The sequence below is a fragment of the Nomascus leucogenys genome, unplaced genomic scaffold (genome assembly GCF_006542625.1).
Source record: "Nomascus leucogenys isolate Asia unplaced genomic scaffold, Asia_NLE_v1 Super-Scaffold_285, whole genome shotgun sequence".
Lineage (NCBI taxonomy): Eukaryota > Metazoa > Chordata > Mammalia > Primates > Hylobatidae > Nomascus > Nomascus leucogenys.
Window position 1 is genome coordinate 1,765,013 of NW_022095770.1, and position 67,684 is coordinate 1,832,696.

At 52.4% G+C, this 67,684-nt stretch overlaps 4 protein-coding genes across 9 annotated transcripts in view; all 4 read left to right on the plus strand.

The window, feature by feature from the left end:
- Positions 1 to 28,940: 28,940 nt before the first annotated feature.
- Positions 28,941 to 33,957, plus strand: KRT19 (keratin 19). Its single transcript, XM_003279428.4, has 6 exons — positions 28,941 to 29,808; positions 32,309 to 32,391; positions 32,583 to 32,739; positions 33,042 to 33,203; positions 33,314 to 33,439; positions 33,576 to 33,957. Exons 1-6 carry the CDS (start codon positions 29,389 to 29,391, stop codon positions 33,828 to 33,830), a joined length of 1,203 nt encoding a protein of 400 aa, XP_003279476.1. The 5' UTR covers positions 28,941 to 29,388; the 3' UTR covers positions 33,831 to 33,957.
- A 1,227-nt stretch (positions 33,958 to 35,184) lies between these two features.
- On the plus strand, positions 35,185 to 43,884 carry LOC100589918 (keratin, type I cytoskeletal 15). Of its 2 annotated transcripts, XM_030808194.1 has the most exons (8): positions 35,185 to 39,267; positions 40,434 to 40,516; positions 40,639 to 40,795; positions 41,341 to 41,502; positions 41,601 to 41,726; positions 41,919 to 42,139; positions 42,954 to 42,979; positions 43,509 to 43,884. In XM_030808194.1, the coding sequence occupies exons 1-8, from the start codon at positions 38,770 to 38,772 to the stop codon at positions 43,604 to 43,606; spliced, it is 1,371 nt and encodes a 456-aa protein (XP_030664054.1). In that variant the 5' UTR covers positions 35,185 to 38,769; the 3' UTR covers positions 43,607 to 43,884. The 2 variants fall into 2 exon arrangements, with proteins under 2 accessions (XP_030664054.1, XP_030664055.1); XM_030808195.1 differs by lacking the exons at positions 42,954 to 42,979; positions 43,509 to 43,884 and having other exon boundaries at positions 38,770 to 38,812; positions 38,852 to 39,267; positions 41,919 to 42,143.
- An 8,080-nt stretch (positions 43,885 to 51,964) lies between these two features.
- KRT13 (keratin 13) lies at positions 51,965 to 56,570 on the plus strand. Of its 4 annotated transcripts, XM_003279429.4 has the most exons (8): positions 51,965 to 52,491; positions 53,829 to 53,911; positions 54,109 to 54,265; positions 54,454 to 54,615; positions 54,740 to 54,865; positions 54,958 to 55,178; positions 55,807 to 55,832; positions 56,189 to 56,570. In XM_003279429.4, the coding sequence occupies exons 1-8, from the start codon at positions 52,021 to 52,023 to the stop codon at positions 56,293 to 56,295; spliced, it is 1,353 nt and encodes a 450-aa protein (XP_003279477.1). In that variant the 5' UTR covers positions 51,965 to 52,020; the 3' UTR covers positions 56,296 to 56,570. The 4 variants fall into 4 exon arrangements, with proteins under 4 accessions (XP_003279477.1, XP_003279478.1, XP_030664056.1 ...); XM_003279430.4 differs by lacking the exon at positions 55,807 to 55,832; XM_030808196.1 differs by lacking the exons at positions 55,807 to 55,832; positions 56,189 to 56,570 and having other exon boundaries at positions 51,965 to 52,124; positions 52,312 to 52,491; positions 54,958 to 55,297.
- Positions 56,571 to 64,877: 8,307 nt separating this feature from the next.
- KRT36 (keratin 36) overlaps positions 64,878 to 67,684 on the plus strand; it is a 6,399-nt gene continuing 3,592 nt past the window's right edge. The window contains exon 1 of one of the 2 annotated variants that reach the window (XM_003279432.2): positions 64,878 to 65,098. In XM_003279432.2, the coding sequence (XP_003279480.1) occupies positions 65,091 to 65,098 (8 nt within the window). In that variant the 5' untranslated portion in view covers positions 64,878 to 65,090. Of the gene's footprint in view, positions 65,099 to 67,558 lie in introns of those variants that run through there. The other variant, XM_003279431.2, reaches the window with a different exon arrangement.

Sequence of the window (67,684 nt, forward strand, 5' to 3'; positions counted from 1 at the left end):
TATCAACCAGTTCAGTGGAGGGTCAGGGTGGCAGCCCCTGCCTTCTCGGCACCCAGGTTCTTGTCTGGTGTCCAGGAAGAAGACTCAGGTCACATGAACTGTTTGAAAGGTGATGAATGTAAAAGACTTTACTGAGTGTTGGCTGGCTCTCAGTGGAAAGGGAGGATGGAAAGGGGATGGGATGGTGATCTTTCCCTAAAGCCCCACCATCTCCGGCAGGGCCCCTCTCCAAAGCTGCACCATCTGAAGTTAGCCAGATCTACCCATAGTCTCCGATGCTCAGTTGCTTTTCTGCTCGCCACTCAGCTGCTTGTATCCTTAATGCTCAGCCGCTTGTGTTGCTCTGCCAGCTGAAGTCTTTTATGGGCACAGTATGTGGGCAGGCAGGCCAAAAAGGTAACATCTTTGGGGAAAATGGGGTCCTTTAGCAGGGGAGGTTCCAGGCTTAAGGGTAAGGTTTAGCCAGGAGCCCAGCCCTTCTGTATCAACTTGATGGGGTGAGGGAGGCAGTCAAGCATGTGTGGGGACCACTCCAGGCATAGCAGCTAGTGCTGATGGTCATCCTAACACACAGTGCCTTGATCAGAGGAGTGACAGGCCCCTTGATGAGAGGCTGCGAGGCTAGGAGCAGAAAGAGAGAGCCTAGTTTGCAGGGAGGTGAAGAGCCCCTGGCACTCAGAGTGAAGACGGTCAGAGGTGGCTGGATTCTGAGCATCATCTGAAGAAAGCACTGCCGGGAGTTCTTGAAGGACTGCATATTGTAAAAGAAAGAAGTCAAGGAGGTATCTGAGTCTTTTGTCTGAGCAACTGGATCATAGGAGTTGTGGGATGGAAGATGGCTGGGATGAAAGATGGAGTCAGTTTCAGACATGCTAAATTTACATTGTCTTTTGGATACCCAGACAGAGACCTTTTAGAAGTCTCATGCCAGTAACCACACTTGTTACTAAATTCTATATCCATCAGGGTCTTTGCCTGCAAAGCTCAGAAGCCACACCCTGAAGCCAGTTTGTTAAAGGATGTTAGGTAAGCCATAGACTCTCCAGGAAGAATTCGCAGGGAACAGGCTTGAAGGCAGCACAGCCCAGAGCAAGCCCACCCTTGCCACCATCTGCAGGTGCAGATTCAGTAGCCCATTCCACTTGGCGCTATCACCAAGCTTGTGGCACTGCTGCTTCTAGAAGCTGGAGGTCTGCAGTTATTCCTTCCAGCATGGATTCCACCAGATGCCTCCTTTTTTAGGACATTAGCTCCCAGCTTACAGGCTTCTGTGATGTGTGTGACTGATCATGTGTCTGTGCTCCAGCTGCAAGGAGGCTGGAAAGCTAATTTCTGGCTTCTGTAGCAGGGAGGCACAGATACCAGAGGGAGAATTCCTTTTCAAAGGAGCCGGGCGACTAAGTATAAGAACAATTGTCCACAAGGAAGGAGCAAGGACTAACACTGACTGCGCACTTAATAATGTTCCAGGCACTTTGCTAAGCACTTTATATAAGATAAGGGAATAAACCCCGTATCTAATCCTCACAGAGATCTCATGATGCTGTCCTTGTTTTCATTTTACACATGAGGAAACATGTTTAGAGAGATTAAATGACTTGCTGAAAAGGTCGCACAGCTCCTAAGCAGTGGAGACAGGAACTGAATCTAGGAAGTCTGATCCAAGGTCACTGGGATTATGAAGCCCATTTTACAGATGAGGAAATTCTAAGTTAGCGAGGTTAAGTAACTTGTCCAAGGTCACATAGCTTGTAAATGATCAAGCAAAGATATAATTCCAGTTTGGCCTGGCTCCAAAGCTGGTGCTCTGTTTCCTGTTCTCTATGGCCTTGAGCAATTATTGAGCCTCAAAGCAATACAGAGTCTAGCAAATCCCATAAGCAAAGGCTTGTCAAAAATACCTTATGTGGGCTGGGTATGGTGGCTCATGTCTGTATTCCCAGCACTTTGAGAGGCTGAGGTAGGAGGATCACTTGAAACCAGAAATTTGAGACTAGCCTGGGCAACAGAGCAAGACCCTGCATCTAACAAAAAAGAAAAAAAAATTAGACAGGCATGGTGGTGTGCACCTGTTGTTCTAATTATTGGGTTACTTGGGAGGCTGAGGTGGGAGGATCACTTGAGCCCAGAAGTTTGAGGCTGCTGTGAACCATGATCATATCACTGTACTCCAGCTGGGGCAACAGAATGAGACTGTCTCTAAATTTAAAAAAAAAAGAAAAGAAAAAAGAAGGAAAGAAAAAAGCCTTACATGGGAAGCAATGACTGTATGAAGAGCTGAGAATAAGACGAGTGACCTGGCACAGGTAGATTCTTTCCTGGGATCTCAGTCCCCCCCACGAGGCCCTGGGTCTGTGCTTGTCAATGGAAGGAATGGGTGAATGAGCAAACGGTGCAGGGATGAGGATGACAGAGGAAGGTCTCTATTATTTTTCATATCATTCTAACACTCTGCAAATATCTACCTAAATCTCTAGAGCTTTGATCTCGAGTCCCCGCCCCTTGGAGTGTCCTGCTTGGTTGTGGAGGCTGCTGCTGCTGCTGCTGCTGCTGCTACAGCCTCTTGGCTTCAGGCTCTGAAGCGCTCCCCATCTCAGGCCCAAACAGGAATAAAATCAGTTCCTTTTTCTGTTCCTCTTACTAGAACCGAGATCCACTGGGATTGTCTGAGGGAATTCTTGTGAAACCAGAAAGTTCAAGAAATGATGCAACGGCCGGGCGCGGTGGCTCACGCTTGTAATCCCAGCACTTTGGGAGGCCGAGGCGGGCGGATCATGAGGTCAGGAGATCGAGACCACGGTGAAACCCCGTCTCTACTAAAAATATGAAAAAAAAATTAGCCGGGCGTGGTGGCGGGCGCCTGTAGTCCCAGCTACTCGGAGAGGCTGAGGCAGGAGAATGGCGTGAACCCCGGCAGGCGGAGCTTGCAGTGAGCCGAGATTGCGCCATTGCACTCCAGCCTGGGCGACAGAGCGAGACTCCGTCTCAAAAAAAAAAAAAAAAAAAAAAAAGAAATGATGCAACAACAACAAAATAAAACCCAGGAGAAATAGTACCACAGGAAGTTAAAAGATCGTGAGGAAAGGTAAGGCCTGGAGTCCCTACTGGAGTCCCTGTCTATTTTAATCCCCTCTTCAAGTCATTCCTTCCTTCATTCATTCATTTATTCATTCATTCAACAGATCTTCATTGGGTGCCTATTCTGTGGCAGGGGTTGGGAATAGATGGAATTGTGAGCAGAACAGATGAGGTCTCTGCCCCCATGGGCTCACAGTCTGGTGCCTGAGGCAGACAGGCAGATGGGCAAGTGCTGAGTGAGTGCCTTTGGTGATGAGAGGGACAGGCTGTACTTTCAGATGGGGTCTCCTGACCTGGCCATGGTGGCTGGGGAGGCTTCCTAGGATGGGCATGGGCCAGGAAGTTTCCATATGTCATTTTGTTGATTTCTCACAACTGTGTGAGGTTGCTATTGTTGCTTCCATTTACAGATGAGGAAACTGAGGCTCAGAGAAGAAAAGTTCCTTGCCCAAGTCACCCACACCAGTGTTGATCTGGCTCCCTATCTCCTGCTCTTAGCATGACCTATCTGGCCTCTAACAATTTTTAACACTTTTTAAGATTGCGCTGTAGCCTCAATTTTCTCCAAAAGATACCTTGATCTCTCCCCAGGAAGATCAAAGCTGTTGGAGTGTCAGAACCAGAGAGTGTGGGTGCAGAGGGGTCCTGGGTGAATAGCCCAGTCCCTAAGGACGGCTCTGCACCTACATGCTGGGTGTGACACTCATGTGTCTTCTGACGGCTTTGATCTTCCTGAGTTTTCTTCCCACCCGGGAATCCCTCAATCTGTCTTTGCTGCTACCAGCACCCTCAGCCTCAGAGACATGCCATCCTCACCTGAACTCAGGCCAAACTCTCAAACATGATTCCTTTCGTCTCTTGCCCTCACCGTGACTCAATTATGTTGGGGTTGTCAGAAGGAGCATTTGTCAAGACAGAGGGAAACCTCAGGGAAGTGAATCAACACCAAACCTATAAGAGTCAAGCTTGAGATCCAAAGGTGGGGGGTGTGTGGGGAGGAAGGTTAGCTTCCCCAAGCCCTCTGCTCACTGGGGGCCCCAAGTGGAGACTCTGCCTGTCATTGACCCCTTCATTCAATGGGTACTCACCGAGGGCCTGCTCTGTGCCAGGCATGGGGCTAGTGGCTGGGGCTACTACAGTGACCCAGGCAGAGTCTGCCCCAATAGAGTCTTGTTGGGGAGACCAACAGGCAATGGCCACGTCCATACAGTATGCTGCATTCCATTAGGGGGAAGCCCAGGGACTCTGGGCCACACAGCAGAAACAACTAACACAGTCTTGGGGGTCAGAGAACATTCTTTGGAGAAAGTGCTGGGTCAACACACCAGGAAGATGTTGGATTTGATATTTGATATTTGGCGGAGGTGATATTTGGTGGAGGTGATGATATTCGCTGGAGGTGGTGTGCGTGTGTGTTTGTGTGTGTGTGTGTGTGTGTTTGTGTGTGTTGGGGATGGGCAGTTCTGGGCAGGGGGAACTGCATCAGTGAAGGCCTGGAGGTGTGACTGAAAGTGGCCCACTGGAGGAGCTGGAACTTGAACTTCCTGGGGCTACTGTGCAGAGGGTGAGGAGGGGCTGATGAGGGATAACGGGGTGCTGGTGGGAGCAGGGGGTCAGTTGTGGAGGACTTGCTCATAGTGGGGAGACTGAACTGTACCCCGAGAGCCACAGAGAAGCACGTGTCCCTTTTGTTTTCACCTTTTTCTAGCCCTGCAGTGGGGGAGGAGAACGTGTTGGCTAGGAACTACCCACAGCTTTTGTTCTGGATAAGCCCCTTGTGCAGGAGGACACAGGCAAGAAGACGGGTCTTCATCCTAACCCACGGAAGCAGCACTGGACTGAGGAGCACCACCTGCCAAACTCCCAGCCACACTGAGTAACCTCCAGGGCGGGGGCGTGTCCCTGCTTACGAGCTCCCACAAGCCCGTCACACCCCCCCACCCACCTCAGAGGCTCCTGCCCCTGACCTGAGTGAGCTGTGTCTGTGTTGGGTCCCTCCTCCCTCCAAGGAGTGTGCTCTATGGACAACAGCCTCTATCCTAATTTGTCCCTTCCTCCTAGCGCCTCCTTCTGCACCCCTGACCCCGCTTCATGCTGTCACCTCCTCTGTATGGCAGCTGGGCCTCGTCTGTCCTGGGACGGTGGCAAGCCTGTACAGAAGTCATCTTCCTTATTTCTCACTACCACCAGCTTCCCAGATGGGGAACTGAGGCTCAGAGAGATGACATAACTCAGCTGACAAAGGATCTGAGTGGGTTTGAGCTGCATGCCCACCCTCTTTGCCTCATGCTGTCTAAAGCAATTACAGACACCTCCCACGAGCTGGAAAGCTCTGGAAATGTCTTCTTGGAAAGCAAGCAGCTACCCATGAACAGTGAGTCTCTGTCCCAGGTATTTCTTGTCTCTGGGCCTCAGTTTCCTCACCAGACTCCTCAGTGTGTGGAACAAATGCGGTGGCAATGAAGGAATGAGGGCACCAGGGAGGGCGGGCTCCACTGACTTTCTGAGTCATGGAAAATCCATGGTCCAAAAAGCTCTTAGCATTTTCTCTGCCCCTGGGTCTCACATACATCGCAGGCCACGCCAGTCCCCAAGCCCCAGGGGTCCTACTGTTCTCCCTCCTCTCAGGCCAAAATGAGAACAAAGCAAGTTCCTTCCCTCCATTCCCCTCGGCATAGCTAACACATGCTGGGGTTTTCCCAAAGGAACTTCTGTCAGCCCTAATGGAAAACTGCAAAATACAAAGGAAACAAAGCAAATAGCAAATTCGGAATCCACAGCAAATAGTCATGTTTGAGGTACAAAAAGTTGGGGCAGGGGATGCTTGCTGAGAGCATCCCCTTTATACTAGTTCTTTTTTTTTTTTTTTTTTTTAAACTTTAGGTGGAGTCTCACTTTGTCACCCAGGCTAGAGTGCAGTGGTGCGATCTTGGCTCACTGCAGCCTTAACCTCCCAGTTCAAGTGATCCTCCCATCTCAGCCTCCCGAGTAGCTGGGATTACAGGCACCCACCACCACACCTGGCTAATTTTTTGTATTTTTAGTAGAGACGAGGTTTCACTATGTTGGCCAGGCTGATCTCGAACTCCTGACCTCAGGTGATCCAGTAGCTGGGATTACAGGCACATGCCACCACACACGGCTAATTTTTTGTATTTTTAGTAGATATGGGGTTTCACCATGTTGGTCAGGCTGGTCTGGAACATAATAGTTCTTAACTGGAGCCCTATCCTGAGTTCTTTGGGCCCCTGGATTTTCCAGTATATGTTCCCTGGGGTGTTAATTAATATAAAATAACCCCAAACAAAACTCTTGTGATCAAATCCAGTGGAAAACATGGGGATAAACAAATCAAATCTTTTTTTTTTTTTTTTTTTTTTTTTGCAGGACTTCTCAAAGCTTTTGGGCTTGGCCTCCCAAAGTGCTGGGACTACAGGCATGAGTCACTGCACCCGGCCAAAGCTTTTGTTTGCTTAAAGTGCTTGGTAAGTTTCCAAGAGGAGGCTACAGAACCCAGAAATCACCTATGGATTTGACCACGAGAAGCGCTGCTGAATTCATGGTGGGAAATGCTGATGATCTCTGATGGAGGCTGCCGGGTGGCTGCTGCCCTCACCCTGACCTGTCCTCCCCAGCTGGACGGGGGACTTCTAGGAGGGGGAGGGTCCCCACTGAAGATGGACACATGTCCTGTCAGAGTTTCTGAGAAGCTCCAGCCCTTAGGCAGAATGAGACAAGGAGAAACAGAGCTGGGTCTGTACTCGGGACTGCAGAAGCTGAGCATGTGGAGTCGTGGGGACAGTGCCCGTCCTCCATTCCCACCTCCCAGCCCCCCAGTATCTCCTTCTCCCCTGATCCTTCCCCTGATCAGGCCAGGGCCCTGCCATTGTCCCGACAAATGCCTACTGCCAGTTCATCGCACCTTGTTTTCTCTGCTGTCCTCGCGATCACATACCTTGTGCCCCTGAGCTTGGTACACGATCCTTTGCAATGTGTGCTACGAGAACTGTATTGCTAATAATAAAGACAAAATTTAATGACTCCACTGGCTGAGCTTCTGGTAGGTCCCAGGCATGTTAGACAGACTATTTCATTAATTCTCACCTCGGCAATTCGAGGAAGGTCTTGCTGTCTCAGTATCCTGAGTCTTAGACAGGTTCAATGACTTGCACAAGGTCACATAGCTTTTAAGTGACAGGGGCTGGCTGACTTGGCTCTGAAGTGAGTTCTCTTTGCAACAACCTACCCAGCTGAGCCCCTCCTGTGTTTAGAGAAGGCTTCTCCGCTGAGCTGGGAAGATCCAACTTTGACCCTCAATTCTCAGATGACGGTGGTTCAGTCAGGCAGGAACTAGCTGTACTAACTTGTAAACAAGTCACTTCTGCAAGGAGAGGCAGAGGCCAGTGCTTGCACAAGTGTGACTGATAAAGGAATGGGGCGAGGGCTGAGGACTCTCTGGCTCTACTGATTTATGATTCTGAAAGTCATCAATCTTAAAGAGAGATCTGCATTCCCCAAGCTTTTTTCTCCCCGAGGGGCCTTTCCTATCTCTCTCCAATATTGTGGCTCACCTCAGCCGCAGGGGAAATCTTTCTGGTTTTCTCTTAGGTCCAAACACGAACAAAATAAAATCCTCTTTGCCCTTCTCTTGGTTCTCTTCTCTTCCCTTCCCTTCTTGGTTACACTTTGGAATTTTCAGAGGAAAAGTTTGTCAAGTCCAGGGAAGACTTTATGGAAATGAACAAGAGCCTATAAAACCCCATGAACGATCCATGAACGATATAGCAAGGTGTGAACTGTTTCCTTCACAGCTGTGGCTGCAGCGGCCCCTTGTGGCCATGTTACACGCCGGGAAATTGAGTGTCGGAGAAACCACAGTTTTAGCGCTGGGAGCGGAGCTCTCTTTCCTTAGAGAGGTGGCCTCCTCCACTCTTTTGTTGCCCAGAGAGGGGAAGACACATGCCCAGGGCCACAAAGGTAGAATGCAAGCATTTGGACTTCCAGCCCTCCTGGGGCTCTTTCTCTTGTATTGCTCTCAGTTCAATGTCCCTTTGTTGCTGTAGGGAGGCCAGGGAGCAGCCTGGAGTGTGGGGCCTGCCTTTGCCCAGGCGGGCTCTCTCTGACCGTTCCTCTCACACAGCATTGAGCAGGGTCAGGGGTGCAGAGGGAGGCGGTAGGAGAGAGCCCGCCTGCAGGCAGGTTGGCGAGTCCCCGCGCGGCCTCCAGGAGGCGCTGTGGCGCCGAGTTGGCGGGGCTCTGGGCTCCTCCCCGACCGGTGGCGGAGGGAGCTGTTCAGTCTGAGGACAAAGGAAACTGCACCCCGCCTGGGGAGCTTGCAAAGACAGGACCTTGTGGCCGGCAGCCTGCCCTGTCCGGAGCCGAGGTTGGCTCCAAAACGGACATCACCGCCTCTCTCCGGGCTCCCGTGGCGGGCTGCTGACGCACCTCACAACCACCTCCCCCAGACTTCACTTTGCAGACGCTGCTTCTTCTCTCTGAGCCTCTGAATGCCCGGTGAGGTGGGCAGGGCAGGATCCCTGTTCCTGTTATGGACTGGAAAACAGTTTCAGAGAGGCCGAGGGTTTGCCCGAAGTCAGCCAGCTGATGAAAAGCGGAGCCTGGCTTCAGGGCTTTGGACCGCCAAGCCAGTGCCCAAGCCCTTTCCTACACGACTCATGGTTCCTCGGCGTTTGGCTCAGGGTAGGGGGGAGATGCTACAGAGGAAGGCAGGAGCCTTTGGAGTCAGCTCCACTACCACCTGCCATGTCATGTAACCTCCCCGAGCCTCAGTTTCCTCATCTGTAAAATGGGCAGTAATCCCAATTGTTGTAAGGAGTGGATATCATGGATGTCAAGAGACAGCAGAGTTGCCTGATCCAGTGTGTCAATGTGGGGGCCATGGGGCCCTGTCCACATGTCAGTACAGCCACCTCCTTAGAGATCCAAGCTGGGAATGTCAGAGCCTGGCTCTTCCTCGTTGAGGTGCAGTGAGCTGCCTTAGTCTGTGGTGCAGGGCGTGGGGGTGGACATGCTTTTGCTGCTGTGAGCCAGTGCAGAGATGGAGCCAAGAGAGGCCAAGTTTGGTGGGGTCAGGGACGGGGCACGTAGGAGGACGGTGGGATGAGTCACTCACCAGCTCAGATTGTGGTGTGAAGGGGAAGGAGTGTGGAGCCTGGGCCGGGCCTGGCAGCACCAGGCACAGACCTACCAGGAAGGGAGGCAGCCCTCTGGGACCAAGGCATGGCACCCTGCAGTCCCACTTGCCCAGCCTCTGCGCTGCCCGGAGCTCCCTAGGGGTGAGGGTGGGCGGAAGGAGAAATGTGTCCCGGGACCTGTCAGCGTGTGGGTCTGTGTGGGGAGAGACGGGGTGAGGCTCTGGCTGCTCTTTTGTCCTGCTCACGGCCCCTCCTGGTCAGTGCCAACGCCTTTCTTCCTGCCTGTTTGCTGGGGATGAGGAGTGCCCCTCCCAGCCAGCCACCATCTAAGACAGACAGACCGAAGCAGTGTCCACACATCTGCCAGGCATGTTGCACCTGGCTGTCCACGTAGATGATCAGCCACATCTGCATCCACCAGGGGCCCCACAGAATATGACGGACTGTCAGGGTTGACCGAGTATAGAGAGGGAACTATTTCTGGAGGTGTGGACAGGAGCAGCAGGGATCAGACAGCCCAGAGCAGAGCAGTGGGAAGCTGAGGGATGGGAAAAGGGAGTTTGAGGGGTGCGTGGCCAGGGGAGGGCTGCCCTGCAAGAGCCTTAGAGCGAGCAGCTGCAGCCAGAACCATGGCTGGGCAAGGAGAGGTGGGGGGATAGATACACAGGCCCCTTTCTTCCTGTTCTCCATCTTCCGCTGCTGCCTACGGATGGATGGCTGATTCCAATGGGGCAGTTGGAGGGAAGGCAGTCAGTGACGCAGGGATCATCCTTCCAGGTACAGAGCAGGGCAGAGGAAGGTGGAGAGTAGATCTAAGGATCCGGGGAGAATTATCAGCACAACCAGTGGCTGGGCAAGGGGGCACAAATATGAGCCAGACCCCAGCCTCGAGGGGCTCACTGGCTGGTAGAGGGGATAAGAGCCAATGAATTCTCACCCATATAGGGAGAGGACAGTGCCTGGGAGAGGGTCAGGTAAAGCACCAGAGGGGCTCAGAAGAGGAAGAGCGAGTGCCAGGGATCACAAAGGCCTGAAGGAAGAGGTGATGTATGAGTCCCACGTTGCTGCTGTAACAAGTGGTGGCAAACTCAGTGGCTTAAAACAACACAAACTTACTATCTTCTAGGCCTGGAAGTCAGAAGTCTGAAATGGGCCTTATGGGCTAAAATCAAGGTGTCATCAGAAATGCTTTCCTTCTAGGGGCTCTGCGGGAGAATCTGTCTCCTGGCCTCTTCCAGCCTCCAGGGGCTGCCTGCCTTCCTTGGCTTGTGGGATCTTCCTCCTTCAAAGTGCCTCACTTTGACCTCTGCTTCCACGGCCCCAATTCCTCTCTGTGACCTTGACCATCTTGCCTCTCTCTTACAAGGACCCTTGTGATTACTCTGGACTCAATGGGATAATCCAGGATAACCCAGCCCCCATTCCAAGATCCTTAATGTAATCACATCTGCAAAGTCTCTTTCTGCCATGGAAGGTACATGCTCACAGTTTCTGACTGGCACATCTTTGGAGGGCCATTATTCTGTCTACTCCAGGCAATGGTGAAGAGGCAGAGTTTCAACCTGTGACGGCCGAGGGGAAGGACCCTGCAGGTGGATAGGATAGCCTGAGTAGGGGCAGGCATTTGAGAACCTAAGCACTATTGGCCAGCACCTGTGAGTAATTACAGGAAGACTGTGATTTTGGGGGACAGGGCTGGAAAGCCAGCCTGGACATGGCCAGTGCCTTGCTCCATTTCCAAATAAATGCAGTTGGCCTCTGAGGCTGAGTGGCAACTGTCAGTGCCTGTGGCATGGTGGGGCTGGCGGGGGGCCTCCTGGATGTGAGGTGAGCCTTGCTGTTCAGTGTCCATCCCTCCCCGACCCACCCTTCTCCAGGCCCAGCACGGCTTTATTCAGGACCTGCATGGTGAGTCAGACCCTTGCATTTGTCCCCTCCATGAGGTCCTCCATTGGCCTGTCTCTTATCCACCCACACCCCCACTGCCAACAGGCCTGCAGGCAGCAGTGGTCCCCTCCCCTGCCTTCCCCAGCCTCCAGGCCTCCGACTCTCCCAGTGTTAATGCCTCCAACACACTGAACTGCTCGCCGAACTCCCAGCATTGTCTCACCTGGCCAGGCCATTTCCCACAGCTTTCCCTGTGCCAGAAACACCCACCACCCGAGCCCTTTTCTTCCCGCTCCTCATTCTTCAAGTCTCAGCTTTTTGGAAGAACACTTTCCCCTTCCCTCCACCCCACTGCACAGGGAGCAGTGAGCAACTCCCACAAAAATCTTTGTTTTTTGTTTTTTTTTTTGAGACAGGGTCTCACTCTGTCACCCAGGCTGGAGTGCAGTGGTGTGATCATGGCTCACTGCAGCCTCAACCTCGTGGGCTCAGGTAATCCTCCCACCTCAGCCTCCCGAGTAGCTGGAACTACAGGCACACACCACCATGTCCTGATCGTTTTCTGTAGAGATGTTACCTAGGCTGATCTTGAACCCCTGGACTCAAGCAGTCCACCTGCCTCCCAAAATGCTGAGATTTTAGGTGTGAGCCACTGTGCCTATCCTCTCACAAAATCTTTTATAAAAACCCATATCTGGCCAGGTATGGTGGCTCATACCTGTAACCTCAGCACTTTGGGAGGCCGAGGCAGGCAGATTGCTTAAGCCCAGGAGTTCAAGACCAGCCTGGGCAACATAGCAAGAACAGGTCTCTAAAAAAAAAAAAATTGGCCCAGGCATGGTAGTGCATGTTTGTAGTCCTAGCTACTGAGGAGGCTGAGGAAAGAGGATCACTTGAGCCCAGGAGTTTGAGGCTGCAATGAGCTAGGACTGTGCCACTGCACTCTACCCTGGGTGACAGAGCAAGACCCCATCTCAACAAACAAACAAAAACAGAAAACCCAAAAAACAGAACAAAAAGCTCTTCCCAGCCCACACCTGCTGAGTGGTTGTCCCCTGCGGTGATGACTGACACATCCCATTTAACCTTCACGTTGCTGATAATAGCTACTGATTTTATGGAGTGCCAGATACTGTGCTTCACACCTGATTTTTCATTTATTCCCCCGCAAGCCCTCTGAGGTTGGTGTTATTAGCCTCATTTCAGAGGCGGGGACACTGAGGTTCCGACAGGTGAGGTAACGGCCATGGCATGACATGGCTTTGAAATAAAATGGTGGCTCTGTGAATCAAACCCAGGCCACCCTGGCTCCAAGGCCCGGGCTCTAAACCACATGCCACACTGGTGTGATTATGTTCCATGTTTTATAGGGGAGGAAACTGGAGCTTAGGGAGGTGAATACCTGGGCCTGGCTAATGAGTGGCTCTCACCCCAAGGCGTGGCTCTTTTCAAAGGCCAGGCCTGTCACTGCCTTGCTACATGGTCACTTATTAATCTTACCTGCTACACTATACTGCTGGGCCTCTGTTTTGTAGCTATTTGTGTAGATCTTTCCCTCCCCCATTCTCCCCTCTCCCATCTTCTGGGAGTTTGCTGGGGGCCGGGCCTGAGTCTCTTTCGTCTCTGAATTCTGCATGTGGCATAGGGCCTGACTCAGAGCCCATGCACAGCACACGAGTGAATGAGGGAATGAATGGTGTTTCCTGGGCATGGCTTTGGGCAAAGCAAGAAACTGCTCAGAGTGGCCATCTGCAGCCAGCAGATCCAGAGAGGCTGAGGCTGTGAGCTCCTGCAGGGCCCAGGCCTGGGGTCCCAGCACCCCCCCAAACTTCTTGGCAGATCTGAATGCCCAAGTTAGGTTTTGTTTTTTTACAGATACATAATTTTGTACTAAATTATGCATGTATTATTTCTTCCCAAATATATATATATAATGCATGTATTAATTCTTTCCAAATATATATGTAATATATATTATATAATGTGTAATACAAAATTATTACATTATATATATTATGTATTATATATAATATATAATTCTGCATAATATATAATATATTATATATATAAATATATTTGAGAAGAAGTAGTACATGCATTTTATATATATACACATTTTGGAAGAAGAAATACATGCAAAATTCAGTACAAAATATATATATATTTGGGAAGAAGTGATAGATACATAATTCAGTACAAAATTTTAAAAGTACAAAGGATATTCAGCAAAACATTAGTCTCTCCATTCTTTGAATTCAGTCTCCTAGCTCCCTTCCCAGAAGCATCCCCTGCTACCTCACTTGCTTGTGTATCCTTCTAAAAAACCCAATGCTTTACCTTCTAAATGTATCCTTCTAAAAAACCCAATGCATAGATGTGCATATCTTCTTCCCTGGCACACACGTAAAAATAATAGCAAACAGTCTACATTACTGTACCATCTTACATTTTCATTTAATAAAATACTTTGAACATCTTTCCTATCAATACTATATAGAACTGACTCATTCTTTTTGATGGTGGCACAGTATTCTATTGCATAGTTATCATATGTATTTATTGTATGTATCATATAATGAACATTTAGGCATTTCTGGTCTTTTGCTATTATAAATAATACTGCAGTGAGCCTCCTAGTACTTCATGTCATTTGGCACATGTGCAGAAATATGTCTGAAAGATAAACACCTGTGAGAGAAATTGATAGGTCAAAGAATTATATTAAAAAAAATTTTTTTTGAGACAGGGTCTTGCTCTGTTTCCCAGGCTGGAGTGCAGTGGCACAATCTCAGCTAACTGCAGCCTTGAACTCCTGGACTCAAGCAATCTTCCCACCTCAGCCTCCTGAGTAGCTGGGACTACAGGTGCATGCCACCATACCTGGCTTAAGATTTTGATACATATTGGAAATGACTGTTCATAGACCTTATACTACCAGCAATGTGTGGCGTGTCCAGTTCCCCATATTCCCAACAAATAGTAAGTTAGCAAACCTTTTTATTTTATTTTATTTTATTATTTTATTTTGAGACAGAGTCTTGCTCTGTCGCCCAGGCTGGAGTGCAGTGGCACTATCTCGGCTCACTGTAAGCTCTGCCTCCCAGGTTCCTGCCATTCTCCTGCCTCAGCTTCCCAAGTAGCTGGGACTACAGGTGCCCGCCACCATGCCCGGCTAATTTTTTGTATTTTTAGTAGAGACGGAGTTTCACCGTGTTAGCCAGGATGGTCTCGATCTCCTGACTTCTTGATCTGCCCGCCTCAGTCTCCCAGAGTACTGGGATTACAGGCGTGAGCCACTGCGCCCGGCCAGCAAACCTTTTTATCTTTACCAATCTGACATGTAAATCATGGGATTTCGTGGTACTCTAAATTTGCATTTCTCTTCTCAATTAAGGTTGAACGTTTTCATAAGTCTAAATGCAACTCGTAGCTCCTTTTCTGGGAACTGTTTGCTCATATTCTTTGCCCTTTTTCCTGCAGGGTTCTTGGTTTCTTACTTAGTTAGTTGTAGAAGCCCTTTATATATATTAAAGATATAACCTTGGGTCCCTGAATATCCTCCTGCTTTATTATCTCCATAAATTGTGTTGCAAGAGGTTCCCAGTTTATTACTTTCCACTTTCACTCTAGTTATTTGCCTCAATGTTCTTATCTCCTCATATTGTAATTGTCCTCATTTTTCCAGGAACTTTCTCTCACATTATCTGATTTAAAACTTGTTACCTTCATGAGAGATGAATATTGATATACCCATTTGTTTGGGGAGGCAATTGTCTGTGGATCTCTTATATTTCTGCACATCTTGCAATCAGAGGCACTGACGGCTTTTGTTCTGGTCTGCCTTTTCTTTCTTTTTTTTTTTTTGAGACGGAGTCTCACTCTGTCGCCCAGGCTGGAGTGCAGTGGCACGATCTCGGCTCACTGCAAGCTCTGCCTCCCGGGTTCACACCATTCTCCTGCCTCAGCCTCCCAAGTAGCTGGGACTACAGGTGCCCGCCACCACGCCCGGCTAATTTTTTGTATTTTTTTTAGTAGAGACCGGGTTTCACTGTGTTAGTCAGGATGATCTCGATCTCCTGACCTTGTGATCCACTGGCTCGGCCTCCCAAAGTGCTGGGATTACAGGCGTGAGCCATCGCGCCTGGCCTGTTCTGGTCTGCCTTTTCAAGGATATGTTAGTAAATTTCCTTGGAAGATAGAGATGACATCTTCCCCTGGAAAAGAGGCAGTTTTTTTTTCTTTTCTTTCTTTCTTTTTTTTTTTTACTGTTCTGTATAATAATAAACAATATCTCTCTCTGGAGCAAAGATCAAACAGGTTTTCTTGCAGCCTATTATAAAAAATTTGGTTCCCCAAAGTGTGGAGTTCCTCAGCTGTGATACAAAACCCATTGTATAGGTAGTATAGCATCCACTAGAGTCAAGCTTTGTGTTGTCCTCATGGTACTTGGGGTGGGGGGCTACTTGCTTAAGCTTAGTTTAGTAAGGCACAGCTGGGATTTGAACCCACAGCTCTTTGCAACATAAAGCTCAAGTTTCTTGCTGTGCCATGAGTAATGAAGTCTTTGTCTCTGACCCAGGGTCTCGTGTCTTCTGCCAGAATCCATAAAACTGTGGCAGGACAACTTTTTAACTTGCAAAAAGAGTAAAATTTTAGACCTTTACAGTTCTTGGCAATTTGGCAGCTATGCCAAGTGAGGCTTTGATCACCTGTGCCCAGGGTCACCCAGACAGAAAGCAGCAAAACTAGGTGTCTTACTTTTTAGTTATGCTAACGTGGACTTCCTCTGTTAGCAGGTAAATGGCCCATGACTAGGCTTCTTTCAGCCACTTTATCTTGCTTTCAGCTTATCCACTTTTAGCTTACCTGGGCCTGGCTCCCTCACTCAGGGTGCCCTCCATCTTTGTGCCTCTGCCATATCTCATGGATCTCATGCGTTAGGCTAGTGGTTCTCACACTTTAGTGAGCCTCAGAATCACCTGGAGAACTTATTAAAAATTCAGACTTATTAAAGGTTCAGGTTCATCCACAAAGACTCGATTCAGTAACCCTGGCTCCCCTCTCCATGGGTTCTGTCCTGAGGGTGGAAGGACCACACGGCGAGTTGCTGCTGTAAAGAACAGGCTGACTGAGAATTTGTGAGCAGGGATTTGATCAAAGCTGGCTTGAGACAGATGAGCCTGGTGTTGGGTGAGTTGCTGGGGGAGGTCAGCTCTAGGGGAGGCGGTTGTGGTCCTTCGGTCTTGAGGTGATAAGGCGATGATGGTGGGGGCGGCAAAGGTAAGGAGTGAGGGAGTGCTGGGACAGGGCTGTCGACCCAGCTGGGCGATAGCCCTGTGTTTCCAGCCTCAGGGCTTCCTGCACCTGCTGTCTGACTCACCTGGTACTTTGCATGTGTCACCTCCTGGCTCAGACAATCACTGTTGGCTTCTGCAGGAAAAAAATAAAAAATCAAATCTGGTGGCTTGTCCTGCTAGGCCCTTTGTTGTCTGATTCGAACCAGCTCTGCAGCCTCTGCTCCCCGGTTTTCCTTTGACACAGTGGTTAGACTGCATGGTGCAGGCCCAGACCTTGTGAGTTCAAATCCCAGCCCTGTGCCTTACCAAACTCAGCTTAAGCAAGTAGCCCTCAGTTTCCTAGTTGGCAAAATGGGAGTGATGACAGTGTCCACAGCATAGGGGAGTTTTGATGATTTAAACAAGTTCATGGATGCCACATACTCGAACAGAATTAGGCATAGAGGAAGAGGCCAATACATTTGGCCTGTTTTTATAAGATTTCTTTTTTACTGGAACTTCCCACTATCTGCCACCTCCATGTCCTCACTCCAGGCACCATTTACTGTGGCTTACCCTGGGGCTGTGCAGGGCCCCCTCCTCCAGGGCACCCTCCCTGCTTACCCGGGCCTTGATCCCTCACTCAGGGTGCCCTCCGTCTGAGCTCCAGCAGCCCCGGGTCTATGTCCCTCCTCTGACCCTGGCCTGCCCCCTGTCTTTGTCAGGAGCCTACAGTGTTTACCTCTTTCTCTTCCCACAGCTCAGGTCGTCCCCTGGGGACAGACATTCTGGCTCCAAGGCACCTGTCTGCTGGTTTCTGCTGAGCAGGACACCAGCTGTGGGACTTTAGGCAGGCTGAGGCCCCACTCTCTCTCAGTTTTCTGACCTATATAAACTGCTGGAGGTAGGCTAAAGCACGTGTTTGGGCTTTAAAAGAGGGAGAATCTTTGCTGAAGCAAAATGTCACAGAAAGCTGAGTATATAAAACCAGTGTGAGTGCATGTGTGAGAAGGACTGGGAGTGTGTGAGTGTATGTGTGAGCATGTGTATGCGTGTGTGTGTATGTGTGAGTAGGTGTGAATACTGTGTGAGGTGTGTGTGTGTGAGTGTGGGTGGTCACAGCAGATCTGCTCAGCTCCCACCTCTCCGCTTAGGGCTCAGCAGGTGAGGCTTGAAAATCTCTGGGCTAGAAGATTTCTATGCCCCCGTCCTACAAATGTAGGAGTTTTGTCTAAATCATCTTGCTGGGCTTTTAGATGCTTTTTATGTTTCTTTTTCTTTTCTTTTTTTTTGAGACAGAGTCTTGCTCTGTTGCCCAGGCTGGAGTGCAGTGGCTCTATCTCAGCTCACTGCAACCTCTGCTTCCCAGGCTCAAGCAATTCTTCCTGCCTCAGCCTCCCTAGTAACTGGGATTACAGGCACCCACCACCATGCCCAGCTAATTTTCATAGTTTTAGTAGAGATGGGGTTTCGCCGTGTTGGTCAGGCTGGTCTTGAACTCCTGACCTCAGGTGATCCACCTGTCTTCGCCTCCCAAAGTGCTGGGATTACAGGTGCGAGTCACTGTGCATGGCCAAGAAGATGCTTACTATGTTTCTTAGCAGTCAAGGTGAGGATAAGGATGAGGTAACACGGACATGGCAGGATTGGGAAACTTGGGGTTCGTGAAGCCTCCTCTCTTCTCCCCATGCTCCAGCCCTTTCTTCTGAAGCTCCAGACACGGATCTCCCTGTTGGGAGGTGTTTGTTTGGTTTTTGTGTGCCAGGTCCTCATTGTATGTTTACCCAGCGAGGACAGATATCTCTGGTGGATCTTCTCATCCCCACAGGCTCCAGCCCTAATCCCAGGCAAGGACTTTGGAGGAAGCACTTTCCTCTCCAACTCCAGCACATTCCACTGGAGGGGGAAGGGTCTTGGCAGGACTGAGCCAGGGGAGGGCAGAAGATGCTTCCTGGCACTGTGGTTCCTTGGTGCATCCCCCGTGCCTCCCTGGTGCTGGCATGGCTGGTAGGCCTCGGGCCGGTGCTTGGGCAGCCTGCTGAGGGCTGATGCTGGCACTGGGTAGTTCCTGACTGGAATGGACGTGAGAGGCCTAAAGGAGCCAGTGAGGCTTTGTCTTCTGTTAATACTCTGTGTGTGTGTCTTTGAGGTGGGGTGGTGTTCCTTTTCAACTGACTTCAAAAAGCCCTTCAGATACCAGGCCCCTGTCATGGGATCAGGTGTCAGCTGCTCTTCCTTGGGGCAAAGGGGATCTCCCCTGTTCTCCCTCATCTCTCCCTGAGTCCCCAGGCCCAGGCATTCCTGGTGTTCCCAGCTCCTGGCAGCCCATCTCGCCATGCGATTCTCTGTGGTTTCTGCCTGATGAATGTTTATCCTGCAGCCAGTTGGAGCCGGGATGAGCAAGTCCTCAGCATCCTGTCTCCAGAACAGCTCTGAAGCTCCTTCCAGCTGCTGTTAGGAATGCCCCTTCTCCCCCAACCCCCTGCTTACCTGGTCCAGAAACTCACTAACCTGACCACCCCTCCCCCAAGTCTGCAAGGCCCGCTTGCCAGCCTAAAGCCAGTGGAGCCTGGAATGAGTCAGAATTGAAAATAATAAGCACTCCCCTCAACCCACGCTAGAGGTGAGACATGCTCACTGCTGCTTTTTTGAAAATGTGGAAAACAGATCTTCATTAGAAATCATCTGTCTCTTGGCTGGGCGCGGTGGCTCATGCCAGTAATCCCAGCAGTTTGGAAGGCTGAGGTGGGTGGATTACTTGAGGTCAGGAGTTTGAGACCAGCCTGGCCAACATGGTGAAATCCTGCCTCTACTAAAAATATAAAAATTAGCCAGGTGTGGTGGCAGGCACCTGTAATCCCAGCTATTCAGGAGGCTGAGGCAGGAGAATCACTTGAACCCAAGAGGCAGAAGTTGCAGTGAGCCAAGATTGCGCCACTGCATTCCAGCTTGGGTGATGGAGTAAGACTCTGTCTCAAAAAAAAAAAAAAAAAAGAAAGTCACCTCTTTCATACCAACCCCTAACTGTGGGCTCCATCTGTGAAGGCAGGGCCCACGTGGACACAGCCCTTGTCCTTCCCATCCCTCAGCGGGCATCAGTGCTGGCGGAGATTGGGGTACAGTCATTGCTTGGTTAGTAGAACCTAATTCTGCCAGGACGCCTTCCAACACAGATCTAGGAGGGCCCCAGGTGTGATTCCTTTCCTGGAGGCGGATTAGATAAACCACCGTCCCAGATCAGCTTCCTGACCTCAGTGCAAATGGGAGGCTCACACCTCAACCAGGAGCCATGCAAGATTCTCTCCTTCCCTTGTCCTCCCCATGAATCATCAGCCTGACCTGCTGGCTCTGCCCTCGGGATATCCCTTGCACCAGGCCACTGTTCCTGAAGTCCTCTGATGTCTTCCCAGAACAAGCCCCCAGTGTCTCTCACCTGAACTCTGTTAGAGCCTCTTATTAGATCTCCAGCTCCCTGGGCCCCACGGTCTATTCCACAGGGAGCAGCCAGGGGCGGGGAGGGTGTCCCAGTGCTTGTCTGCTCAAAACACCATTACTCTCAGGATAAAAGCCAGCGCCTCCATTAGACTGCAGATACCAAGTGCTCTGTCCTGGCCTCCCCTGGGCTCATCTCCTGCACACTCTCATTCTGGCTCACCCATCTTAACCACTGGGCCTGCTTGGTGTTGCCTGAACAGACCAAGATCACTCTTCCTTGGGGATTTTGCCTCTGCTGTGCCCTTGGCTTGGAATAATCTTCCCTGGGGATCTGAGGGCTTCTTTGCCTCATTCAGGTCTCTGTTCATGCGTCACCTCCTCAGAGAGGCCTTCCCTGACCATCCCTCAATGGCCTTCCCTGCTGACCCCCTCCCTGGCTTTGCTACTCTGCCCACTACCCCAAATGAAAGCCCCAGGAGGGCAGGCAACTTTAGACTGCCCTGCTCTTGAAGCCCAGAGTCTAGAAGGTGCCTGGCACACAGAGGGTGGACCATAATTGGTGTTAAATGAAAAAAAATAAAAGGGCTTCAGGAGAACGCTCTGTTCTGGAAAATAATCATTAAATGTTTCCTAGTGCTGGAGTCAGCCCTGGTGCAGACTAGATACAGAAGCTCCAAGTCTAGATGAGGACACAGAGCTGTGGTATGTGCTGGGCAAGTGGGTGGGGGTGGGAATGCTGACCCAGCCTGAGCGGGTCAGGGTGGACATATCAGGCAGAAGACAGCCACGCCAGTGGAACTGAGAGGAGCTGGCATGGCTGCCATCCAGGTAAAGGAAAGGGGCAGGTAGGCAGGGAGGATGCTCTGGCCAACGCCGGGTGGAGGTGGCCTCCAGCACACAGCAGGTGTTCAGTGAAAGTGCTCACAGTGTCCAAGACCCCTGCATCCGAGGAGGACAATTTGAGTTTCTGGACGGGAACCTTCTCAGGTGAGGGGGAGTACAGAGCTGAAGCTTCCCCTCGGGAGTCGTGGGATCAGATGGGTTTTGAAAGGAAAGATTTTGCCTGTGGAGGGGTCTTGCTCATCTGGGACTGCCCAGAGTCTGTTCTTGAAGGAGGCAGCATCGCCACCACAGCCCACCAGGATCCTGATGGGAGGGAAGTTTGTCAGCCAGAAGGGAGCAGGGAAGCACCCAGGTGCCCTCTCCTGGGTGCTGGGAATCTGGGCAGGCACCCGGGAATTTTCCTTCTCTCTGTCCTGTGTCTGGCACTCTCCCTGCCCCAGTCCAGATGGAATGGGCCACAGCTTGAAGTGGGGCAGAGGGGTCAAATGAGGCCCAAATTGAGTAGGGCAGGACAAAAGCTGAGAGAGACACCCCTGGCTAAGATCGGTGGGGGGGCCTCCCTGTGTGGAGTGAACCTGAGCCTGCTCACGTACTCACCTCCAGGGAGAGGGAGTGAGGAGGAGGCAGGCCCTTGTCTTCCCAGGCTGTGGAATGTGGCACCTCGGGGAAGCTGGCCCCTGGACCTGGGACTATTCCTTGCAGGACTCAGCTCTCCCTCCCCACCCACACCATCTGCCCTGGTTCCGGTCAGGCTGGTTTTTCCTCCCCTGAGGACTTGGAGAGGAACACCAGGGGCCATCCTGACCTAGCTTACTTGCCCTGCCCTCCCCCTTTCCTGGGTTTCCACATCTCAGGAAGCCATTGAGATGGGCTGCAGCAGAAATGGCCTAGACCTGGGCTGCGGGGAGGCTCAAGTCCCGAGAGCATCGGCCTCCTGACCCGACTGCGGCTGTGGGCTGCTCATGACGTGGTCGGCGCTGCCCTGTACTGGCTGCTGGGCTCTTCAAGACAGTGAATAAGATTCTTCCCCATCTGGACGACAGCAAGGCTCTCCAGGAGATGGCATGGGTCCCAGGGCTGGGGGATGGTGGTGGTGGGGGGTCTTGCTCAGCTGAGACTGTCCAGGATGCGGCCAGCATCTCTGGCACACAGCAGTGCTTTGTGCAGGGTCCCTCTCTTTCATCATTCCCATTTGTCATCTCCCATAACAGCAGGTCTTGTCTCTGTCCTTTACTCTCTAGCCCTCCATTATGGCTAGGTTCAGACCCTCTCGTCTCTAGCATGGACTATTTTAAAAGACCCTAAACTGGGTTCTTTATCCCTGGTCATCCCTGCTTCCCTTGACACATCAACCCATTCGCCACGCAAAACCCACATCCCATCCCTGATGAAAATGACTTTCCATTGTCTTGCTTATAGCTCCCCAAGAGCTGACCTTGTCCTCAGCGACCCCCTCCCCTCCCCTCCTGCCATGGCCCAACCATATTGAATTGCCAGTAGTCTCCCAAGCTGGGCCCGGTTACTCATCTCTTCCAGGCCCCCATTCTCTTTACTCTTCTGCCTGAGAAACGCCTACTGGTCTGTCAGCTTCTAGCTCAAGGGTCGTGCCTCTGTAATTAAATAGCTCTCAATGCCCCCAGGCAGACATAATTCCCAGCGTCTATATACTTGATCACATTGATTGGTTTGAGGCATACCTCAATACTGGGTCAATAGCTCTAGCCTGATGGCCCCCATGGTGGCTCCCACTCCAGCACCCCTAAAGATCCTCCAGTTATTTCAGAAAGTCCCCAGGGGAATGCCTCGCATGTGCTCACAAGATGGATGCTGTCTTTCACAGAATACCCTCTGCTCTGCCACCAGCTTAGCCCCACAGGTCCACGCCACCACCTGGGAGAGACTTGTTGTCTGTTGTGAGAACACCCAGGGGGGCCAACTTCAGATGCTTCCAGACCATGGATCCTTGGAGAGCAAGAGTGGGAGGGGCTTTCCTCAGGTCTAAGTTATCGGCTGCAAGGAGCTCTCCCTGTACTCACACTCTTCCGAAGTTCGTCTTGTCCCTTTCGCCTTCTTGTTTCATAAAGAAGTAAAACTAGCCTGGCGGACCCAGGGGTGGGGGCAGGAGCATAGAAACCTTTCCAGGGTCTCTCTTCTCCTCACATCTAGTTCTCCCTCTTCCAAAACTTCCTCTTTAATTTCTCAATTCAAGGCTAGGGTTGGTGTGGATGAGCGGAGACAGGGATGTCAGTGGTGAGTGTAGGGAGGGGAAGAGGGTATTGACTATATGAAATTTGGCTAGTTCTAAATGTCTGTGGTTTAGTGTTACTTAAGAAATTTTTATTTTAATTAACAAGAAATACACAAATAAACCCTTATAAAACTTAAAACCATAGAGATTAAGCTTAGGTTCCTGTTGGCCACCATCCTTCAATCAGATTCTTCCTTACCTATGCATATATTCATACATATTCATATGAGCCTTAGCAATAAGTCATCTTTTGAGTGTGTGTTGACATGAATTTATCATATTAAGTATGTTGCTCTCCAACAGGATGGGATGAGTTTTTTTTTTTTTTTCTTTTGAGATGGAGTTTCACTCTTGTCACCCAGGCTGGAGTGTAATGGCTCGATCTCAGCTCACTGCAACCTCTGCCTCCTGGATTCAAGCAATTCTCCTGCCTCAGCCTCCCGAGTAGCTGAGATTATAGGCACCCACCACCACGCCTGGCTAATTTTTGTATTTTTTCTAGAGACGGGGTTTCACCATGTTGGCCAGGCTGGTCTCGAACTCCTGACCTCAGGTGATCCACCCACATTGGCCTCCCAAAGTGCTGGGGTTACAGGCGTGAGCCACCATGCCTGGCCCAATAACTAATTCTTTAGGGTTTTCAATGTCACTATTCATTGTCATTACTCATTCCATTTAATTTCTAGTCCTCCACAGCAGGATGTTACATAGTTACTGAATGCCTCCCTGCCATTAGTGATTGTTTGTGTCTTTGCACTATAGCAAACAATGCTGCACAGGGCATCCTTTTATCTGTCTTCCTCAATACACCGGCCAGGGTTTCTTTCGGGTGAACATGAAGAGTGGAACTGATGGCTCATGAAATGCATGAATGTTAAAAAAATGATGACATTGTCAAATCGCCCTGCAAAGTAGTTACTACAACCCACCTCCCACCAATGTGTTTGAGGAGGTTCGTTTACTCATAGCTTCCCTACACTTGACATCATAAAACTTTGTGAGTGGGCCAGTCTAATCAGGAAAAGTAAATCTCCTGTCTTCTGAATTGGGGAGAAGTGGTCCCCTGGCTGCCTTAGTTGGGTAGGGGTCTGGGAGGGGGCCTGGTGCTGTTGACAGAAACTTCCAGCCAGCCCTGCTTATGGTCCCTCTTCCAATTTTCCTCTCCAAGTCTGTGGTGCCCCAATTCCTGAGCTTCTTTAGAGTCTGTTGAGAATGTGCTTGCCTCTCATGGGCTTCCTGCTGTCTCCTCTGTTGACCCCTTCCTAATCCCCCAAACCCTGGGTCTCAGCTTTCTCTCATCTTCTGTGTTACCATTTTTGAACTTTAAAGCTTTTGTTGACACTTCTCATCTTTGGCCCTCCTCCTTCCTTCCTTCCCTCCCTCCCTCCCTTCCTTCCTCCCTTCCAGTTGGGTCTCACTCTGTCACCCAGGCTGGAGTGCAGTGACACAATCTTGGCTCACTACAGCCTCCACTTCCCAAGCTCAAGTGATCCTCTCACCTCAGCCTCCTGTGTAGCTGGTACTACAGGTGCACAGAACCATGCCCAGCTAATTTTTTGCATTTTGGGTAGAGACGGGAGTTTGCCATGTTCCCTAGGCCAGTCTCAAACTCCTGAGCTCAAGCGGTCTGCTCGCCTCGGCCTTCCAAAGCGCTGGGATTACAGGCATGTGCCACTGTGCCTCACCTCTTCTTCCATTCTCTTAAAATACTCCTTAACTGTCATATCATAGCAGGGTTTTAGGAAGGAGTCAAAATTGATGTAGCTATTGAACCTACCACATTTCACCAAAGCTAATACACTTCTATACCCCCGCTACCAGATTGTCAGCCTCTTAGAGGCAGGAAATGTTTGTATTTACTTCTGTGCCCCAGCCCCTGGCAGCATGCGTAGCACAGAAGCCACGCGTGGTGCATGTTCACTGAATGAATGGAGGAGTGGGTGAGGAAGTACCTCGTGCTGGTGGTCCCTGGGGAAGGGAAGGGCGTTCAGGTGAGGAGCTTCTAATTGACAGGACATGCAAGCTCATGAAGTTTCCCACACATTTACCTTTCCTCTCCTCCACATTATGAACAGAGCCTTCTGCTTTGCTCATGGACATGAGTCTGTCTCCTCTGCTAGGCTCAACTTGGAGGAAACTTGCTTGAATGGCCCATTGACTGACCAAACAAATAATTGTGTATCGGAGCAGGCAGGGCAAGTTGGGATCTTGGCAGATGACACAATGCCTTCCCCAACTTGGTGGCTCTTTCTCCAGGGCAGCAGAAGAAGGCACCTTGACCCCTTTCCCATGAGAGGAGGGCAGCATTAGCAATCGGGACTGTGGCTTGAGGGAGTGAAAGATTTTGGCTCACCCAGTCCACTACTTACTTGTGTGACCTTATACAAGGTATTAACCGTTTTGAGCCTCAATTTTCTTGACTGTAAAATGGGGACAATAATACTTAATTAACATGATTCATTGAGATAATATATGCAGAGTGTTTTGCATGGAGCCTGGCCCAGTAGATGTTGGCTATGATTATCTACTGTATTATTATCACCTTGGTCATCATTATTCTTGTTGTCATTATCACACCATTCCATTCTATCCAAGACTAGGTCTCTCACCCCCAGCTTCTTTCCTGTGGTCTCCAATCACTATCCCGTTTCTCCTGGGATGATGAAAACTCCCCTACTTTTAACCTCTCCACTCTGGGAACCACCTGCATCTGTTGAAGGGTAAGAAGCTTCGTGCGTATGTCTGAGTGGAGATGCAGAGAGGGCCTCAGCCTCAGTGTTAGGAGTTAGAAACGAATCCCAGATCTGCCTCAGTTCAGTCGGCTGAATCAGCATGTGACCCCAGGAAAGTCACTTTACCTTTCTGAGCATCCTGGGGCTGGACTGGCTTTTTCTGTAATTCATGGGTTATTAATAGATATTTAAAGACTCCATGGTCCAGTACACTTGGGAAATACTGGTTAAAGAAAAATAAATAATAACACTTGTAGCCAAAATTATAGTAACAAATACTATATAACAATAACATTATATAATAATAATAATAATAATAATAATAATAATGCTGTTTGAGTGCTATTTGCCAGGTGTTGTGATAACCCTTTTACAAGCACCATTACATTTATCACTTGAAGCAACCCTCTGAAATAGGTATCCTCCTCCTCATCATCATTATCATCATCTCTATTTGACAAATGAGGAACTGAGGTTTCCAGGGCTTCTGGTACTGTGCCTTGTGAAACTCCAAAAGAGAGTCAGAGAGAGCAGAGTTGCTGATCTTATTTGACAGGGATCTCTTTTCCTACAGGGATCTCATAGTGCTGGGGTTCTGTAGAATCTAGTTGGGGAAGGCTGGGCAGGATCCTCCCTGGGATCCCTTTGAGCTTACCATTCCATACCCGTCACTTCCGACCCTCTGTACTCCTCTTCTGCAGCCCCCAGACCTGAGACTGGAGACATGAACATTGGATGGTTGCTCCTCTGACCAGGTTCTGCCCTCCTGAAGCCAGAGGCTGACAGGAGCCTCCTGGTTGTGAGCACTGTTTCCTGAATGGGAGGAGCAACTTGACCCCCAGTTCCATCTCTGGGTAGGGCAGCCTCTACAGACTGTTCTCCTGAGTTCCTGATGAATCAGAAAGTGCCAAAGGCCACATACCTCATGGCCAGGCACTGTTTCTGGCCAGAGAGAGGGAACAAGGTATTCTCCCTAGCCTAGCCAACAGTTCAGTCTGGGGTTGGCTGCCCTTGGCACTGGCATGATAAGATTTTGAGGGAAGGCACCCAAAGGAGTTGTTTTGGGGGCTGAGACTTCCTTGGAAGGGAGAGCAGGGCCTCCGTTACTCTTGGCTGGTGGTCAAGAAGCTGGAGGCCGGAATCTGATACTCCTAGCGGTGGACCGTCGGCAAATTACTGCCTCTCACCGAGCCTCTGTTTCCTTATCTGTAAAATGGAGATAAGAATACGTTTTCCACTGGGCTGCTGTGAGGATCCATTGAGATCTGAAAAGGCCTTGTAAACTGTGCTACCCTATAGTCAACTGTCCTTCTGTTTATGGTCTTACAGTAGGGGGCTGGGACTCCAAGTGCTTCTGAAGGTTAGGGAGCTCAGAACACCTTAACCTTACGAATAGAACTGTTGATTCTATTCTTTGCCCTTTAATACAAAGTCCCTCCCCAGACCCTCCTATCAGGCCAGAAAAACAGAGCTGCCTATTGGGGCTTGGTGTGCATGGCAACTATCTGGCCAATCTCCCTTCCCACTAACAAGGAGCAGGCCTCCTCATCAGGGCCAGATAAGGGAATGACTCAGAGCAGACCAGTCCCAGGGCGCTGGCTTTTATGGCTGGTCTTGGACTCCCCTTTTTCCCTCTTGGGCTCTCCAAAGACCTTCAGTCTTTCTGCAACTGATTCACTAGTTAAACAGCCTCAGACGGGCCTTCCTGAGGGCTCAGAGCGGTTCCTGGTGGGTTAGGGGTGTGTATTTATGGGGTTTCCTGCCCCAGTTCAAGGATGAGTTGGCAGCTAAAAGGTAGTTTGCTGGGAACTTAGGTTTCTGAGGCTGGAGACAAGTCTCCACCAGTCACAGGTGACCCAGGTGATAATACACAGAGAGGAGGGCTGAGCTGGGCCGCTCCTCTTTTCATGAGGGAAAACTGAGGCCCAGAGATGGGCAGGGACTGGCCTGTCTCCCTTAACACCTTCTCAGGAAGGCCTCTGTTCCAAGCCTGGGTGAATGCTTTGCCATAAGGACAAGAAGGAACCATGGGGACAGTTCTGGGGACGGGGTCACTGGGGACAGGAACTGGGGTGAGGCTGTTGCAGTGCTCTGCAGTGCCTGGCAGGGGGCATGGCCCTCCAAAGAGATCCAAAAAGGTGGGTGGAATTGTTGAACAGAGCAAGGGGTGGGGCTGCATGGGGAGGAAGGCCCTGCCTCTATTGTCAAAACCCTTACCTTGTGCCCGGGCACTTTATGTCGCTCTGCCCAGCTCATTCAAGCACTCATCTTTATACAAGGATGAGGACATGCATTCAGCCACCCTCTGACAAGGAGGGCAGGGATTCATCCTATGTTTGCCTTTCAGTGGCAGATGCTAAATGCCTCATGGGCAAGTTACTGGCCTCTCCCAGGCTCTGCTTCCTCCTCTTGGAAGTATTAAAGCAGCCCAATACTCGTGTGGTTGAATGAACGCATGCTTTGGGGGATGGAAGGGAGGGGATCATCCTGGTGGCCAGGGACGAGTGGGCTTTGAGGGTTCCAGAGTGGGGATCAGGCTGGAGCTTGGTGTTGCAAAGGTGTCAGCTGCCAGAACCGCTCCCTGCAGCTGTTCTCAGGAGACTATTGTCACCTGGGGCACTGAATGGTGACAGCAGGTGAGGCAGCTTTGTCTTGAGAGGGCTGGGTTCGTGCAGCTCAAAGTGCCCTCATCCGGGAAACGGCGCCTTTGTCAGAGGGGACAAAAGGGGAGTTGGGCATGGGTGTTCCCAAGAAGCAGGTTCTGAGAGGCTGTAATCTCCAGTGGAGCGCAGGAATCTGTGAATGCACTTTGTGGGGGGCGGGCTGGTTAGGATCGCAAGTAAGGGGCTCTTAACAGGGAGCACTCTCAATGGTTAATCACTGGAGCTGGGTGCAGTGGCTCATGCCTGTAATCCCAGCACTTTGGGCGGCCCAGGCGGGTGGATCACTTCAGGTCAAGAGTTTGAGACCAGCTTGGTCAACATGGTGAAACCCTGTCTCTACTAAAAATACGAAAATTAGCTGGGTGTGGTGGCATGCGCCTGTAACCCCAGCTACTCGGGAGGCTGAGGCAGGAGAATCCCTTGAACCCGGGAGGTGGAGGCTGCAGTGAGCCGAGATCACACCACTGTACTCCAGCCACTCGGGAGGCTGAGGCAGGAGAATCGCTTGAACCCGGGAGGTGGAGGCTGCAGTGAGCCGAGATCACACCACTGCACTCCAGCCTGAGCGACAGAGAGAGACTCGCCTCCAAAAAAACAAAAACAAAATCACTGGGTCAGGGGTGTGTAGGAATATGACCCCAGAGGGACTGTAATTCCCAGTGGTGTCAAACTCTGGGTGATCTTAAAGGGTGAGAGGCTCAGAATGTGCCTTCCAGGGACAGGGGTGTCTAAGTACGTCCCTGATGGGGGGAAGGCCAGAACAGGGTCTGCAGAGCGAGAGTGGGGGAGTGCGGATCGGAGCTTCTGCGCGGACCGGGGCGGGGCAGCTCTGGAGGGCAGGGGCCTCTGGTCTCTGGGAGGGGAGGGAATTGACCAATGGGGAGAGCGCCCATATTTGCTCTCAGGAGCCTGCAAATTCCTCAGGGCTCAGATATCCGCCCCTGACACCATTCCTCCCTTCCCCCCTCCACCGGCCCCTGGCATAAAAGGCACCAGGTGAGGGCCTCGCTGCTCCTCCCGCGAATCGCAGCCTCTGAGACCAGGGTCGCTCCGTCCGTGCTCCGCCTCGCCATGACTTCCTACAGCTATCGCCAGTCGTCGGCCACGTCGTCCTTCGGAGGCCTGGGCGGCGGCTCCGCGCGTTTTGGGCCGGGGGTCGCCTTTCGCGCGCCCAGCATACACGGGGGCTCCGGCGGCCGCGGCGTGTCCGTGTCCTCCGCCCGCTTCGTGTCCTCGTCCTCCTCGGGGGGCTACGGCGGCGGCTACGGCGGCGTCCTCACCGCGTCCGACGGGCTGCTGGCGGGCAACGAGAAGCTCACCATGCAGAACCTCAACGACCGCCTGGCCTCCTACCTGGACAAGGTGCGCGCCCTGGAGGCGGCCAACGGCGAGCTGGAGGTGAAGATCCGCGACTGGTACCAGAAGCAGGGGCCCGGGCCCTCCCGCGACTACAGCCACTACTACACGACCATCCAGGACCTGCGGGACAAGGTGGGCGGAGGCCCGGCCGCGGGAAGTGCAGTGCACCTGCCGCGGAAACCCAGCCCCGCGGGCCGGGCGAGGTTCCAGGCGGGGCGGCGGGCGGGAGCCCGTTAGGACGTGGGAGGGTCCACAGGTGGGGCCGAGTAAAGGGGTACAGGAGACGTGCGTGGCAGGACCTCGGGGCTGGATGTAGAGGCCAGGGTGGTGGAAAGGGGAGGAGAACTGGGCAGGGCAGGTAAGTGGGTGGGGCAAGGAGGCGGCGGGGGCAAGGTCGGAGTGCCGGGACGAAGAAGGGACGCGGGTCAGCGAGGCCTGAAGAGTGGGAGGAGATGGGACCAGGCTGTAGAGTGCCCAGAGGTCTAGGCCAGGGGCCGCGCTGCCGCAAGAAGATGCGAGAGTTTGGCTTTGGTGATCTGGTCCACCCGGGGCCAGTCTTGCCCCCTCTGCCACCGCAGCGTGGGGCCTCCTGCATTCCGTTTCTCTGGCCGGAAGGGTCTGGTGTTCGTCCCTCTCAGGCTTTGGCCTCCTCCCACTCTCCCGCCCTGGGGCCCATTCGTTTAGGAAGAATGGGAGGGCAGGTCGTGGCCCCTGGGCGGAGTAAAGGAGGGAGGCTTGGTAAACCTCTTCTGGGGAGGACCCGGTACAGTGGCAGCTCCCTGTCGGGGAAAGAACGGATCTGCATCACAGGCTCTTACAGGGGAACCCTAAGGGGCCTGAGGGGTAGGGCTTGGTCTTCACCCACAGGGAAGGAGAAATTTATCGGGTCGTGAAGAAATGTATCAGAAGCCACAGAACATTTACAGCCGCACACGCTGGGTCTCCCAACACACAGATCCCCAAAATATTTTCCAGTGCTGTATTCGTGGCATAGACCCAGACCCACAGACCAGGAGGAAGCGCTAGAGATGTCAACAGCCAACAAAAACAGTGCTTTACACACTTGTAAAATTGTGACCTACAGGGGCTGGGCACTGTGGCTCACGCCTGTAACCCCAGCACTTTGGGTGGCCAAGGTGGGAGGATTGCTTGAGCCCCAGGAGTTCGAGATCAGCCTGGCAAACATGGTAAAATCCTGTCTCTACTAAAAATACAAAAATTAGCCGGGAGTGATGGTGCATGCCTGTAATTCCAGCTACCTGGGAGGCTGAGGCAGGAGAATTGCTGGAACCCAAGAGGCGGAGGCTGCAGTGAGCCAAGATTGCGCCATTGCACTTCAGTCTGGGCCACAGAGCGAGACTCCGTCTCAAAAAAAAAAGAAAAAAAAGGAATTAGCTTGGCATGGTGGCTTGTGCCTTGCAGTGAGCCGTACATGATCAGTGCCACTGCACTCCAGCCTGGGGCAACAGAGTGAGACCCTGTCTCAAAAAAAAAAAAAATTGCCACAATAAGTACATTTTACGCATTCTTTTTCTCACCTCTCTGTGTGTGTGTGCACACGCACACACACAAATGGGTGAAACAATTCTCACCATACTAAGAGAAATCCCCTCTGATATTTTGTAGCCTATTCTGTCGCATTGAAAAACTACACAATCGGCCGGGCGCAGCTGCTCATGCCTGTAATCCCAGCACTTTGGGAGGCTGAGGCAGGCGGATCATGAGGTCAGGAGATCAAGACCATCCTGGCTAACACGGTGAAACCCTGTCTCTACTAAAAATACAAAAAAATTAGCCGGGTGTGGTGGCGGGTGCCCATAGTCCCAGCTACTCGGGAGGCTGAGGCAGGAGAATGGCGTGAACCCAGGAGGCGGAGCTTGCAGTGAGCCGAGATTGCACCACTGCACTCCAGCCTGGGCGACAGAGCGAGACTCCGTCTCAAAACAAAACAAAAAAACACGAAACTATACAATCACCACCTGGTGCCTTGACTAATGAGTGATGACCTGCTCTTTGAAAAACAGAACCCAATTACCTTAATCAATTATAAGCTGGCTGTTGTGAATGTGCCCCTTAGGTCAGTAAGACCTCAGGTTGGGGTGAACTTGGATGAGGCATCATCCTAAACTTTAGTTTCCACCTCTGTAAGATAGGAGTACCCACTGACCTAGCAGTGAGGTTCCAGAAGCTATAAAAGATGAGATTCAAAGTGCCTGGCACATAACTGATACTCAACAAATGGGATTCTCTTCCCTGGGGGCAAAATGTGCTTTGCACAGTGGGGGGGCAGGTATAGACAAAATCTCCCCTGCATCTGGTTTATAGACCCCCTTCAGGCCATTTAGAGTTTCATTGCACACAGGTCTCAGAGATTTCCTCCCCAGGCTTACCTTCCTGCCCTCCCCCGCCCAAATCCCCCTGGCTCCAGTGTTTCCTCCTGCCCCAGCTTCCGGGCATGGACTGTTTCCAGGGCCTCCCAGAGAGCGGTCCAATGGGCGGCAGATGTTGGCTAGGGCTTTGGTCTCTAGGGTGCCGGGGTATATTCATTTGCTCCCCTCTCTCTTCTGGGAAGAAAGTGAGTGGGCAGTGCCTATGTGTTGAACTGGTGCCAACCACTGTCTCTGCCTTCCAGATTCTTGGTGCCACCATTGAGAACTCCAGGATTGTCCTGCAGATCGACAATGCCCGTCTGGCTGCAGATGACTTCCGAACCAAGTGAGTGTCTCTGTCCTGGGGGCTGCAGAAGCCAGGACTGGGGTAGGGGTTGAGGGGTTTGGAATCTGCCCTCACCTAGCCTAGATGGCCTGAAGCTAACCCCCCTATGGACTCCTGAACTCTGGGGAGGTAGGGAAGTCTTCAGAGATGCAGAGGAAGCTCTGCATGGCTGCAACTATTTCCTTTGAAAGGTTTGAGACGGAGCAGGCTCTGCGCATGAGCGTGGAGGCCGACATCAACGGCCTGCGCAGGGTGCTGGATGAGCTGACTCTGGCCAGGACCGATCTGGAGATGCAGATCGAAGGCCTGAAGGAAGAGCTGGCCTACCTGAAGAAGAACCATGAGGAGGTGGGTTTCAAGCTGGGCCTTTCTTCCATCCTTCCCTAACCTTCCAGGGCTGAAGACTCTTTTATTCTGTATTCTCTGACCATGGTAACACTTGGCACACCCTCACCATGGCCCTGGGTGTGGTATCATGGATCCCAGGGTTCCAAGAGGAATCACTGATGACCCAGTCTGCCCACCAGTGCTAGTTACTAGGCCTGCACCTGAAAACTAAGCCCCTTTGGCCTGAAGGGTGGGGAAGTGACCTGGGCCAGGCCCAGCGGGGCCTGGGCCCTGACATGCCCATCTCTGCTGTATGTTTTCAGGAAATCAGTACGCTGAGGGGCCAAGTGGGAGGCCAGGTCAGTGTGGAGGTGGATTCGGCTCCGGGCACTGATCTCGCCAAGATCCTGAGTGACATGCGAAGCCAATATGAGGTCATGGCCGAGCAGAACCGGAAGGATGCTGAAGCCTGGTTCACCAGCCGGGTACGCAGAGGGAAGCAGGCACCCTTTGGGGGTTAGCAAGGGAAGGGCTTGGTGTTCTCTACGCGAAGGTCTGCCTCAGTGTTTATTCCCTCTTCCTCCTCTCTCTGCAGACTGAAGAATTGAACCGGGAGGTCGCTGGCCACACGGAGCAGCTCCAGATGAGCAGGTCAGAGGTTACTGACCTGCGGCGCACCCTTCAGGGTCTTGAGATTGAGCTGCAGTCACAGCTGAGCATGGTATGTGTCCCCCTGCTTCCCTGTGCAATGCACACTTATACCCTTGCAGCCTAGGGCAGCCTGGCCGGTGGCTGTGCCCATACCCTCTCTGGGAACCAGGCTTTGCTGAGTCACAACCCCCTCTCCCTATCCTCAGAAAGCTGCCTTGGAAGACACACTGGCAGAAACGGAGGCGCGCTTTGGAGCCCAGCTGGCGCATATCCAGGCGCTGATCAGTGGTATTGAAGCCCAGCTGGGCGATGTGCGAGCTGATAGTGAGCGGCAGAATCAGGAGTACCAGCGGCTCATGGACATCAAGTCGCGGCTGGAGCAGGAGATTGCCACCTACCGCAGCCTGCTCGAGGGCCAGGAAGATCACTACAACAACCTGTCTGCCTCCAAGGTCCTCTGAGGCAGCAGGCTCTGGGGCTTCTGCTGTCCTTTGGAGGGTGTCTCCTGGGTAGGGGGATGGGAAGGAAGGGACCCTTACCCCCGGCTCTTCTCCTGACCTGCCAATAAAATTTTATGGTCCAAGGGAGGAAGGACTTTTGGTTTATTATTTCAGCCCATGGAGAGAATGGGTCGTTCGGTTTGTTATTTCAGCCCATGGAGAGATGGGTCAGGCCTTGGCCCTGTTTAGGTTTTATTTGAACCAAAGTTCACTCTGTCCCAGGAAAGGGAGGGGAGGGTGCCCACATACTTTGCCTGTAATGGTAATTCCTGTTTGCAGAAGTCTTCATTTATTTAACCCGTTCCTTAAAATAACCTCATGAAATAAGCGTTGCTTCCATTTTACAAAGGTAAACTAAGGCTTAGAGAGGTGAAGTGGTTTGTTCTATATGTAACTGCTCTAATGCATGGCAAAGGTGGGATTTGAAATTGCTTTTGTTTCTAGATTTAGTTTTCCTTCTACTCTACTCCCCGGGGCGTTGAGGTATCTGTGTGAAATTAATGTTTATTGAACACCTACTATGTGCCATTGAATTAAAAACAGCCCTAAAAGGTAGTTAGTATGAGCTGCATGTTATAGATCAGGAAATAGGCTCAGAGAGGTTCCGTAACTTGTCCAAGGCCACACAGCAACTACATGGTAGAGCCAGGACTAGAACCTAAGTTGCCTGATTCTTAGCCCATGGTGCCATCCCCAGCCAGGTGGTCTGCTGGAGTTGACACCACTTGTGCCGGTCTTGCTGACATTCCAGTCTTGTTCCCTATGAAGTTTCAGGCTGGGGATCCCTAGGGGCATTTCCTCCTGACACATTTCTCCACCTTACTGAAACTGCGGGTTTGGGGCCAGGCATCTCGCTTGGAGCAAGGCTGGGGAGGCTGTACCTGTCAGTATGTGTTGTGTGTGTGCATGCACTAACACATTCACCCATTTCTGGGGCAGCCCTGCATAAGCGCTTTAACGCCCACCAGCCCATACCTGGGCCCAGAGCCCGGAATGGGACTCAGCAGTGACCCAGACCTCCCGCAGAGACCCCCAACCTTGGCTTGCCTGGGGCCTGCCCTGGGCCCTGCCCTGGGCCAGCAAAAGAACAAAGTCCCAGCTTCCTGGTACAACTCTGCCCTTGGGTGGGTATGGCCCTGCTCCTGTGGTTTACACCTCAGCTGCCAAGAACTGAGGCAGTTACCTTCCTTCAAGGTAAGGAAGAGGCCCCAAAAGAAGTCCCACTTCTTCCTGGTGGAGAGGTGAGGGCTGCAGGCCCAACCCTGTGAGTGATGGGGGCAAGTGAGGGACACTAGTTTCATGCCCGCCTGCTGCCAAATGTACTCAGCACCCTGCTAAGGAGGCCGGAGACCCCATCACGGCCATGGCAGTCCTGAAGGAGGAGCTGTTTCCTCCATTTCCTGTGGGTCTCAGGTTGGTTATGAACATGTAACCCCAGAGCCCAGCTGCTGTAGCCTGGACTGGGACCCCCTTCTATCCCCTCCCCAGCTGTCCTGTTCTGGTCTCCAGCACCCACAAACCACCACCCCCCACTTAACTTCTCAGGAAGCCTTGGAGCTGGAGGGAGAGGCCTGGCTGCACCCCCAGCTGGGACTGCCCAGAGGCACTTGTCCCTGCCCGTGAAAGCCTCCCTTGTCACAGCTGAAACCTTCCCTCTGCCTCAGGGGCCCCTGGAATGTGGCTGTGGGGCGGGGTCTGGGCCCACACAGGTGGGGCAGGTGACTGTCAGGTCTCAGGCCTGAGTGTCAGGAATGAAGCCTGTCTTTGTGTGTACACACTGCAGGGTGGGGCTGGACTGGGGACACTTTTCTGTCTCAGCCTGGAGACCTGGGATAGGAGAGAGAGGGGAGTGGGGAAGTTGGGGGGAGTGCCTTTACAACCTGCTGGTCATCGCGGCCACTTCAGTCTGTTGAGCATTTCCTGCGAGTCATCTTGCTCCATCTGAGAGTCAGGCTGGGCTGGAGTTATTCCCATTTTCCTGATTGGTAGACTAAGGCATTACCCAAAGCCGCACACCTGGTAAATGGGAAAAGAGGGGTTTAAAGGTAAGTCTCTGGGCTCCAGGTCACACCCCCTGTCCCTGGCATTTCCCTGGGGAACAGGAGAGGTGTGGGAGGGTTCTACAGTTGTTGGAGACTTCCTTCTCCTTGTGCCCTCAAATGCTCACTATGGCCCTGAGGGAAGTCTGTGTTAATGGCCCAAGTTTAAATCAGGAACCGGGCTCAGAGAGGTTGAGTTTCTTTTCACTGGGCTGCACTGCCTCATTCCAAGGAGAAAAGGCCGGCTCCACAGATGGCCCCATCTGGCTGCAGTGGGCAAAGGTCAGAAACTGGCACAGCATCCTGGGCAGGCTGCCTGGGTCAGGGCCCGGGGCTACAGCCTGGACTGGGGCCAGACAGAGCTTTATCTTCACAAGGCCATCCCACCTGGTGCTAATGAGGAGGCTCCGGGCCCCACCCAGATCTGGAGCTCACAGTAGCGGTTTGGACTGAAACCAGGGATTTGTGCATGGGGCAGCGAGGGGGGCAGCTGCCGCCCCTGGCCTGGGCCTGTGAGTGTAGAGAAAGCCACCTCGAGGGGCTGCTGGAGGAGAGTCAGGTGCAGAGGGGGATCTGGCTGGGGTCCAGCCCTTCCTCACTCTGGGGTGAAGGGCGAGTAATTGTTCTTGTGTTAATTGCTGGGGCCACAATGTCTGCAGAGGCTTTTAATGAGCTCTGGATGATCTGAGTTTGATTATTTTTCTTTCGGAGGAAAAGACAATACCCTCCCACCCATGAGACAATACCACACTGTCTGTGCCCAGCATTGGAGGCCAGGCTCGCTGCGAAGCTGGGTAAGAAGGAACCCACCCCCAGCCTTGCTGGCTGGCAGTTCCCCTTGCCAGCCCAGCTCAGACGCAGGAATTTGGGGTCTGCAGGAAGGACTCTTTCCCTGTGCCCTGTTTGGTTGAGGGTATGAGGACCTGTTTGAGTCCTGGCTTTGCCCCTTACCAGTGGTGCCACCCGGCACAAGTTGCTTCACCTCTCCAAGTTTCAATTTCATTCTTTCTGAATCTTGGGCGGCGGTCACCCTCTGTTGTGAGGATGAGAAGAGGCGATGGATGCAAAAGTGCTTTGTAAATCACAAAGTGCAGGGTAGAAGTAAAGGATTATGCTATTACAGCAAAATAAGAAACTAAGAACAACCTGCATTGCCCCATAGGCGCTGGCTACGGAAGATCGATGCCATTGAGCCTCAGAACATGCTCAGGCTCACAGGGCATGTTCTGATGCCCAGCAACAAAGCCCCTCCTGGTGAGGGCACTCAGGCCCAGGTGCTGGTCATGCACCCTGGCCCCTGCATGTCTGGCACCTGGGTGGGGATCCAGGAGGGGGCAGGATGGGGGCTCTTGGGCTGCAGGGCTTCCCTGGAAGTGAGAGTTGAGAGTGCCCCTTGCCACAGGGAAACAGAGACTTAAAAAGGTAAATGTCCACAGTCTTACCATGGTAATTGGTAGGGCCAGGATTTGAACCTAGGCCTCACAGTCTTATCATGATAATTGATAAAGCCAGGGTTTAAACCCGGGCCTGAGGGACTCCAGAGCCCTGTCCACTTCACCATGCTGCAACCTGGGCTAGGAATCCTCTTCCTGTGTTTCTGTAAGCCCTGGGGCTAGGTCCAGGGGCCTGAGCCACACCTCCAAGTGGCACTGCCCACAGGTGTCAGGTGTCCCTGAGCTGGTGCCAGAGAAAAGGGCTCTCCTGAGTGTTCAACTCCCCATCTGTGTGAAGTGATGCCTTGGTCTTCAAGATCTCCGATGTCTTCCAGCCTGCCTGCCAGTCTCCCGTCTCTTCCCTTCCACAGCACTCAGGCACATAGAGCCTTCTGCAGTGCTGCAGTGGCCCCTCCCCAGCCAGCACTTGACAGGACAGATGGGGGCTAATCTGGTCCTGCTAAGCAGCGACATGCCTCTCCTGGAGAAGGCAGGGGCTTCCTGGAACTTGCCCCGGCCTTATCAGCGGAGGTTTGCCCCAACACATCCCAGAAGCGAGCAAAGGTTCAGCACCGTGCAGTTGGCAGGTGTCGGGATCATCAGTCATCCCCTTGTCGGCCCCGAGCCTGCTGGGCTTTTGTGAAGGTGCCAGGGACACAGGCTGGAGGATGGCAGGAGGGGAGTAGAGGTGGGAGGAGGGTAGTCCATCTGCAGCACCAGGGAAGGGATGGATGCTGGCTCCTCTGGTCACCTCAGCTGGAACACTACTCAAGGTCCCTGGCTCCTGTCCTCCACCTGCCCCCAGGGGCCCTTCATTGCCATCCCCAGGGCCTCCACTCTCCCTGAGCCCTGCAGTCTCTCACTCACTCACTCACTCACTCACTCACTCACTCACTCACTCACAGGGTTTTGAGTTGGATAACACAGTGTAATGATCAGGAAGTGGACTCCCAAACTGAGAACACGGAGCTGTCCTCTTGGGGAGAGGCTCAGGGCTCAGGGAAGTGGAGAAGTCCCGCTGAGGGCACAGTTGGCCTGAGCTGCTCTCTGTACAGGCAGAGGCCTTGGTAGCCGTGCTGTGATGAGAGTTTGCTCCCTGCTGCTCTCTTCTGGCATGGAGAGATGAACCTGTAATCCAAGTGTTAAAACCGTGCCCCGGGGAAAAACACTATTAATTCTGAATCATCTCTTTTGTTGCATTAAAAAAAAAAATAGAAGAGAAAAACTTCACATGAGCCACTCAAGGTGTGCAGGCAGCTGTGTTTGTCAGGAAGGCAGAAGGAGTTGGCTTTGCTTTGGGGGAGGAGACAAGGTCCCATAACACCCTCTGAGGGGTATATAAGGAGCCCCAGAGTGCAGCCTGGCCTGGTACCTCCTGCCAGCGTCTCTTGGGTTTGCTGAGAACTCAGGGGCTCCGGCTACCTGGCCATGACCACCACATTTCTGCAAACTTCTTCCTCCACCTTTGGGGGTGGCTCTACCCGAGGGGGTTCCCTTCTGGCTGGGGGAGGTGGCTTTGGTGGGGGGCGTCTCTGTGGGGGAGGTGGAAGCCGAAGTATCTCAGCTTCTTCTGCTAGGTTTGTCTCTTCAGGGTCAGGAGGAGGATATGGGGGTGGCATGAGGGTCTGTGGCTTTGGTGGAGGGGCTGGTAGTGTTTTTGGTGGAGGCGTTGGAGGGGGCATTGGTGGGGGTTTTGGTGGTGGCTTTGGTGGTGGCGATGGTGGTCTCCTCTCTGGCAATGAGAAAATTACCATGCAGAACCTCAATGACCGCCTGGCCTCCTACCTGGACAAGGTACGTGCCCTGGAGGAGGCCAATGCTGACCTGGAGGTGAAGATCCGTGACTGGTACCAGAAGCAGGCCCCGACCAGCCCGGAACGCGACTACAGCCAATACTTCAAGACCATTGAAGAGCTCCGGGACAAGGTGAGTCCTCAGATGTCAAAGAGAGGGGAGCAGGTGGCTGGTACCCTGCACACTGCTCTAATGTCAGTGTTACTGCTGACTCGAGGAAATCCTTTCCTGCCCAGGCCATGACTGTCTGGTGTGTAACCTCAGCAAATTTGGAATGCACCTGCTGTCCAGGTGCAGAGGCCAGCGCACATCTTCTCAACTTGGTGGTGCTGGGGGAGGGAGGGAGGGGTCTTGGGAATCTGGTTAGGACCAACAGGGGCACAGGTGGGGACAATTATAAAGAGCCAGAGGCAGTAGCTCACACCTGTAATCCCAGTACTTTGGGGGGCCAAGGTGATAGGATTGCTCGTGTCCAGGAGTTAGAGGCTGCAGTGAGCTATGATTGTGCCACTGCACTCCGGCCTAGGTGACAGAGTGGAACCTGTATCTAATTAAATAAAAATAATTTAAAAAAAGAGCAACTCGCCCTTCCTACCTCACACACCCTGCAGGCTTCTGCATAAAGTACTCCTTTACCTCTTTTGCAAGAATGGGATACGAGTGTAGCCTCATGAGTCCCAGATGCCAGAAGCTCTTGTCTTTTCCTGTAAAGAGGTCTTTTGTGCCAAAAGTACTGTTGGGTCTTAGGAGACCTGGGAACTCATTACACATTCTGCCACCCACTCACTCACCTTTTTACTCCCTGAGACTGGGTTCCTCATTCGTAAAATGCCCTCTTTAGCTGCCCTCCAGGTTACTACTGGCTGGAATGTTCTGTAGATCCATGGCTGTGTCCAAGGTGTGCAGGAGGCAGTGACCATGAGTTGTCCACAGGGTGGCTGGTGGAGTGTCTCTGAGAGAGCTATTGTCAGAGCTGGCTGCACCCCACTCCCCCACTCTCCTGGGCAACCAATTCCCACAGGCAATACTGCCTCCTTGGTCTTTCGTGCCCTGGAGACAAGGAAGGCAACTCCTCAGGTGTCTCAAGGAGGCTGGTATGGGACAAAACAAGAAATGGACACTGAAAGATGAGGCTGGACTTTGCCTACCCCAGAGGCCGTACAGATTTTTGTTGGTGGTGTCAGAGGGGTGATTGTCAGTGAGGGGTGATTTTCAGTGAGGGTCTGGCCTTGGGTGAAGAGCAGAGAGCAGCAGGGGCGAGAGAGGAGTCCTCTAGACACCAACTCTGTCTCCTACAGATCATGGCCACCACCATTGACAACTCCCGGGTCATCCTGGAGATCGACAATGCCAGGCTGGCTGCGGACGACTTCAGGCTCAAGTGCGCTCCCCCGTCTCTCTCCTCTTCCTGCATTGCCCACTTTACTTGGCCTTCTCCTGGCTCTGACTCAGGCAGCCAAGACCCCTCCCACTTCCTTCTTTGGCCTCCCTCTCTCTCCTCAGGTATGAGAATGAGCTGACCCTGCGCCAGGGCGTCGAGGCTGACATCAACAGCCTGCGCCGAGTCCTGGATGAGCTGACCCTGGCCAGGACTGACCTGGAGATGCAGATCGAGGGCCTGAATGAAGAGCTGGCTTACCTGAAGAAGAACCACGAGGAGGTGAGAGCTGGCCCCCATCACCCCTGAACCCGAGAGAGGTGGGGAACCTCTTCCCAAAACTCACTTAAATTGCCCAGAGGGAAAGACAGCGGCTCCAGGAAGCATTCCCAGATTTTCAGGAGATTAAGTCAGTGGGAGGCAGAGTGGGGCTGCTGGTACTTCCTCATAGTTGGCCTGGGGCTTAGTGGTTCAGAAACACACCTACCCCACAAAACCAGGTGTCCTCATGGAGAGGAAGGGGCAGTGTCCTCTGGTAGCCCAGACCCACAGCCAGGCCAGGTGGCCTGTACGAATGGCTGACTTCCTGATTGGCTTTGTGAGCTCACATCAGGGCCCTACAGTCTTGGGGTCCTCCCTTGGTAGAACCTAGAGCAGCAGAGAGCTCCTTAGAGCTGAGGGGTCCATGTGACCAAACCCCTTCATGTGCAATGGGGAACAGCGGTTGGGGTGTGTTAGGGGCAGAGCCAGGATTGGCATGTGTGACGCCAGACTCTCAGGTCTCTCTTCTGCTCTCCATCTCTAAATGGGTCCCTCGCATCCTGCAGGAGATGAAGGAGTTTGGCAGCCAGCTGGCCGGCCAGGTCAACGTGGAGATGGACGCAGCACCGGGTGTGGACCTGACCCGCGTGCTGGCAGAGATGAGGGAGCAGTATGAGGCCATGGCGGAGAAGAACCGCCGGGATGTGGAGGCCTGGTTCTTCAGCAAGGTGGGCCTGATCTCCTGCCCTGCCCTGCCCTGCCTGCCCCAGCTCCCTGAGTCTCCGAGGAGGCCCCGGGGCTCACTTCTGTTGTGCATGACCTACAGACTGAGGAGCTGAACAAAGAGGTGGCCTCCAACACAGAAATGATCCAGACCAGCAAGACGGAGATCACAGACCTGAGACGCACCATGCAGGAGCTGGAGATCGAGCTGCAGTCCCAGCTCAGCATGGTACGGCCACCCGCGCCCCATCCCAGCCTCTTGGATGGCAGAAGTCCCCACCCTTCCTAGCTAGTTAAGCCTTGGAGTTCTGAAGCCCCCTCAAGAGGTGGTTCCCTGAACTCCATTCAGTGCCCCCTCCCTGCTTGCCCTCAGTGGCTTCCTTTCTAGCCTGATGTGTCTATGCATCTGTCACTCCCCCAGAAAGCTGGGCTGGAGAACTCACTGGCCGAGACAGAGTGCCGCTATGCCACGCAGCTGCAGCAGATCCAGGGGCTCATCGGTGGCCTTGAGGCCCAGCTGAGTGAGCTCCGATGCGAGATGGAGGCTCAGAACCAGGAGTACAAGATGCTGCTTGACATAAAGACGCGGCTGGAGCAGGAGATCGCCACCTACCGCAGCCTGCTCGAGGGCCAGGATGCCAAGTAGGCGCCTGGGCACAGGGGAAGGAGTGATGAGGGCTGCTTGTGGCTGGGGTGCAGGGTCATCCTAAGGGAATGGCAGGGTGTCCCTAAGTAGCCTTGAGGGACTGTGAAAAGAGAACTGAGCAAGGGAGGGAGGATCTGGACTCTGCACTCTGGTCCTTGGCTGTTACCTGGGGCGGGTCACTTCCTCTCTCTGGATCCGTGTTTCTTCTGTAAATGATAGAGGCTGGCAGGCTAGTGGTAGTTAAGATCTAGGGCTCATTCCATTCTCTGCATGAAATAGATGGGTATTCTTGTAGTTCAGAATCTTGACCGGGCTCAGTGGCTCATGCCTGTAATCTCAGCACTTTGGGAGTCCAAGGCGGGTGGATCACTTGAGGTCAGGAGTTCGAGACCAGCATGGCTAATATGGTGAAACCCCGTCCCTACTAAAAATACAAAAATTAGCTGGGCATGGTGGCGGCTGCTTGTAATCCCAGCTATTCGGGAGGCTGAGGCACAAGAATCACTTGAACCTGGGAGGCGGAGGTTTCAGTGAGCCGAGATCATGCCACTGTACTCCAGCCTGTGTGACAGAGTGAGATTCCATCTCAAAAAACAAAACAAAACAAAACAAAACAAAAAAAAGAATTTGTCTACTTGGGGGTAGCAGGCCTGGATGGGCTAGCAGGATGTCCCACCCCTAGAGGAGTCAGCTGTGTGGGTGGTGGTGGTGTAGTGTCTGAAGAACACTGCATAGCTATCTACATGAGCTTCCCTTAGGGACACTTGAGCTTGTGCCCTTTGCTTAAATCAGCTTCCCTCTTTCTTTCAGGATGGCTGGCATTGGCATCAGGGAAGGTAGGAAGGCTTTACTCTTGTGGTGTGGGGTGGGGAGGGGAGATGTTGAAGCCACCACTCCCTTCGGAATAGGGAGGAAGGAGAAAGAGCCCAAACATCCCATTAGGTGGGAACATTCCCATTCCATTAGATGCCTCTTCCCCCGTGGGACCTTCTCTCAGCCCCAGGTGAGATTGCAGCTGGTGATTTATTGAGAAACTTCCAGGTTGAGTAGGCTTCATTCAGGGCATGTCTCTCCCCCAGGCCCTATCTTCATACACCTCCGCTAAGATGCCCACAGTTCATCCCCCTTCATGTGCAGCTTGAAAAACCCTGACATTGTTGCTCCCTGCCGGGCATACCTGCCATCACCACTGCCCATCTCTGTGATGAGGAATTCAACACCAGATCTCTGGCAGCTCTTGAGGGATTGGCCAGTGGCCATTCTCAGGGGTGCTGTCTAGTTTTCCCAGAGCCCCGCCAAGGTCCTGGCCACCTTGGGAGAGAGGGGAGGTTCCCCCACTCTAAAGCCTGCTCCTTCTCTCTCTAGCCTCTTCGGGAGGTGGCAGTAGCAGCAGCAATTTCCGCATCAACATAGAGGAGTCAGTGGATGGAAAGGTGGTTTCTTCCCGCAAGAGAGAAATCTAAGTGTCCATTGCAGGAGAAACGTCCCTCGCCACTCCCCACTCTCATCCGGCCAAGTGGAGGACCGGCCAGAGGGCCTGCACACGCGAACTCCAGTCCCCGCCTTCAGAGAGCTGAAAAGGGCCCCTCGGTCTTTTATTTCAGGGCTTTGCATGCGCTCTGTTCCCCGTCTGCCTCTCCCCACCTTCTTTAGAGCAAGGAGGTGCAGCTGTATTGTGTAACAAGCTCATTTGTGCAGTGTCTGTTCATGCAATAAAGAATTACTTTTCCTTTTGCAAATATCTCTTGGCAGTATGTCCAGTTTTTCTTGATGGGGTCCTGGTTGGCCTCTGACCTCTGAGGAGACCCAGGGTCCACATGGTGACATCTCCCCCGACTTTGGCCTCTTCCCTGCATGGCCACAATTCTTTTGGGTACCCAGGGCACTGGTGGCTGGATCAAACATAGTGCTACTCAGGTAATTTGCTCTTCTAGGTCACCATGGGGTGACCAGGGAAGTGAGGGTGGGGAGGTTCCCTAAGAAGAGTTTGGTGTACCCAGCACAGAACTCAAGACATCTAATAATTATGAATACTTACCAAGTGACTGATTGCGTTGATTGTCTTGGTTCACCATCCCATGGCTGGCATGATGCCAGGCATGCTCACCCATGGGGCTCATTTAATCCTCACCACTGTAGGTGGTCAGGATTTATTATTCCCACCTTAGAGATGAGGTCACTGGAGGCAGAAAGAATGACTTGCCCCGGGCCTTGTGGATGGATGATAAGTAGCAGGGCTGGGCGTGGGCCTATGTCCGTAGGACTCCAAGACCAGGGCTTGCTCAAGGACCCCAGGGCCCTCTTCACAGCCTGCTGCCAGGACCCTGCTCCTTGCTTTTGACCCTCACCACATGTGCTGCTCCAATCTCCCATCCTTTCTAGCCAGGCATAACTGACCTCCAGAGTGGCCAAGCCAGTTCCCAATTTGACTCCCCTGCAGAGCTGGCCCCCATCCCCGCTGAAGCTGATGCCTCCTCCCAAAAGGTACTTATATTGCCCAGAGGGAAAGACACCAGCTCCAGGAAGCCCTCCTAGATTTTCCCAAGATTAAGTTGAAAGCAACATCAACCCTTCTTACCCTCCTTAATCCAAATCCTGCTCCTGCTCCCCCATCCCCGGCATCTCCACCAGAGTCCTGCTAGAGCAGTAGCATCCATGCACACATTGTTTGTGGCCTCTGGTCTCAGGCTGTTTTCTCTGAGCTCTTGGATTTATCGTCCCAAACAGAGGGCAGAAAATGAGGAAGCAGAGAACTCTGGGTGCAGAGGCTGGGTTGGCTCAGGCTCTGAGGTGAGGATTGGGGGTGGGGAGGGAGAACCGGTTTCTTCATCTCACTGGGAAGAGCAGATTGGAGGTGCTTCTGTTCTTTGGAGAATCTGATCTTTTGGGGGAAGGGTCAAGCCCTCTGAGAGGGTCCCCATGTGTCTTGTTGTGCAAAGCCCCTTCCCCACAAACCCCTGGTTGAAGATAAAGTAGTGCCTGCTCTTTCTAGGGGGCGAGACTTCCCTGGGGCTGGAGGAGGGAAATGGAATTTGGTGAGTGTCTATGATATGTCAGCCCCTGGGTTGGGCGTTCCAGGATGGCATCTCATTAACTCTTCCAATAGCTCTTTAAGTTAGTATCAGCCTTCAGCGTCAGTTTCAGAAGAGGAAACTGAGGCCTGGAGAAGTTTAGTAACCTGAATGAGGTCACAAACCAGGAAATGGTGAAGCTGGGTCTGGGACTGGTCGCTGTGATTCCAGACCCTCGCTTTGCCCTTTAAGTCGTGAGGTGCAGAAGCTGCAGCACTTTTCTTAAGAGATATGCTAACTAAAAATCTAAAACCCATCTTTTTTTTTTTTTAAGAGGCCAGGTCTCGCTCTGTTGCCCAGGCTGGTCTCAGCTCCTGGCCTCAAGTGATCCTCCTGCCTCAGCCTCCCGAGTAGCTGGGATTATAGGAGTGAACCGCTGCGCCTGACAGAAACCCATTTTTTAACGTCTGTGGGCAGCATGCCAAATGCCATACAGTCATTAACATCAGAAAGATTGTCCTCACTTCTAACCTTAGTCTCTCATGCTGTGGTTTAAGTTCACCCTGACATCCAAACCATTAGCTAGCTGCCAGATCCCCCATGTCCTGGGAACAGCCAGTCTCCTTCCCACCTCTCTTCAGTCCCTGCCGGTGGAAGCTGGTGGCCTGGCTGCTGCTTCTGCCTCACTGGCCTTCAGGCCTCTGTCAAGAGGTCTCAGGCCTTCCAAGCAGCCAGCAAAGGGTTTTCTCAGCCTTTGATTTCCAAAACTAACAACCTCTGTGAAAGGTGCAGAGAGGCAAGATGACTTCGCCTATGGGCTGCGTCCAGCGTGCCTTCTCTCTGGGCCAGACTCTGGCTTAGGGGTAGGAGGAAAATCCCCTATCTCCCTGAAGTACCTATTTCTGCTCTCCTGGGATGCCTGGAGGGGCTGTCAGAGAAATCCTTGGAACTTGCCAAATCCTGTCCCCAGCCGGACCCTGGAGTGAGACACCCGCATCCAGGGATGGTTCATGCCCTGCTGAGCCTTTAAGTAGTCTCTGGGCAGCAAGGGTACACCTTCTGACTGCCCTGGGTGGAGGTCAGGCTTGGTTTCCAGCCAATCAGAGAAGCAGGCAGTGGGCGATGCCCCTCCCTTCTCCCCACAGAGAGAGGGCGGCTTTCCGACCAGAGATTAGGGCCTTGGGTGTGTCCTCTGCTCAGGCTGGGCTTCTTAGACCAGCCATAAGACATGCTTGCTGCTATCTCCCTGAGGACTGTGGCTGGCCCCTGCCTCTCTCTGGGTTTCAGTTTCCCCACTTTTCAATTGGGAGTCTGGCTGGACAAGATGATCCTGAGGGTCTCTATGAGACAATCTGTATCCTGGGACCTCAGAAGGGAGCCTGTGACAGCAGGGACTGTGTTCACTGTCTTCACTGCTGAATTCTCAGTGCGAGTGCTAAATAAATATTTGTTTAATGCGTGAACTTGCTTCTCCTTTGCTTTTTCCTGTCTTAGACATTCATCAGTATGCTGGGCATGTGCCCACCTGGTGGCCACCTGGCCACCTGTCCCTCCATGGGCAGCTAGCAGCACAGGGGGAAAATAAGGAGCAGACAGCTTTTCTCCTGACATTTTTTTCCTATTACCACCTGCGGCTCTCCTGAATTGGAGCTGGGGTGACCCCATTGGACACCACTCATCTTTGCCAATCCTCACCTAAAGCCAGGGGACAAAATATCCCTGAAACAGCATCTCAGGCTTTTATCCTGAGCTTTCCTGTGCCAGGAGCAGGATTTGGGGGTATATTCAGCAAAGATCCCTTCGTCAGGGAACCTGAGATGGAGTGGGAGAAATAAACTAGGAAATTCACCTCCTCTCATTTGCCTGCTTGCTGGGCACCATGCTGGCAGTAGAGACCAGAAAGGGAAGGGAAGCAAAGCAATGCGTCCCTGCCGGGTGGAGGCTCAGAGGAATTCTGACAGGTCACTGAGCAATGCTGAGCTTGCATTTCCTCATCTGTAAAAGGGAGGCAGTAGCAACCTCCTGCCTGCCCAGCACCTCCTGTGTCTCAGGTATCTGAGGAGCCTGGAATATTAACTCATCTAGTGCCCATTTTTCAGTGGTGACCACTGAGGCACTGAGAGGTTGGGTGACTTTCCCAAGATTACACAGCGAGTTGGTAGTGGATGGAGGATTGAAACTCAGGTCTATCTTGTCCAAAGCCCTTGCTGAGCTCACTGGGTATCTGAGAAGCCAGTGGTGGTGTAAAGGGGATTTTAAAAATTTGGGTGCTGTAGAAATGCAAGAGCCTAAGGCATTGAGGCTTAGCCTTGAAAGACTTCTGGGTGGTGCTGTGCCAAGCAGGCATCTCTGAGGAGTGGGAGCTGCCCAGAGGGCCTGGGGTGACTCTCTGGGGAGGGGTTGCCTTTCAGGAGAGGCCTCTTCCCTGTGGAGGAGCCTTGAGACCCTTTTTGAGGTTGGTCGGTCGTCCTGGATTCTGGGTCCTATGGAGTCCAGGGAGAGAGGTGCCTGATCCAAGCAAGGAATTCCAGATTAGAATCTGAGCGACAGGGTTGAAGCCTCACCTCTGCAGATAAACAATCTAATGACTGTGGACAAATCTTTGAGAATCAGCGACTCAGAAAGAACCTGCTGAAGGAAACTTAGAAATCATTTCAATGTAAGGCCCATGATGAGCTGGTGGTACAGCTGGAAATTCATGCATTTTTCCCCCCTTATTCCCCTTATTCCTGGGCCTCAGTAGTCTGGGCCTTGGCATTCTGGGCCTCAGATTCCCCACAGGTGACATGAGGGGGCTGGATGAGAAAGTTCCTACAACAATTTTGTGCTGAATGAGCACTCCCACGGGCGGGAAGCAGGACAGTCCACAGGCCCGGCCTGGGGAGACAGGTTGGCCTGAGAAAGGGAAAGGCCAGAGAAGATACCCTTGCTTGGATGGAGATGGTGCCAGCACTGGCCTGAAAGGGGCTTACCATGGACACGATTGCACTTTCGAGTTTGGGAAATGTGTTTAACCTCTCTGGGCCTCAGCTTTCTCACCTGAGAAAAGGGTATAATAAAAACAATAGAGTGGCTTTGAGGACCGAATGAGATTACATCTGTGGTGTTTAATACAGGCTTCAATAAATGTTAGCTGGTGTTATTTTTATTATAATCTTTTAACATATATAGAATGTGAATATAGAAAAGAACCCCTACTTTTTCCTATCTATACCCATGCTCAACATAGAACAGTTCTGTGTCCTCCTATCAAACAATCCTCTGAAACCAACTGGGTGTCCTAGAAGTCAATGCTATTCTGGTACTAACTGTAGTTAGCACGGACCCCACAGATTAGGGGCTCAGTCCCACCAGGCTGCCCCCACAGCCAACTTCAGATGCCAACTGCAAAGAGTAGGTCCTGAGGTGACCCACAACTTCTGTCTGACTTGGCTACAAATCACCACAAGGGGTTGATGACCCCCTTCTCGGGTTCAATAATTTGGTAGCACAGCTCACAGAACCCAGGAAAGCAGTATACATATTGTTGCCAATTTATGACAAAGGGTATTTTAAAGGAAAAAATGGGCAGCCAGATGAAGAGATACACAGGGCGAGGTGCAGAGGTGTCTTGAGAGCAGGAGCGTCTGTCCTTGTGAAGTTGGGGTGCACCATCCTCCTGGGACATGGATGTGTTCTTGCTCACCAACCTGGAAGCTCTCTGAACCCCATAGTTCAAGGATTTGTATGGAGGCTTCATCACATAGCCATAGTCAATTACAAACTCCGTGTCCGGCCTTTCTCCCGTTCCCGGAGGACCAGGGATGGGGTGGGCTGAAAGTCTTCGCGGTGACCAGCCTCCCTCTGGGAGCTCACCAAGAATCACCTCATTAGAACAGAAGATGCTCCTTTCACTAGGAGATTCTAAGGTAGTAAAAGTTCTATGTGAGAAACTGGGCTTAAAGACTAAATATTAGAACAAAGATGCTCCTAGCACCCTTATTACTCACGGAATTACAAGAGTTTAAAAACATTCAGCGATCATACATCTGAATTCACAGCAAGGCTGCTGAGATGTCATCAGGGTAGAGAAGGCCAGAGGCCAGGTCTAAATCTTGCTTTCTTGGTGTCCTTGGATAAGTGACTTTCCCTCCCTGAACCTTGGCTGCCTCATCTATAAAATGGGGCTGATTTAAACCCTCTCCCGTTGTGAGACTTGGTGACAGTGTGTTAAGCCCAGCCTTGCTTGCAGGGGGTACTCATGAATGCAGTTTTGCTGCTCCTTCCCTTGAAACGTTCTTGAGAGGAGACCGCAGTCATTGGGTTTCTTTTTGTTGTTGTTGTTGTCGTTTTTGCCAAAAAGCAAAGCGGAAAGCTTAAGACGAGGTAGCAGTGCCTCAGCCCCAGCGCTCTCTCCTTCTTCCATTAGGACCAGGGTGGAAATAGGAAAAAAGATGGGTCCCTGGTTAGATCTCTGTCCAACTTCCTCCCAGAGGGCTCTGGGATTCACTGCAGGTTGGAGGAAGGCAGTCCTGTGTCAAGGCATTACAAGTCCCCGCTAAGCGGGGAGAGGCTGTGCCCTGACCCCGCGAAGGAAGGAATGTCACGGGCCACTCCGTGTTTGTGTTACTGGGGCTTTGGAAGATCTGCGGCATTGTTACTCTAAGAGGCGTTGGCCTGAACCTGCTTGTCAGCCCTGGGAGGTTTGGGGCATTGTTACCCCAGGCCTGGCAGGTTCCATTAATCACCTTCTTGTCAGTTTTGATCCTCTACCGAGAGAGCAAGAGCTCCTGCTTTGGGCTGAATCACCCCTTTTCAGAGAGAGAGAGAGCTGAGCCACCAGCTTGGGCAGGAGGGCCGGGCAGGGTCAGGGGTCAGCCCGAATCCCTGGCGTTGCCAGGCTGTTAGAACACTGGCAACGTGCCCTGGCTCTGTCCCTGCTGATACACCTGTGTGAAGCACAGGCCCGCTTCTCTACCCCAGAAAACAAAGGCCCAGAAAGCCCTGACTCAGATTTCTCCTTTCTGATCTTGCTGAATCAGTGAAGGGGGTTCCAGGAGAACCTCATGCCTGTGCCACCCCACCCAGCCCCTGGCATGGTATCATCCAGACCTTTGCAGCTGCTGTGGGCCAGAAAGCTGCTCCCAAGATGCCATCGCAGCAACCCTGGCCGCTTGTGAGTGGGGCCTGGGAGTCGGAGTTCAGGGTCCTCCGTTGTCAGCCCTGGAATGGAGGACCTTCTATCCTGGCCTCACAGATGCCATCTGAGGTCCTTTTCTCCCTGCCTGAATGGGGAAGCTGCCTCTGGCAGGGTTCTTACACAGTCCCTGAGTTTCTCAGCCACATCTCAGGATCCTAAGCAGAGACCCTGGCCTCGGGTCCTGTGTCACATCCTCTTATGTGGCCTCTTGGCTGGGACAGACCTCATATGACTGGCGTACTAGAAAGGACCCCGCTCACCTTATTACAGGGCCATCTTCCTGGATGTGGCTGTGCCCTAAAGCAGTCAGTGTAATGGAGTGATTCAACCCAAGGACCAGACTGACCCAGGCATCTCAACCTCAACACTATTGATATTTTGCGTCTGATGATTCTTTGCTGCGGGGACTGTCCTGCACCCTATAGGATGTTTAGCAGCATCCCTGGTGTTTAGCTATCAGTAGTACCCCCAAGTTGTGACAACCAAAATGTTCCTAGACATTGTCAAATGTCCCCTGGGGAGCAAAGCAGCCTCTAGCTGAGGACCTCTGAACCTGTCTGTGGAGACAGAAGTTGGAAGAGTGGTTACATCAGGGGTGTGGAGTCAGGTAATTGACTGGGAAAAGGTACAAGGACCTTTACGGAACGCTGGGAATGTCCTGGGTGGTGTTTACACAGGTCGTGCATATCCGTGCATGACATCAAGCTGGACACGTGATCTATACATTTTACTGTACGAAAAATGTACCTAAAAAAATGCACCTTAGCGTCAGACAGAACCAGACTTGGATTTCAGTACTGATTCTGCCCTTAAGGTTCATTTTCCTCATGTGTAAATGGGGGCAATAGTAGGACCCTCCTCCTGGGGCTGCCATGAAGGTTAAATGAGATGATGAGTGTAAAGTAACTTCACCCAGTTCCTGCCTGTGGTGAGGGCTCTGACAATATTCGCTATGATAATGGACAGGGCCACCTCCTCTTTCCATGCCTGAGGTTCCACAGCTGTGTCTGATGGTCCCTACGATTCCTTAAGGTCTCTGTCACTGTGACTTTTTCTGATGGCCTTGGAGCTATTTCTTTCTCAGTCTAAATACTTTCAAGGCAGTTGATTCTATCGGACCAAGCGAAGTTTGTCATCAGAGTTGCTGGGGCCCCTGGAGTAGATGAAGTGCTCAGAAGGATCCAGGACATCCCAGTCAGAAGTTTTAGGTATAGAAAAAAGGAAGGTCGAGGGCTACGGTGACCTTGAAAGCACAGAGCTACTCTGCAGCCACCACTTTCCTCGCAGAAGCTCCTGGCAGGCCTCTGCATCTCAGGTCCTGTCCTAATACTGGGTGGGGCTCAGAGCCTCCACAGTGAACTTCTTAAGTGGAGGTGAAACAGAATTCACTTGTCAAGAGGGCAGTCTCAGGCAGAGTGTTGTCCCCTCTGAATCATTCCTTTTGTTAAGGATTAAAAAAAAAGCCACCCCCAAAAGGCACAACTCACCCTGGAGAGAGCAGAGGTAACTAAGCTTGTGGGAAACAGAAGTGCAGTTGGCACCAAGTCAGAGGGTGGGGAAGGGAGGAGAGAAGACATCCAGCCCCTATGGAGGTGTATAAAAGGTGTCCACTCCGGGGAAGAGCCACAGTCCTCGGCCCAGGCCAAGCAAGCTTCTGTCTGCATCTGCTCTCAATCCTGCTCTCACCATGAGCCTCCGCCTGCAGAGCTCCTCCGCCAGCTATGGCGGTGGTTTCGGGGGTGGCTCTTGCCAGCTGGGAGGAGGCCGAGGTGTCTCTACCTGTTCAACTCGGTTTGTCTCCGGGGGATCAGCTGGGGGCTACGGAGGTGGCGTGAGCTGTGGTTTTGGTGGAGGGGCTGGTAGTGGCTTTGGAGGTGGCTATGGAGGTGGCCTTGGAAGTGGCTTTGGTGGGGGTTTTGCTGGTGGCTTTGTTGACTTTGGTGCTTGCGATGGCGGCCTCCTCACTGGCAATGAGAAGATCACCATGCAGAACCTCAACGACCGCCTGGCTTCCTACCTGGAGAAGGTGCGCGCCCTGGAGGAGGCCAATGCCGACCTGGAGGTGAAGATCCGTGAATGGCACCTGAAGCAGAGCCCAGCTAGCCCTGAGCGGGACTACAGCCCCTACTACAAGACCATTGAAGAGCTCCGGGACAAGGTGAGCCCTTGGAAGCTGAGGAGGGGTCCTCCATGCAGGGCAGAGCCTCCAAGGCCAAGAAACACAGTGTTGTGGGGGACTAGGTGTGGACGGAATTCACAAACTTCTCGCAGGGGAAAAGCCTACTCTTTTACTACCAAGAGTCTCTACCTCTGATGGGCTTTCTCGTGCCACAACTCCCCAAATGCATTTTCTCTCATTATTCATTTTTATGATTGTTATTACTCATGTCAGTTTTTTTTTACTGCTTTCCAGACAGTTATGTTATTCATGACTCGATCTCTATAATCCTAACCTACTGAGTTATCTGGAAACGTGACAGGTTTAAAAGCCACCAAGAATGCATGAAATCAACAGAGAAAGAGAGTCGTGTTCATTCAGTGCCCTGGGAATAATTCTTTACTTTGTAGGGGACCCATTCAAACTGGTATTCTCAACTGGCAATGGCCAAGTTGGGGGAGAGAGAGGCAGAGGCTTAGGCAGTGCTGAGCCTGGGTGCCCTTTGTCGAGCCCTGTCTGTTGGGCTTTGATACCAGCCTGTTGGAGCAGAAATCTACCAGCCTGGGCTGAGTCCTGGCCACGTGGAGCAGGCTTTCAGTGCTTTGGAATAAAAACGTTTAGACAAGAAATTCAAACGGATGGGAATATTTGTTGGATTTCCCCTCCACTCAGCTGGGAGGTCAGCTCCAGCAAAGTGATTGTGAGATATGTGGCACCAAGCCAAGTCCCTCCTGACTTTCAGGGGAGGGATCTCAAGACAGTGGCCTAGGGAGGGTGCTAGTCTGAGGCTGCTGAGGCATGACAAACCAAAGATGTTCTCAGCAGGTCGTTCCTCAGAAATGCACTCCCTGCATCTCCCCCAGCGTGCTCAGACACGGAATATTAAAGTGATAGAAACGATTGGAGGGGATGCAGCCCCACTCCTCACTTTACAGAAGAGCAATGGAGGCCCAGAGGGAAATGCCTTGTCCCAGCTCACAGGACAGTTTAGAGGCAGAGCCCCATGGGAACCAGGTCCTGCCCATGTTTTCCCAGGCCACCTCCTCAAGCACGTGGACCCCCCAGAGCAAGCTTGTCTAACCTGTGGCCGGTGGGCTGCATGTGGCCCAGGACAGCCTTGATTGAGGCCTAACACAAATTTGTAAGCTTTCTTAAAACATTATGAGTTTTTTTTTGTTTTTTTTTTTTGCCAACTTCTTTTTAGCCTATCAGCTATCGTTAGTGTTAGCGTATTTTATGTGTGGCCCAAGACAATTCATCTTCTTCCAATGTGGCCCAGGGAAGCCAACAGACTGGACACCCATACCCTAGAGGTTACCTTCTTCTGCATTTTGTAGATCCTGACTGCCACCATTGAAAACAACCGGGTCATTCTGGAGATTGACAATGCCAGGCTGGCTGCGGACGACTTCAGGCTCAAGTGAGTTTTTTTTCCCCCTCTCTCTCCTTTCCCAGGAGTCTCTTAGTTTAGACAAAACCTCATCTGACCAATGACATTGGAGCATCCCAGGAGTGAAGGTCTGAAAGTATTGGAGTCTAGTGCAGGGGTAGGGAGAGTGTCTCATATCATTTATGTCTTGCTTTTTCAAGAAACATTTAATTTTTTTACTATTTTAGGTATGAGAATGAGCTGGCCTTGCGCCAGAGTGTGGAGGCCGACATCAATGGCCTGCGCCGGGTGCTGGATGAGCTCACCCTGTCTAAGACTGACCTGGAGATGCAGATCGAGAGCCTGAATGAGGAGCTGGCCTACATGAAGAAGAACCATGAAGAGGTGAGTGGGGATTGCCAGCTGCCCTGGGCTGAACCACCTCCAGTGAGAAGGAGGAGCCCTCCCCTGCAGCCGGACACAGTCCTCCACTGTGGGACCTGGAAACACTTTCCAGAACACTCTGCCAGCACTCAGAGCCAAGGAGAGGGAGGATGAGGAGCCTCACGCCTCTTCCTTTCCCATCTCCACAGGAGATGAAGGAATTCAGCAACCAGGTGGTCGGCCAGGTCAATGTGGAGATGGATGCCACCCCAGGCATTGACCTGACCCGCGTGCTGGCAGAGATGAGGGAGCAGTACGAGGCCATGGCGGAGAAGAACCGCCGGGATGCTGAGGAATGGTTCCACGCCAAGGTACCTGGCCCTCCCACCCCACATAGCCCACCCCATATAGCCAGGGGAGCTGGGCGGACACAGCCTCTTGGTCAGGCTGCTTGAGCTGAGCTTCCCCACCACCTTCTTCCTGATTGCATTTCAGAGTGCAGAGCTGAACAAGGAGGTGTCTACCAACACTGCCATGATTCAGACCAGCAAGACAGAGATCACGGAGCTCAGGCGCACACTCCAGGGCCTGGAGATTGAGCTGCAGTCTCAGCTGAGCATGGTATGCCTGTGGCCTCCTGTCCAGTGGCCACCACCTCTAGGTTTCCCTCTGGCCTGGCTCCACCTGTAACAACTTCTCTGTTGCTCCACCAGAAAGCCGGGCTGGAGAACACAGTGGCAGAGACGGAGTGCCGCTACGCCCTGCAGCTGCAGCAGATCCAGGGGCTCATCAGCAGCATCGAGGCCCAGCTGAGTGAGCTCCGCAGCGAGATGGAGTGCCAGAACCAAGAGTACAAGATGCTGCTGGACATCAAGACACGTCTGGAGCAGGAGATTGCCACCTACCGCAGCCTGCTAGAGGGCCAGGACGCCAAGTAGGTCCTCTCCAGCCTCTTAGGATAGTGACTGCAGGACCCGTGGGTGTCAGAGCAGGCAGGGCCTTAGACATCCACCCCCACAAGTCACAGAGGAGACCCCTCACTATCTGACTTTATGGGGACATTTCCTTGGTAGGCTGCAGGGTTAACACCTGTAAACTTTCTAATTCGGGCCTCCGAGTTAGACTGGAGGGAATAGAGACCATGGAGGGAACATCTGATATTGGAAAAATATGAGCTTGGATTCAGCTCAGCTGAACAAAGCTATTACTATGGTGCTTTAACTGACTTTAGACCCTTTGCAGAGATCAAGCCACCCCTGTGACTCAGGGCTCAGGTGGAGGGGTGCGGGTTTGGGCAATCCAGAGGGAGGACAAACATCCTGAATCTTGTGGCTAATAAAATCACCCCTTGAGACCTCTCAGACAGACAGATAGAGAGGAAAGACAGACAGTCCTGGTGGGCACCTGATGCTGCTGTCCCTTGAGCTAGGGGCACAGCTAGGAGGCACTAGAGTCCAGCCCAGGAGCTCGAAATGATAAGCTGAGGCACTCCCCCAGAGGAACAGGTAAGCACCTGCCCTCAGTTACCCTCTGCTCATGGCCACCTCTCTCCTCTCTCCCAGGATGATCGGTTTCCCTTCCTCAGCAGGTAAGGGAACAGCCCCATGGTGTGGGGGGAGGCGGAGTTAGGCTCCCATTCACTGCCCCAATGGGGGTGGGAGCTGGCGGGGAGGGAGGGAGCCAGTGCTGGGCTCTCCAGTGTAGGGACGGGGAGAGCTGGGGTGGAAGTGGTCATTCGCTCATTGATTTTCCTTTTGAAATTGATGGCTCTGCCCCATAGAGCTATTGGGCTGTCTTGGCAAGAGCCGTCTTTGGGGACAATAAAGAGTCTCCATCCACGTACCACCTGACTAATGAGGAGTTTGTGAGCCCTCCAGGGGGGCTCTGCCCTGTTCTGAGGTGGGTCTTCTCCAGCCTGAGCGTGTCTTGTCTCCTGTTTCCCAGGAAGCGTCAGCCCCCGTAGCACCTCTGTTACCACGACTTCTAGTGCCTCTGTTACCACCACCTCTAATGCCTCTGGTCGCCGCACTTCTGATGTCCGTAGGCCTTAAATCTGCCTGGCGTCCCCTCCTTCTGTCTTCAGCACCCAGAGGAGGAGAGAGCTGGCAGTTCCCTGCAGGAGACAGGAGGGGCTGCTGGGCCCAAAGCTCAGTCCCTCTGCTCTCAGGACCCCCCGTCCTGACTCTCTCCTGAGGATGGGCCCTCTGTGCTCTTCTCTTCCTGTTGGATCTCTCTCCTCTCTGACCAGGATACTCTTTGGATTCTCAACTTCTCTACCCCAAAGAAAAGATTATTCAATAAAGTTTCCTGCCTTTCTGCAAACATATTTTTGATTCTGGCCTGGTTTCTGAGGTGGCCTCTGCTAGGGGCCTGGTTTAGGGGGTGTGGGGGACACAGCTGGGCGGAGCAGCTAATTCAGACAAGGACAAGCCTGGGGAGCTTCCTATCTAGGAAGGACAGATGCAGGCGCATGGGCCATCTGAGCACACAGGCACAACAACGGCAAACACAGAGGACACAGGCAGCTCACAGACGATGGTGTCCAGCAGGCATGGACAGAGGGAACACACCAGAGGCAGCGCAGGGGCACGTGAGCCAGTTCAACAGCCTTGCAGATTAGGGTGTTCAGTGAGAACAGCAGCTGATAGTAGAGTCAAGGGAGGGTGAAACATGGGCAAAAAGTACAGATGCCTCCGGGGCAGGCTGCAAGGGGCCAGTGAAGGGGTGATCTGGGGAGAAGGAGGCCCAGCCCCCACCTGCTGCCTCCCTACTTCCTGCAGAGAGGTTTCTTCTCAGGCAAATGGCTCCCTGTTGGCCTGAGGCATCCACTCCTAATGTCCTCCCCAGCCCACCCCTAGGTCCTGCCACTCCCAACCACTCCTGGGACCAGCTCCCTGGCTGGCCGCTGCACTAACCTGGCCCCTTCTCTCTCTGCGCTTCCCGCTTTCTCCCTGCCCCTCTGGCTGCCCCTGCTCTGATTCGCAGCCTCTTCTTGCTCTGCTCACTCCTTACACATTGACTCGCCTCCTGGATTCTGGTGTGGCTGTTCTTCTCTTTTTCCTCTTCACTGTCCCCATGGGTCATCCAGGACATAACCGTGGTTACAGTTGCCCGTATGTTCTGATAACGCCCAAACTCGAATCTCCACTGAGGTCCCTCCTGGCCTCAGACTCCCATTGCCAACTGTGAGCCAGACATCACCTCCTTCAATCCACCCATGCAAAAGAGCTCCCATCATCCTCCCAGGTCTGCTCCTTCCTTGCCCTTTATCCCGGAGAACCTGGAAAGCTGAGCCAGGAGCCCAAGGGTCATCCTGGCCTCCTCTGTCCCTCACCCCCTTCACAATGCGTCCCGTGGACACTGCATTAGCCATAACTCCTTCCTGGTCCTAACTATGGGCACGTGGCCACAGCCTCCTCACTGGCCTCCCTGCCTCCATGCTTCACACTCCAGCAGGGGCGATTACTGGAAACTGAGTCTTCTTCTCAGCTTAGAGACACCCCAATTGCTCCCCGCTGGTCACTGAGGAAAGCCTAGATTCCCTGCCTGCCTCCAGGTCCTGGTGGTGCAGCTTCTTCTGGCCTCTCCCCAGCTCTGGCTCCTACACTAGCCTCCCTCACTCACCCCAAATTCCTGCCATCCCAAACTGCCCTCGAGGAAGCAGGCAGGTGGCTGGGCACCCTGGGGATTTTGTTCGATGAGAGACCTCCGTCTGACCCAACCTTCTTCTCTCCTCTCTCTCCACACTCCTGTCTTTGTTTTACTGGAGACTACCAGCTTTTTATTCAAAATTCAGACTGAGATGGACGCCTCCTCCTCTGCAGCACCCGGCTGGGGTGGGGCACACTTGCGTGTTTACATGTGTGTGCCCATCTGTCCTAGCACTGACAGTGTCACCTCAGTGTCACTGAAGTGACAGTGAGGAAGGCAGGGCTGTGCCTTCCTCAAAGGGGAGGGGGTCTCTCATCCAACAGAGTGCAGGTGGGCTCTGTCAGTGCCGATGAAAGGCAGAGGTGAATGAACAACCTGGGGAAACGCCCCTCCAGTGCCATTTTATTTTTGTTAAGGGGCTTAAGGCAGAGGGTAGATGGAGTTCCAGCACCCTGGCCATCTGCCCCCTTCCTCTGGCACCGTCCTCATATTCCCTTCCCTCCCCTCTGCTGCTCCCCTCTGTGGTCTCCCCCTTCCTTGTCTTCCTTCTCTTCCCCCACCTCAAGCCTGGGTATGGGCTGCACGTAGTTGTCTTATTCACACAGTGGTTGCTCAGACGGGCCTGGCCTAGCTTGCTAAGCTAGCAGAAAGGTGTCCACCCTCCACCATTCCAAATCCCACCCCAGACCCCGCCACTCACTTGTTCCTACAGAACAAGGTGGGGCTCTGCTCAAGTTCATGCACCTGGAACAGCACCAGGAGCTAAGGCATTAAAGAGAAACAGGACATGCCCTTGCTCCTGGCACCTTTTAACGATTTTGATAACCTATTTGGTCAGCAGCTATCTATTGAGTGACCGCTGTATACCAGGCACCGTGTGGGGTCCTGGAGAAAGAGAGACAGGTGAAAAGAAGGCTCTATCTTCAAGGAGTCCATGGGTTAACAGGAAGGTAGGAGGAGACACCCACACCAATGAACTGTCACAGTCTTCACAATTCTGCTCAGGTTTCATCATTTGCTCTAGGTCTTCTCTGGTCTTCCCCACCGATCCCAGCAAGACCCTGTGCTGTCAGCAATGACTGGAGTGCAATGTTTGTGGAGCCTAGAGCCACGGGGACCTGATTTGCATTTGCAATCCTGGGCAAGTTACTTAACCTTCCTGGCCTCACTTCCTCATCTGCTAAGTTTTCCTTCCTCATAGGTTAATTAAAGTCAAGTGCTCAGAATAGTCACGGGTGCATAGTAAGTGCTCAGTAAACAAGATACCTCTGGTCATGATCTTTCTGGTTCTCTTTTCTAAGCTATGCATTCCTTCTGGGTAGGGCTGGTTTCATCGTCAATCTCATCCTCATACCTAGAATGTTATAAGGGCTCAATAAATATATTGAATGGAGAAATGAGGGAATAAATAGATACAAGCTACGGGAAATGAAAGTGGTAAGTAAGCATTGTACAGAGGGCACAGGAGCCCTTATCCTAGACTGAGAGAGGGGCCTGGGGTCTCAAAGCTGAGCTACCCTGGCTGCTCCAAGGTACCCTGGGGTCCAGATCCCAGGGCTTAGGGGGCCTGGAGCAGCCCCTCTTCCTGAGACCCTGGGCATGGCTATTTAGGGGCAGCCCCCTCGTTCTCTGAGCTAGTTTTGCAAAACTTGGTGGGGGGTGAGGGTAGTCGCCCACAGGAGCAGTGAAATGAGCTGCACTCTAGGCCCAGTGGGGACTCTGGTCTGGGAGCTTTTCACCCAGACCCCAGGGAGGACACTGAGAAGCTGGGCCCCATTTGAGGACCTATGTGGCCCCATCAGGAATCCTGGGGAAGCTCAGAGGGCAGGCCAAGAGCAGGTGTTTCTGCCAAAGCTACCCCAGGAGCCTTCCTGAGTCGGGAGTAGCAGGTGGTCATCCTGGCTGTATGGTCAGAAGGGTGGGAGAGGCAGTGGGTGGGGAATCTGCCTCATTCTCCCTGGGACTCAACTCTTTATCAGGTGTGGGGCGGCCATTCAAGCAAGGGCAGATTTATCAGGCCTGCTGAGCCAATGCTCCCCTTCCCAGGGTTGACCTAGGTGCCACGCCCATGCCAGTCTCACACCGCTGATTCCCAGTGCTGTGGCTATGAGGAAACAGCCCCTTTCCATTGGCAGCTGGCTAATCTCCATGCCAATGACTGTTTGTGAATGAGGCCATGTCAGCACAAAAGATGCCAGAATGAAAGAGATAACGGAAAGGGGGACACAGTAGTGCATCCTTTACTCTCATCCTTTCTTTCATTTCATCTTTACAGCAAGCCCATGAATTGGCACAGCTGTGCCCATTTTACACATGGAAAGACTGAGGTCTGGACGGGGTCAAAGACCTGCCCAGTGGGAGAGCTGGGACCTGTGGTTCCAATGTGCTTTCCAAGACTGGGGCTGGTCCTTTGCCAAGGGTCAAGCATTCGGCTCCAGGAATCTGGGGGAGAAGCGAGGCTCTCTCCCAGACCCCAAAGCCTGGGGGATGAAGGAATCAAGCCTGCGATGTTCCTGGGGTGTCTTGGCGCCTCAGAGCCAGGTTGGGTTCTGGAGGGAGGAGGGCAGCGGGTGGCCCACACAGGTGGAGAGACGTGGCACTGTTCTGTGACTCCTGGCGCTTCAGCCACCTCCTCCTCACCCCGAGCAACAGGCACCTCCCTCTCTTCTGGGCTCCACCCTGGGGAATGAGCCAGGCTGCTGCCCTCCTCAATGCGGTGGCTGTCCTGCCCGGGCCCTGCAGGGGGCAGGCTCGCCCCAGAAAGCAGATCAGTGCCTCGATGGCCACCTGCTGGGATACACGGTGGAGGCGCTGGGCCTGGTCTCAACATGGGGCCCCGTCTGGTCCCCAGCTGAGCCCTTGACAAGCAGGGTGTGGCTGCAGGCACATTCCAGGCCTGAGACCCCCTTGATGCCTGTTCCCCCTCTGTGTTGGGTGATAGCTTTGAGGATCCATAGAAGATCCTGAGTATGAGATGGGGTGTCTGGGCCTTCCTGGCAGGGGACTGTCACTGTCCCAGCCAAGGGAAGCTCTGGGGAAGATTAGGAAGCAAAGTCACAGCAGGGGGTGCAGGACGATGGGTGTGATGGACTCTTCCGGCTTTTTTTTTTTTTTTTGAGAAAGAGTCTTGCTCTGTCACCCAGGCTGGAGAGCAGTGGCATGATCTCTGCTCACTGCAACCTCTGCCTCCTGGGTTCAAGCAATTCTTCTCCCTCAGCCTCCCAAGTAGCTGGGATTACAGACGTGCACCACCACACTCAGCTAATTTTTGTATTTTTAGTAGAGACAGGGTTTCACCATGTTGGCCAGGCTGGTCTCTAACTCCTGACCTCAGGGGATCCACCTGCCTCGGCCTCTCAGAGTGCTGGGATTACAGACATGAGCCACTGTGCCCGGCCACTTCCAGCTTTTCTTATCCAGCTGTGGGGGCCCTTCCTTCCTCCCTGCCTGGGTCAGGGCATCTGAGGCATGGCCCAGGGACCTGCCCTCTTTTGGATGGTGTCCCTGGGACTGTTGGTGGCTGGAGCGGAGTGGAATATGTGGGTTGTGTCCTTTTGAGCAGCTCCTCTGGGGGCTTCGAAAGAGCTGGGCACACTTCACACCCTCCATTCTCCTGCAGAGTTTGAAAGAAAATAAGCAGGTGGCGGGTGCTGCTGAGACTTGCACAGCCACCTGTTGGAGGTGGGTATTTGGGGGACTTGGCCAAGAGCTGGTATCCCTTTTTATGAACAGTCATAATGACTGTGGCTTCTTTCATCCAAGGATCTCAGACCAGTTTGAAAGTAAAATCCACAGTGTCAGGCATGGTTAATTACAGCCCGGAGCCCGCAGTCTGGTTTGCAGACACGCTGTTGTTCATAGGAAGAGAGTCGAATCAATTGCATGCCGGCCCCTGTAAATGCAGACTACAAGTCCAATCAAACAGGGTGTTTGGAAAATTCACTTAATGGTTCAGCTAAGTGATACTTGAATCAAGGGGACGCTAGACACTGAGGTACCAGCTCTTTTCTCCCAGTGGGCCTGGCTGTGCATCTCCCACAATTACAGCTTCTTCAAGCACACCAGGGAGAGAAAGGACGCTCTGAAATGCTCCAACCATAAAAGTGGGGTGGGGGAGTTAGGGACTCGGGGAGTTAAGGACTCAGTGAGTCTGAGCAGGAGACTGTGGACTCTTCCAGATGGGAGATGGCAGCCAGTGCAGCTGTGCAGGGAGCGCTGGCCCCAGGGGAGAAGGCGGTGGGCCCTGAGATGTGGAAGGCTGAGCTTGGCCACAAGAGGACCAGAGAGGTATGGCTTAAGGCTGGGGTCAGGGTGGCTCTCTGGGCATCTGCCACGGCAAAAGCAGCTTGGAGCAGAACCCTGAAGTCCTGGGCAAGTGCAAAAACCACATCCCAGGGGGAGAAAAATACTTTTGTATTTTGGGGGAGATGAGATTTCTAGAGTAACTCTGGTCTGGTCAAGTGGGACTTTGAAGGCCCGATGAAGGTCAAGGCCTGATGGGGGCTCAGCAACAGGCCAGGAACAGCAGGTTGGGAAGCTGGACCTATGCTCCTCGTAGGGCCCTAGAATCTCAGGAGGAGCCACCATTCAGGACCAGGACCAACACTGTGGAGGGGCAGCCAGGCAGTCGGGGGGAACTCCTTCACCACTGAGTGCATGTTCAGATTGTCTTGAGCCTGGTGAGGCCGGGTGATAGCAGGGGGCAGGTGGACATTTGGGGCACAAGCTGGGGGGTGGGAAATGGAGCAGAGAGAGTCTTGCTAAATCTTGTCCAGGAAGGTATGAGTCACCCTGTTGAAGGCAGCTGCCATCAGGGTGGAATGTCACTGAGGTGGCCAGGATGGGAGGCAGGATACTTCAGCTTCTGCATCTCCAAGTACTGTTTGGACTTGGGAGGGCAAGAATGATAGCTACTGAGAGTAGGGTGTGAGAGGACAGGAAGGTACGATTCTCCAAGGGAAGCCCTCTATGTCTGACCCTGAGAACAGCCAGCCATGGTGACAGGCCACCAGGGAAGGCGGGAAGGAAGAGCTGCATTTGTTTGGCCAAGGCTCTCAACCAGCGATGTTTCATTAATGAGGGTTTCAGACACAGGACACTCAGATCAGAATTGCAGGCAAACAACAACAACAACAACACACACACACACACACACACACACACACACACACACACTCTATAAGTATGCTCCTAATACCACATTAAAAAAATTTGCTAAATTTGGCAACCCTCTCTTTATCAGGTCTGTGAATGGCCCTGAGTTTTCTACCATCAAAACTGAATAAACAGCCGGGCGCGGTGGCTCATGCCAGCACTTTGGGAGGCCGAGGCAGGCGGATCATGAGGTTAGGAGTTTGAGACCAGCCTGGCCAACAAGGCGAAACTCCTCTCTAATACAAAAAATTAGACAGGCGTAGTGGCGGGCACCTGTAGTCCCAGCTACTCGGGAGGCTGAGGCAGGAGAATGGTGTGAACCCGGGAGGTGGAACTTGCTGTGAGCCAAGATCTCGCCACTGCACTCCAGCCTGGGTGACAGAGCGAGACTCCGTCTCAAAAAACAAAAAAAAAAACCAAACAAACAAAAACTGAATAAACAAGACTTTTCCTGGAGTTTTTGGAAAAATTACATTGGTGGCTAGAAAGGGCTTAATTGTAGGGTTTCCCCCTTCTGTGAGGCTTTCTTCAACTTTGCATACCTGTTGTTGCATGTCTGCACTAGAATCTAACCTAAGCTGACAGTGGATTTGGCATGAGCTGCTGATGGGGTTATTTGACAGAATATATAGAACCCTGCTTTTCAGGGGAGGGGCCAGGGCTCCCAGGTGCTTTGTTGCTTGAACACATTCTTTGTTCCAAGGAAAATTCAGTCGTGTGGAGGAAATGAGAATGAGTTGTGGGTCTCCCAGGGTCCTGGGTGACCGCTGGGTGCTGGGTGGATCTGAAGAGGTTAAAACATGGAATGAACATTTCTTAGGTGCCTCTTCTGGTGGGAAATTCTCTAGCATCTGGGTGTATGGACCTCAAGGGTGGAAGAGGCAGTAGGAGAAAGCCAGAAAGATGGAGCTGAAACCAGCAGGCTGCTCTAACAGAGACAACCATTGGTCTTCTGCAGAGATCTTATTCTTGTTGGTGCCCATTTCTGGTTGGCCTGGCCACCCCAGAGGCTGCTGTCTGGTTTGTTTGCTTCACTATCTTTGGGGCTCTTGGGTGGTGGTGACCAGCATTTTCTGACCAAAGCCCAGAGAAGCATAAAAAGAGATACTCTGCTTGAAGAACTCACTCCCTCCTTGGGCACACTGTGACATCAATGTCTTGTGCATGGAAGGGACTGTTCAGAGCTGGGTAGAAGGAGACTTGGGCTTCACATTTCAGGCCTTTGCCCATGGAGAACCTTGGTTTTCAGATGGAAGTTCATTTGAGTGTGCAGACTTCTTTCTGCCAAAGAAGGGGCCAGAAACTCAGGAGTTGATGTTGAACTTGGCGGCCTTCCAAGATGGGCGTGGGGAAAGGCCAGGATGCTTTCTGTTCCTATGGCAGCATTCCCCTTCTTCCCCCTGCCCCCAAGCTGGGATCATGGTGGACAGGGCATCCTGTCAGCACTACAGCCTGCAGGTGGTGTGAGGGCTTTTGGAAGCTTCTAGAATAAGGGTCAGAGGCCAGATGGAGACTCCTAGCTGAGGGGACTGCTGCAGCTCTGGACACAATCCCAGACCATGCCTCTTTGAGCAGCTGTCTTTTCATAGACAGCTGGGTTAGGCCTCTGAATTAGTATTCCATTAAACCAGGGCAAGTGGTTTGTGCTCTGGAAACAGCACTGGACTGGGGTTCTGACTATATGGGTACCAAGAGCAGTTTCAGTCTCTTAAATCTGTGAAATGACTTCTTGTTTATCAAGCCCCTTTGAATGTGGTTCTCACAATCCCATGATTGTGGTGTTATGACCTCCACAGACCTATTGTGAAAGCTGAGGCTCAGGGATGGAGCAGCTTGAACCTAGTTCTCGCTGAGTCCAGGCTCAGGGCCCTTCCCTTGGGTCAGGGGGTTGGCTGTGCAGTCAACAATAAGGAAAAAGGCAGGACACTGAGGGCAGCTGAAAGACTTTTTCCTTTGATGAGCTGGTCACCTGCTCCAGGGAAGGTACATTCCTCTCCCCACAACCCTAGAGGCACCTCTCTGGTGCACAGTGGCCCTCCCGATGCTCAGGTGAGAATGATGGGGACATCTAGACATTCGGATCAGCAGACTCCTTGCTTATTCAGTTGTCCTGAGAGAAACCTAGAATCAGCTTCAGATATGGATCATACAGTACAGGGGTTAAAACAAAAAAGAAAATGAGATTATTAACTTCAGATGCCTACCAGACAGAGATCCCAAACAGAGAAGAGCTGTGCAAAGGGCTTGGTGAGGGCTGCCCTCGGGCCCATTGTGCAGGACAAGCACGCTGTGTCACAAACAAGGGAAACTGAGGCATGGGTATATTGAGGACTTGCCTGAGCGGGCCCAACAGAGACAGCCAGACTCCACACTAGTTGTCACAGAAAATAAAGTGGGGGGTGCTTAGGGGAGGTTGGGTCGGAGCCCCAGTCCTGGTCCTGATAGTCAAGTGGTTCTCAACTAGGGGTGGTTTTGTCCCCTGATCCCTAACCCGGGGAACATTTGGCAATGTCTGTAGACAGTTTTGGTTGTCAACACTGGGGCAGAGGGTGGCTACTGACATCTGGTGGCAGAGTCCAGGGACACTGCCAAACATTTTACAACGCACAGGAAAGCCCCAAACAACAAAGAATGACCTGGCACAAAGGGCTGAGGTTGGGAAACTCCATGACAATCCAATCCTAGGCCCTGCCAGGAGAACTAGGGAGACTGGGTGGCTATGAGGTAGCCATTGGTGGGGCAGCTGGTGCTCTGGAGGGCTGATGCTGTGCTCTTGCTCCCAGAGGGGCTGCACGGGGTCCACTGCCAGCTGCTCCTGAACATCTTGTCAAGGTGTCCACCTTGCTGGGAGAGGCATGTTCACCACAGCCAATCCTCCCTGGATAATTTCAGAGAGAAGCTTATAAAACATTTTAAAAGGTTGGCAAATTACTACCTTAGAAGCACATAAATGCTTCCATAAACGCCAGCTCTGCAAACCAAGCGTGTGTGGGGGCAGAGTGAGCAGGTTTCCCAAGCCTTGGGAAAGTCCATGTTTCAAGGCGGAAGATCCAGGTTTATCTTTGGTCCCCAATTCTCAGGTTCTTCTCTCTCGGCTTGCTTAACTATCTGGCAGTATTTAGCTTTTTTCTTTGTATTCCTCCTCTGTCCAAAGAATCTGCCATTGGCCATTTCTGTGACCGGTTAAGGGACCAGGAGGGTCAGAGCAGGTTGTTCCAGGGTCCTGATTCTACCCATGAGGTTCAAAAAACTGTTGGCCACAAAGGAAACTGCCCTCCAGCTCTGCCCAGTGATCCAAGCATGCAGATTCCATAATAGCAGGAGTCTGTGATGATGTGTTCATTGACTGAGGGACTGGCTATGGGGCACCCCCTTCTCCCACTGCTGCCCTGCTGTGCCTGATGGGCAGACAGACCATTCTCAGCAGTGCCATGTGAGTGCTCACACTTACGAACCTTTGCTGGTCACAGCCATAAACCATCATCGAAGACTGTCAACCTAACCTAACCTAACCTAACCTAACCTAACCTAACCTAACCTAACCCAACCTAACCAACCAACACTTCTGCAGGACCCAGTGGCTTGCAAAACACTTTCACTTCTTGTTCGATCCTCCTCATATCTGTGTGAAGCAGGCGGGACAGAAGGACCATCTCTACTGTTCCAGTGAGAACACTGAGGTTCCCAGGGAGGAAGTGATATGCTCAGTATCACAGGGCAAATTAGTAGCAGAGCCAGGATTTGAACTAGGTCTCCTGTCCCTAAATTCTGGGTACTCAGACTTGACCCCAGTTGTGTGGGGAAGCAGTGGGGCAAGGAAGTAGGATTTGGTGTCTGAGAGCCCTGGTTTCAGACCCAAGCTCTACCAGTCACTTCCTGTTCGCCCTGAGCAAGCTATTAAACCATTTGGAGCCCCAGTTTCCACACTGGTAAAAATGAAGATAAAATCAGCCACTTTCTAGGATTGTTACGAGGTGTAAATGAAGTAACGATGAGCCTGGTACATTACAGGTGCTCCCTGAATTTTAGTTCCTTTGCTCCCTTTTACCATCCCAGCAGCCCAGGCAGGGGTGAGCAGCTGTGAGGGGTGGCGGCAGTGGATGGGGGTGACAAGGGACAGACGAGACTCCCCAGGGGAAGGGAGATGGAGAGAGCAGGAACCAAATGTCATTTGTGCAGCCACTCCCAATTTATGGGATCTGGTGCACAGACTCTTTGAAGAGGCAATAAAACTCATATTCTGCTAGGAAATGACAACAGTGGAGAGTCCTGACTTAGCAAACCAAATTCAACGATTGATTTTTTTTTTTATAAGGCATGGGGTTCTGGATGGGTAGCAAAAATCACATTCTAATATTAGCTTTCTAGGATAGGAACAGGCTTTCCCAAGAGCAAGAGATGTGTACCATGCCAACACCCCATGGAGAGTGTATATAAATGCTCCACAGAGGCCTTGAGAGTCCAGAACCTGAGCTCCTTGCTAAGCTGCAACCTTCCTCTGCTAGCACCATGGCCACCCAGACCTGCACCCCGACCTTCTCCATTGGGTCTGTCAAGGGCCTCTGTGGCACAGCAGGCGGCATCTCTCAGGTGTCCTCCATCTGCTCTGTGGGCTCCTGCAGGGTCCCTAGTCTC

What these genes read in the sequence shown, in the direction of transcription:
- KRT19 (XM_003279428.4), top strand. Translation starts at nt 29,389, where the DNA reads ATGACTTCCTACAGCTATCGCCAGTCGTCGGCCACGTCGTCCTTCGGA. An exon ending in TCCAGGACCTGCGGGACAAG is followed by an intron (nt 29,809 to 32,308) that starts GTGGGCGGAGGC and finishes TCTGCCTTCCAG; the next exon opens with ATTCTTGGTGCCACCATTGA. An exon ending in TGCAGTCACAGCTGAGCATG is followed by an intron (nt 33,440 to 33,575) that starts GTATGTGTCCCC and finishes CCCTATCCTCAG; the next exon opens with AAAGCTGCCTTGGAAGACAC.
- LOC100589918 (XM_030808194.1), top strand. Translation starts at nt 38,770, where the DNA reads ATGACCACCACATTTCTGCAAACTTCTTCCTCCACCTTTGGGGGTGGC. An exon ending in TGCAGTCCCAGCTCAGCATG is followed by an intron (nt 41,727 to 41,918) that starts GTACGGCCACCC and finishes TCACTCCCCCAG; the next exon opens with AAAGCTGGGCTGGAGAACTC. An exon ending in TGGCATTGGCATCAGGGAAG is followed by an intron (nt 42,980 to 43,508) that starts GTAGGAAGGCTT and finishes TTCTCTCTCTAG; the next exon opens with CCTCTTCGGGAGGTGGCAGT.
- KRT13 (XM_003279429.4), top strand. Translation starts at nt 52,021, where the DNA reads ATGAGCCTCCGCCTGCAGAGCTCCTCCGCCAGCTATGGCGGTGGTTTC. An exon ending in AGGAATGGTTCCACGCCAAG is followed by an intron (nt 54,616 to 54,739) that starts GTACCTGGCCCT and finishes ATTGCATTTCAG; the next exon opens with AGTGCAGAGCTGAACAAGGA. An exon ending in CTAGAGGGCCAGGACGCCAA is followed by an intron (nt 55,179 to 55,806) that starts GTAGGTCCTCTC and finishes CCTCTCTCCCAG; the next exon opens with GATGATCGGTTTCCCTTCCT.